The sequence below is a fragment of the Bidens hawaiensis genome, unplaced genomic scaffold (assembly GCF_021521415.1).
Source record: "Bidens hawaiensis isolate Kalapana, Puna unplaced genomic scaffold, B.hawaiensis_p1.1 tig00025981_1, whole genome shotgun sequence".
Lineage (NCBI taxonomy): Eukaryota > Viridiplantae > Streptophyta > Magnoliopsida > Asterales > Asteraceae > Bidens > Bidens hawaiensis.
Genome location: NW_027494176.1, coordinates 167,091 through 228,342, shown reverse-complemented (window position 1 = coordinate 228,342; position 61,252 = coordinate 167,091). Strand labels below are relative to the sequence as shown.

Here is a 61,252-nt window from a genome sequence, read left to right as displayed (position 1 = left end):
TGTTTACACTAAATTTCACTCGTTATCATTTATCTTCAAAATTGGTATGTTTTATCCTTTACGTTTCAAAATGCTACAACGTTTGTCCTTTATCCCTAACCCCGCTATCTTTTCTCGTTAAATCAGATAATGTGTACATGAGGGCAATTTAGTAATTATACCTATTTATTAAAAAAACATTTTAATAAATAAACTAAAAATAATATTATATACTTTCTCTCTCTCTCTACATCCCCCCTCACCAGGGTGTTCATGGTTTGGTTCGAAACCGTGAAACCGCCCAAACCGGTTAAAGGTTCGGTTTCACGGTATGTTTTTTTTCAAGTGTCTATCGGCCGGTTTCGAATATTTCAAACCGTAGCGAACGGTTTGGTTTACGGTTTGTAACAAAAACCAACCGCATAAAACCGGACCGGACCGTGTAATTTATATTATATATATATATATATTAATATTTGTGTAAAATATAAACTGGTAATTTATATTATATACATATGAACTAAATATAAACTGGTAATGTAGATAGATTGCAGCTAATGCCTTCAGTTTTTTATATATTTTGGCATTTTTTTGATTTATTTGGACTACCATGACTAACTATTTTGACAACTAGTTAACTTGATGTAACTTGATGTATTTAGCTAGTTATCTTAATGTTATATTTCTCCATAGCTTGTGTTTAAATGTGACAGTGGACACATTTTATTTAGACATGTTTAAGTTTTGCAAAGTATACACAACCCAATATGTTCAAAGCGTGAAACCAAACCGTAACTAATGGTTTGGTTCGGTTCGGTTTAAGAGTCCAACGGTTTGGTTTTGGTTTACAAGAATCAAAACCGTTAGTAATGGTTTGGTTCACGGTTTGACCCAAAAACCGCGAAAACCGGACCGCGAACACCCCTACCCCTCACCACCACCACCAGATCCTACCACCCACCACAAACTACAGCAGCACCCCACCAGCCACTACACCACCCAGTCACCATCGTCGGAGTTTGGTGGCTACAACTTGTTTTCTGGCATCATAAATCCAAATATTAATAAAAGACCTACCCAATCAAAATCACACTTTGTCCTCTTAAACTGCACATTAGGAACCTTCTATTTAGCACTTGACGTAACCTTCAAATCACAATCAAATCTAGGTTTAGGTTTAAATTTGGGTAGGTTGTACAATGGTTCAGAACCGCGAGAACCGAACCGGAACTGAAAATGACTAAAAATTAGAACTTGAACCGGAACCTATTATAGTAAACCGGTTCGGTTTCAGAACCGGTAAAGACGGTTCTCACTAGTCGGTTCTGGCCAGAACCGTTTCCGTTGTATATTTATTAAATATGTTGTGCAAACTTTGCAAATTATAAAACAAGTTTATGTAATTGTATGGTTTTCTTTCACTGTAAAATTAATTTAGATTACAACATGAACATCTGTTATATTTTTTATTAAAACCTAATTGTTGAAGTTAAATAAATCATTAACAACAATAGATTAAAAGAAGATCATATCATTTTATATTAAATTACATTGATAGCTCAAATCAAAATTGATCATGGTTGTTAGGCCTTGAACGCAAAGAAAGAAGATTTAAATTAAATAATGATTGAATGGATGCGAGTTAATAAGTTACTCTATAAAAATGTCTATTGGTAAATTTAGTTAAAACGTTTTTAATATTCTGGTTCTTTGGTTCCAAGTCTAGAACCGTCAGTTTTACCCGGAACCGAACCGCGAACTGTTTAATGCAAATTCCGAGAACCAAGAACACAGGTTAGCGGTTATAAGACACCGGTTCGGTTTCGGTTCCGCGATTCTGACGGTTCCGAACCGTTTTTTTCTCACCCCTAAATTTGGATGTTTTCATCCACCACACTTTAAACCTAATCATCAAACTAAAGTTCAAATTAATTTAGTAAACATCATCACTTGCTTCCGAATGGATTTAACCCCACTCATAAAAACTGTTGGATTCTTCCGGTTCTTTTATCAGCTTCGGTGATCCTTTTAGATCTTACATGTTTCTACCCAACTAATTGGTACGAGGCGGTGGTGGTCGCTGGACAACTAATGCATATATGTTATGCTATTCCTGACGGATATCGGAGAGAGAGAGTAGAGTGAGAGAGAATCAACCAAGAGAGATGCCGACAGTGGTTGCAGTGGCGATGGTTGGTGGGTGGTTTCAGGTTGTGTCGGTTGTAGGGTTTGGATTTTTACATGGGAGGTTGGTGGGTATGATGATGAACGACGGTGAAGGTAATAGGTGTTGGTGGTGGTTGTGGTGGTGGTGGTGGTGGAAGGTGAGGGCGGATGTGGCTGGTTGTATAGAGAGCGGGAGAGAGAGAGAAAGAGAGATGAGAGAGGGAGAGGGAGGGGATATATAATAAAATCAATATATTATATCTATATATATTATACACGCATTAAGTTTTTAATTTTTTATACTGTTTTTTAAATGAACGGATGAAATGACCAATTTGCCCTTATGTGCAACTGTTTTAACGAGAAAAGTTAACGGGGTTAGGGCTAAAGGACAAACGCGGTAACATTTTGACTCCTAAAGGATAAAACATTTCAATTTTGAAGATAAATGATAACGAGTGAAATTTGGTGCAAACATAAATGACAATTTTTGTAATTCTGTCTTTTATATATAACATAATATATTTTATTTAGTTTTTTTTCTTTGCATTATATATATTTAATCACTATTAAATATATATATATATATATATATATATATTATAAGAATGATAGGCTCGTTTAGGCTCACGAGGCGGCTCGAGCTAAACAAGTGAAACTCAGCCTCAGACGTGTTTATTAAACGAGCTTACTTTTAAGCTCACGCTTAAGCTCAGCCTCATAATTGTTTAGGCTCAACTCGATAAAGCTTTTTCACGAGTCGATCTTGAGTAGCCCAGCTCGTTTGCACCCTTATAAAAGGCTATTGAATTATATAAACGTGCGTATAGGTAAGTATTAATGATATAAGGGCGTGTTTAAGGTGTAATTAATTAGGTTATAATAAGAAGTAGATTTTTCCTAAAAAGTGTAGATAGTGTGTTTTCACCACCATATCTAATAAACACACACCGCACAATAAACACATCACGATTAAAATAAAACACACCGCATAATAAACACACATTCAATATCCACCATCAGAGCAACATATCTAACGCACCAGATTACTTCTTACACTTCTTAGACGCACTCTGCCTTTTATTTTAACCCCCCAACATATATATATATATATATTCTATATAAAGGAGGAGTGATAGGCACTAAGGTAATTTCATAATTGCATGACAAGGACAAAAAAGACATTTCATAATTGGGCAGAAAAAATAATCTGTCATTACATTTTTTCGTTCTTCAAGCATATTGTGCAACTTGATAAAGCCTCATGTTTGTGTAATTACTCTTCTATTCATTAGGATTTATGATTGATATAATGCTAAATATTTATGTTTCCCGTGCATATTTTGTTTAATATTTTAATAGTTTATGTTCGTTTTTAGTCGAGATTTGTATACTACTAACATTTTTATGTTTCGTATGTAATGGAAGTAAACGAGTCAAAAAGAGCCAAAACGAGGATCCGAAACGCGTCCGGAAGGAACCGTTCAGGCCAGGCTGGTTTGTCTGGCCACTCACTCCCACACGCCGCGCTGCGCGACCCCAGGGGGCACAGGCCGCGTGGCGCCTAGATGCTACTGATGTTATTTTTTTGGTCGTTTTCGTTAATTGTTGGGCCCCGTTTTCAGTATATAAACATCCCTAACTTTAACCTGAACATTGCCACCAGACGAATTTGGAGTTTAGAGAGCTATTATTCGAGTTTTGTAGAGGTTTGGAAGGCACGAGAACAGCCGGTGAAGAGTTAGACGTTCGCGAGTGAAGATTACGGGTTTTATCATCTCTGATTTCCCGTTCTTTATATTTTCACCATGCTTTCGGTTTTATTTATTTTGTTTGATTTAGATTACACGATGCTATGCTAACCTTCATAAACTACCTTGTGATGAACCTTTGTTCGGTTTGATTTTGATTGAGATTTATTTTCGTTATGGATTTTATGCTTTAAGTAACGTGTTGAGTTTGAGTTAATTGATGCGTATGATTACTTGGTTTTATTTACTTGGATTTATTGTTTCACATTGCCCTTGTTGATTGTTTCATAGGATAGAGTTCTGTTAGGTCATTTACTATGTATTATTGACTAGTTTATGATTGATATGCATTAAGATCATAGAAATAATAAAACTAATTAATAAATCAAAGTGAGCTGCTAGCCTAGAGAGCTGTATGGTGATAGGTTCTTGATAGATATTTGTTGGTCAGGATTGCTAGAATTAGTTCTTCGTAAGAAGTCCGTCTAGGTTTGATTGTCAGCTTATTCTATTAAGTCAATTGAGTCTACTTAGCTATCTTTGATTTCCGCACTGTAAGGTAGGATCTCGTCATAAAGATACTTAGACATACGCAATTAAATAAACGTAAGGAAGTTTAATATAAAATTGGTGTGCCTTTGTTAGAAATCCATATGTGTCTTCTTGGAGGTCAAGGGTCATGTTTGGGTTTTCTGTCGAGGGTTTATCTTACGATCCCAGTTTCATAATTTAAGTTTTCCAGTTAATTGATTGCCTCAGCATGAGGATTCTAGCCTAGGTAATTATTTTCATCATCTGAGTTAATATAAGTGTTTCAATAGTTTTTCTTATTTTAATCAATTAGGTTAAGTTTATTAATAATTTAATCAATTAGGTTTTAAGTAATGACTATGTTTTATTATTATTTAATTAATTAGGTTTTGTTTTAGTTTATTTAGATTTAGTTTAACCCCCCCCCCCCTCAAACAATATTATTAAATAGTCATGTCTTAGTCGAGACTAATTTGCTAGTTTCGTAATTTACAGAGTCTCGTGGGTTCGATATTCAGACTTACTTAGTTGTATTAGAGTCGACTGGTACACTTGCTGGTTAGTAGTTTAAGAGTTAAAGTATTACTTAGTGTCTAGATTAGCGTAATTTAGTTAATAATTATTAGACTACTTTTAGCATATCAATTTAATAAGGAGTTTAAAGTCATTAAAGTGTCATCAGTGAACTGAACGGTTATAATACCTGTAGTATTTAAATTCAATGATCAAGGCTGAGCTAACCGACCTCTCGTCGCTGGTGAAATCAATTGATCGGTTTCAAAATTGAACGGCCTCTTTAAATGATGGTATTCATTTCGTATTGAATGGTGCAATTTTAACTGTGGCAAATGAAACGACGGGGCAGGTCACTGCCCTATTATAAAACCTTAACACCCAACCCAGTGTTCAGGGTACCACCTTCTTCAACCATGATCGTCGTCGTCGTCGTCGTCGTCTTTTACCATTCTCGACTCTGAAGCGCCATCTACTGCACATGCACCATCGCTCTAGAAGCGGGTCCTGGTGAGTTAACTTTACTTTCGATTTTATCATCAATTTCGCAATTGTATATATATTAGAATATGTAATTAGTTGGTTTACTTTCGATGCTTACTTTGAAGAAGAAAAATAAAGGCCTGATTGATGATTTACTACTACAACACCTATGCTTGTAGAATGGTACGTTCACATTAATCTATGATCCTACTTTCCACTACATAAATCTAGGGAGTGATATAATATATCTGTCATTTATTTATTTTTATGTGATCAATGTATTCAGTCATATTTACTTATTTGGATGTTTTAGGTTGAGTCGTGTTGAACTTGATTTCAGATAGCTTGAAGGAGCAGTGGAGACTCTTCATGATAATGTGTTATACCTTAAGCTTGAATGAACTGTTTATGGCATCTGAATACTGCAGTTACAATGGTTTACTTTTTTCAAAAGTTTTAGTAAAACAAGGTATAAATATCTAATCAATGGCTTAAAAGAATTTATGAAATGTATAATATCAAATCTGATGCTTGTTAAATTGTTAAACAGTTGACTGATAGTCGACTTGTGAATTTTGTTACGTTATATACATGGACGATTTAGGGGGTGTTTGGGATTCCTTATTTTACTTCCTTATAACTTTTCATAAAGTTAATAAGTTACAAAAGTGTAACTTATGGAACTTTTCCTCTCATAATATAAGCAAACCCAAACACCTTATTACTTTTCCAAATGTTTATAAGTTATAAGTTGGTAAAAATAAGCAATCCCAAACACCCCCCTTACTATGAACGTTTAATGACATTAGCTGGAGTTCATAGCTTATGGAAGAATTTATTGAATCTTAAGAGGCGTGAAGCGAAACAATATTTTGAGATTTTATATTTCTAAGGTCCATGATATGGTAAGTATTAAAGCATGTTTACTTAAGTAATCTTTTATATTGATTATGAAACAGTAATTGTTTTTGAAAATGTCTATTATCTGTTAATGTTTTTTGATTATGTGTGAATTTTCAGGACAGAAGCTTCTCCGGTGATTTGCAATGATTTCCATAAAACACTAAACTATTGTTGAAGTTGCAGGTATATATTACCAAATGTCTTAATTGTCTATGTATGCTATAAGTTGAAACTTTCAACATTTTTTTTATAATTGAATGAGTTGATTTGGGTAATGTTTTAAACTTTTACTTCAAAAGAGTTGTATAAAAATTAGGTCGGACTTTGAATATTTTTTTGTTAATTCACACAACTTACTAATAGTGAAAAAACCAAATTGAATTTGAAACAACTGATGATTTGGTTCTATGCTTTTATAAAAACCAAAGTTTAGGTTTGGTTCCGGTTTTGCTTGTACTTAAAACCAAAAAAAACTGAACCGAGTTTATAAATTATGAAAGTTTGAGTTTGTTAAATTATAACCCAAACATTAAAACATATAAATTACTTATAATTTGCAGCTTATGAATTATATACGGTAAATGATTCTATAACTAAATTAATTCTTTTATGGATCTGCACTATGACTAACTTATTCAAAACCGCCTTTTACAAGAAAACGAGTATGCAACTCTTTTGACTTAATTAAAGACTATATCATATCGATAAAAACCAACAACTGATCTCCTAGAATGTGGCTAGTAAACAACAATCCATGGCCCGCAATCTGGCCCTTAATCAACAACACAATTGATTTCTTGATAGATTTATATTCATTGACAATTCATGTATCAACTACTAAGTTTATTTTGTTTTGTTTTTTTCATTCTTGGTATAGCAGGCAAAATATAAGATGGGAAAAATGGAGATAACTGATAATAGTAAACCAGTACCAAGGTTTTGATTTTGTACAACATTGGCACCATTGTATTTATGTTTCTTTCAAGAAGATTTGGTACGATATGACTGTATATTGACTTTTCTTATGTGTATGTTAGCTTATCAATATTTACATGTTTTTATGTAGTACCATATTTTGATTTTACCTTATCCACATTTCCACATTTACATCTTTTATATAGTAACAAAATAATCTTGTAGTTTATTTGTTTAGCTGGTAAACTTGTCAATTGTCAAATTTCACTCGTGAACGGGTCACCCAATTATTGATCTGCTACATGTGTATGCCAATGTTTTTTGTGCACCAACTAGCACGTAAATATTGATTTCAACTCGCAGCTCACATAGAGGTAACAATTTAACGATCGCGTTTGTATGACATTATAACATATATTTATTCTTTCTTTAATGTAAATATATTACTAATGTTACTTGAGACAACAATACATATTGTCTTATGAGCGTCAGTCATGTCAGGTCTGCGAGTTTGTAAGCGAAGAGTTTGGGTCAAAATGTGTCATTTAAAAAAAAAGTACAAATTGGTTCTAATTGAAATGGGTGGTGACCAATTTTGAATTTATAAAAAAAAATGTTTAGTTCATACAAAAAAAATTTCGGGCCTGCTTTGACGTGGTGTTTAAGGCAAAAGGTGTCAAAATATGAAGGCGATTTAGTGTCAAAATCAGGATTGACAACCGGACGATTTGAGTTTAAACGAGTGTCAAGGCACCTTTGAAATGCGATCTGTTACTAACACGTAAAAAAACCATAATCTGATTTATGTGTAATGAATTTTGGTTTGAGGTCTAGTTGCAATTTTATGGTGATTTGTGTTGTAAGTTAGTGTTTGTTTCTAATTTAGTGTTAGGGGTCACAAAGATATATTTTGAATTGTTCTTTTTTCGTGGTATCTTGATGGTCATGTTGTTTCTGCATAGTCAGTTCATGACCTGCTTGTGCAATAACTTATTTTTGTTTATTTACAGGCGGTTCTCAAATGTGAAATGCACGAAGTCGAGATTAATTCCCTATTGCAATTGTCTTCCCAGTGGCCCATGTTGTTGAAAGCGAGGTTTGTTGATATTTGATAACATTTATCAGCTGCTTTTGCGTTGCACTTTATTCTTAGTAATCCAGATTTCCGTGTCATTGCTAGGCAAATGATCATCAGACCCCAGGATCTTGCATGAGGGGTAGTCTTTACTGAGACCCTTGTTAATTCTACAAATAAAATACATTTTATTTCTACAAGTTAAGTACAATCAAATCACGTATGCAAACCACTTTACCATTTTTATAATTCATCGACCGAGAACTTTGTGGCTTTAATTTGAGTGTTTCTTTCATCACCTGATTAAGTTTCAACTCTAACTAAGTTAACACACATTCAATCCTTTATGTTGACACTAAACCCATAAACCTACTTCGTTAATAAATATTTCACAAAACACGATACATCTAATCATGGGCGGATTCAGTATTGAGCTAGGGGGAGCGTATGCACCCTCTCAAATTCGTATTTTCTTACTATATTAGGTTTAAAGACCTCAAGTGCCCCATTCGTGTTTTTTTAGTGTCCCAAACTCAACTTTCCGAGCCAACTTTTCAAACGCAAGTGTAGTTTTTAATATAGTGATTAATTTGGTTAACCGAATAAATCACTAGATTAATAACTAATTGATGAAGTGGTTAGACAATTAAATAATCTAAGTTCATCAGTTAGTTATTAATATAGTGATATATTTTGTTAGTTTAATCAGACCATTATAAAAGTTGGACCAAAATATGATAGTAATCAGAGTATCATTTCTTTTTTATAATTATACACTATTTAACTTAATTTTTTTTATTTGTACATAAGAATGCTTTGGGCAGTAACAATTATGCAAAGGTTTTTATCAACTGTAATATATATTTTGTAATTGTGTTTTGGGGAAATTTATTGCTTACTTTCTATACGTGGTTTATTTAATGTAATTTCATTTAACCTAACCCATTATGGTTTGAACCATTTTAGTTTGACTTGACCCGTTCTATGTTGACCGTTTTTGGCACCCACTGGCAAAATTTTCTGGATCAGTCACTGCATCTAATATATATGCACATGTCAATATTTTAGTGCGCATCCCCGCATAAAAAATCAAACAAACCATATGCACATGCGGCAACACGTTCTCACTGATAACGTATTACACACCACACTAAACCCTGCAAACCAATACGAGGGGATAATTTGCGTGAACCCGTAGCAACGCGCACAGTGGCGGATCCAGGATTTTTTTCAGGTGGTACACTACTTTTAGATGTTTCAATTTCATAGAGTCGGGTATAAAAAAATCCAGGTCGGTTTGAGGTTCGGGTCGGGTCAATGGTTCGGGCAAATTCATTACATAATCAAAACCAACAATTACAAACTAACAAATTAAAAACTAAGAAACTAACAAACTAACAAATATCTCTTGATATTCATAATACCTACAAATCAACACTTACAAACTAACAAATTAAAAACTAAGAAACTAACAAAAACTAACAAACTAACAAATTAAAACCAACAATCTAACAAACTAAAACTATATTTAGCAAATAACTTAACAATTAAGTAGTTAACAATCAAGAAAAGTTAACAAGAAGTCAAGAACAATTAACATTTAACAACGAATGTAAACTTACCTTCAAAGTGGGAGGATTCGAGGAAGAGTAGACGGTAGCGGTGGAGTGACGGGGTGCCGCGGTGGTCGGAGTGACGAGGACGACTGACTGGTAGAGTGGTAGGTTTGAAGAGGATCAAGGGAGTTTGGGAGAGGCGTTGTGTGTTTTGTGGACTGTGGTGTATGTGTTGTTATTATAAAACCCTTGTAACATCCTAAATATTCTAATATTAAATAATGAGAGTTGCGTTAAGTTGTCGTGTGTTAAATAATTAATTTGTGTTAAATAAAGAAGAATGATGGACATAAAAAGGATTAAAGAGTAATGGGCCTTAGGTCCATGGACTTTAAAGGATATAAATACACCTTAAACCACCCTAAAACCCTAATCCTCATTCCATCTTTCCATATTTGCCTACACACTCCAAACACACACACCACTACACACACTTGCGGCTGAGAGAGTTGAGAGGAATCCGAGATCAAGCGGACGCTAGTTCGTGTAGATCTTTATTATAGAAGCTTATACAAGATCTAGAGTTCAAAGACAAGCTAAACGAGATCCAAACGAACACAAAAGGTATGTTCTTGACCTTTAAAGTTTACGTTTTTATAAACGTTTAGCCTTGAAACTTAGAACGAGAATAGATCGGGTATTAACGAAACGTAAAGTTGTAAACTTGATGCTAAAACGAGACTAATGAACCCATAAACCTGTGCGGCTCGATTAAATGAACCCTTAAAACTAGTATTGAACGTATTGAGCTTAAAGGTCCAAACTTTATGCGTTTTTGGGCCAAATCTTATCCAAAAAACGACCATAGGACTGATCGCGGGTTGGTTAAATATCCTATCCAAAGATTTCACGTTAAAACGGAGATGATTATGGCAGTTTTGGATGAGACGTAGCTGCTGCTGGGCAACTTCGCCTTCAGCTAACTTCGCTAGACACAAGTTCGCCTATGGTTAACTTTGCTGGACACAAGTTCGCCTATGGTTAACTTCGCTGCTATAAGTTCACTTAAGTTAAGTTCGCTTAAAATGCTAAGTAAAAGTAATCCAGTACTAGACCACGAATCGGGCTAACGAATGAGTAGATGAATAAAATAATAACTTAAAATCCTAATGGAAAATATGTTAAGATAGTTAATGTAAACAAAAATTTTTCCAAGCTGACCTGGCAACTCGATCCCAGCCAGGGGCTCAGCCCTTTGGACCCCGCTAGGGGTTGCCGCCCCTAGAACCCCGCTACCAGGGGCGTTGCCCCCGGACTCCCGTTCGTTGTGGGTAATAACTAAGACTAGAAAGACGATATGAGTAGTGATAGTTAATTGATACGTGTAATTATTATACAGTCAGCCGTGCGTAACTGAAGAAAGGGATTACCATTAATGGTGAACGTAACCGCATCCAGGTTAGTTTCTAGCCCCACTTCCTTGTTATGTTTTCGGGGCTGTGTGCATACTCGATATGATAGTTAATACACTTATCTTAAGTGGTAAGTGTATGCCTTATATGATTTATGTATGAATGAATGCTTGATGACGCATGAACGATCTTCGGATATTGCATGCGCCGTCAAGGGATAGTATAAAGATATGATTGACATATATATGATGTATGGATGATGATTGAACGTATGAAAGTGATAGTTATGAATGTATAGGAAGGTATGAAAGGTGATAGAACAAGGGAACCGACCCTAATAATATCGGCGAATGTAGGGAACCGAAACTAATAATGTCGGCGAATGTATGGAACCGACCCTAATAATGTCGGCGAATGTAGGGAACCGACCCTAATAATATCGGCGAAGGTTATAGGGCGGAAGGCTCTTTAAAATGTATGTGTATGAATGAAAGTATGTATGTTAATATGAAAGAAAGAATGAAAGTACGTAAGTATGTAAGATAATAGAAAGGTATGTACCTTCGGGTGCATATGTAAATATGTGAATGTATTGTACGTTGCCTGATTAACTAGAACTCACTCAGCGTAGCTGACTTTTAGTATGCACGCAGGCTAATCGACTGAGACAGCTGGCTTGAGGGAGACACATGGCAATACTGAAGAGGCTGACATCTGAAGATTTGTCGTGATGTTTTGATACTATGTTTTATATTATGTTTTTAAAAGGCGAGTTATGGATGCTTGTAATGAATGTATGACAGTTTATATTATTCCACGAACGTTTTAATTAACTCTGATATTTAGAACTGTGTTTATGAGTAAATCCAACGTCAAAAGTGAGGCACCGGTAACAAGGCCTTACAACCCTAAATGATATTAGGCTAAGTTAGTAAAAAAAACATTTTCAAAAACGGTAATTAAACCTGCGACCTCCGAGTTACAAAACCAAAAAGTTACCAGTTAGACAAGCACTTCAGTTGTTTATAAGGTGGTTCCTTTCTAATTTATAGGTGGTTCCTTTATTATTTTCTATATAAAAATATATTATTATTTCAAAACTCGGGGAACCACCCGTTTATACTGTAGATCCACCCCTAAACATGCAGGCACTGTTGCTAGTTTTAAGTAAAAAGTAGGTAAAGATTGTATAAACGTTTGTATCGGGTGTTGATCGAATAGAGTGGAAAAATAAGTGAGAAGATTATGTGATTGTTTAAGGGTTAAACGTTCACTTCATTTAAAAGTAATGGATACATAGGTGCTTATATATCGTAGTTTAATTGTTTGCTTAAATTAGATTTGTAATAACCGGTCTTAAAAGTGCATGTTTTGTACTTAAAATATAAAATTATTGACAAATACACTTGAAGTTTTTGTTTTGCAAAAGTTTGGAGATTTTTTCTAATTAAATTGATGAGTTCTATCTAAACAAAAGTTTCATTTTACTAGAGGTTTTCCTAAAGTTAACCAAACAACTAGTTGATACGTGTCCAAAAAACTAAAGATTTGATGTTAACTATTTGTCACATTGTAAGATTTTTTTTGTATGCACTTACAACACCATATAATGTTACATATTTTGATAGCCACTTTTCATTTATTTTACTAAAGAACATAAAAAAAACGAAGAAGAAGATTTGTTTCTTCTCCCATTGACCATGACCACCCTAAAAAACATCACCACACACTCTGATAATTTTCACGTTAAGTGCATTTCATGACCTTATCATAACAACATTTTCACAAAGTGGTACGTAGCTGCTAACAAATGAAAACATATTCCGTTATATCACCTCCAAAATGATCATTTCAGACTCCATTTATCATATCAAGCCAACTTTCATACATTCACTAAGTGTAACTATTCCCCGCGCTCAAGCTTCAATCTCCATATCTACGCTACTAAAATTTCTCACAACGTTCATATCATGGTCTTAATTATTGAAATCAATGGAGTCATTAACTAAGTTGGAAGAAGATGTTGCCATGTTGGTGTGAAAGATCCATCATTAACTATTTGTGAAAAAATTGAGTTGTGTAAGATGAATGGTGTTAGTGTAACACCCATTATTAAAAATTAAATATAAAGATATTCCATGAAACATTACCAAACAAATTCCAAATATAACAGATAATTTTATAATTTTACAAAAGTAAGTCACGACTATTTTACTATACTATTAAAGCAATACAAAATATCACATGAACTTCAACTAGCATGTCAACATAGGTTTCCAAGTCATCCGGTTTCCATCTATAGAATTACCACATAATAATTAATATTTTCTAAAATCATAACCTCACTAATTAATGTTTTCTATTATCATAATTAACAATTCCTTTAAAATCCGATTTTGACCACAATTAATTATTTATAACTGATTTTGCGTTCCCTTTTTACTATGACTATTATTTTAGCAGTTCAATGATTTGTATATAACAGGATCTCATTCCACCATTTATACATATTTTTCCTACATCGTGTGGTTTTACAGAGAACAAGATAAATTTTTTTATGATATCTACATATATATAACGTTTGAAATATTTTCCACCTGTGTATAACACGGGCCAATGTCCTAGTTAACATGATAACTAGACATAGTTACAATTTTAAGTAAAAAAATAACAACAATAATAATAACTCTAAATAGCTTGTTGTATATATTCAAAACAGATAATAAAAACATTTCTAAAGCTTTTTGGGCCTTATGGACCAGACCCTCAATTGCACATCAAACCCAGTACCATCATGAGTTTTCTCATTGTTTTAACTTTGTAGAGGGTAGTACTCACACAAGATTAACATGAGTCATGTACTGCATAAAAACTTGTAATAACATAATGAAAAGTGTCAAACTAATACAAGGTTAGCATAATTGAAAAGTATAGTGAATATTAAAAAGTTACAAATTCTATACTAAATTTGTTTGGCTTCATTTTATTTTATAAAAGACACCAACCTTGTTTTCTTACTTGTATGTTTCTTTCTAATGTCATTATTGTGCATTAATATTAATATAAACTATATATCCCTGTTTCTTTCTAATGTCATCTTTGAAGCTATGGCTACAAAGATCATTCAAATAGCAAAGGAGACTCTCGGGGTCACAACAGGAAAGACAGGTGGGCATAAGGAGTTTTGGTGGTGGAACGAGGCTGTACAAGATAAGATAAGGGACAAACAAGGGTGTTTTAGGGAGGTTATGAGGTGCACGAATGAGGAGGAGCGCGTGGAATTGAGGGAGACCTACAAAACGACCAAGAGAGAGGCGAAGAAGGCAGTGGCGGAAGCAAAGAACGCGGCTTATAAACGGATGTATGAACGTTTAGAAACAAAAGAGGGGAACATGCTATGTTTAAGATTGCCAAAGCCAGGGAGTGTAGAAGGCAAGATCTAGGGCCAATTCATAAAGGATACAGATGGGCATGTACTAGTCAAGGAGCAAGACATCAAACTAAGATGGCAAACCTATTTCCATAATTTTTTCATGAAAAATTTTTCATTCTTGTAATTGTAAAGGTCGATGGGGAAAAGAAGACTCCCCACCACCAAAATTTGAGTGAAAATATACTAAAAAGAAAGAAAAAATTTTGTATTTTTTTCTTGATTCTTCTTTTTTCCAAAAACAGAAGAATTCTTTTTCTAAAATGAAGGGTCTATTTCATATTGATTAGAATAGGGACTGCCAATTGTTCATTTTAGATTAACTTTGATATTAACAAATTACTGAGACTTTTTTTTTTTAGTAAAATCCATTCTGATTATTCCGATATTTTAGGACTTATATTTTAGGACTTATTTGTTTGTCGTACAAAAAAACTTTTTGAATTACCGGTATAAAGAGATTTCCCTAATGACAAAGCTTTTAACGACGCCCCAGGAGAGCTTACCAAGAAGAACATGACAACACAACCTCCCAACGACAACAACCGAATAACTGCTACTGCCGACGGATCACACGAGAAGAGGTGCAGACTGCACTTAGGAGGATGGGTAGGGCTAAGGCGGTTGGCCCAGACAACATACCCATCGAGGTGTGGAAGTTTCTGGGAGAGGAAGGAGTCATGTGGTTAACTACTCTGTTCAATAGTATCCTTAAATATGGTAAGATGCCAGACCAATGGAGGAGCATCGTTGTAGTTCCTATCTATAAGAACAAAGGAGACGCCCAATGTTGTGGTAACTACCGAGGAATCAAACTACTAAGTCATACTATGAAGCTATAGGAAAGAGTCATTGAGGTTAGACTTAGACGAGAAACTCAGGTTACGGTGAACCAATTTGGATTCATGCCGGGGCGTTCCACCACAGAGGCAATACACCTTATAAGAAGATTGATGGAAAAATATAGGGAGAAGAAGCGTGACCTGCATATGGTGTTTATTGACCTAGAAAAGGCCTACGACAATGTGCCACGACAGGTGCTTTGGGAGTGCTTGGAGGTAGAGGAGTACCCAGGAAATATATAGAGATAATTATGGATATGTATACTAGGAGTGCAACAAGTGTCCATGCGCCAGTGGGTGATACTGATTTCTTCCCTGTAGAGGTAGGTCTTCACCAGGGGTCAGCGCTGAGTCCGTTTCTTTTTGCAGTAGTCTTGGATGAGTTGTCAAAGTCGATTCAGGGGACGCTCCCATGGTGCATGATGTTCGCAGACGATATTGTGTTACTTGCTGAGAGAAAACAAGATCTAAACATGAGACTTGAGGAGTGGCGAACAACCTTAGCGACAAAAGGTTTAAGGATTAGTCGATCTAAGACGAAGTACCTCCACTGTGCTTTTGGAGGGGTAAATGACAATGAGGACGCACACATTACCATTGAAGGGCAGGTGGTTCCGCAGGTAACGAAGTTCAAGTATCTAGGATCATTTGTTCAGAGCGATGGGGAATTAGACAGTGATGTGACCCATCGAGTTCAGGTAGGATGGGATAGATGGAAAGCAGCCATAGGTATATTGTGCGACAAGAGTTTCCCAACTAAACTAAAGGGAAAATTTTATAGGGTTGCAGTTAGACCTGCAATGCTATATGGAACAGATTGTTGGGCCATCAAGAAGGCACAAGTGCGGAAGATGGAGGTAACAGAAATGAGAATGCTACGTTGGATGTGTGGGCACACAAGGTTAGACCGAATAAGAAACGTCGTGTTTCGGGAGAGATTAGGGATAGCGAACATAGCAGACAAGATAAGAGAGTGGAGATTGAGATGGTTTGGACATGTGAAGAGAAGACAAACGACGAATCCTGTTAGATCCATAGAAAACATTACTATAGAGGGGAGAAGGGGTAGAGGACGACCTAAATTGACTTGAGATGAGAGGATTAAACATGATTTGATAGACCTAAACCTCTCCGAGGACATGGTTGAGGATAGGGATTCTTGGAGAAGTAGAATTAAAGTTAAGGATTTTTAGGGAGAAAGGAATACCTTTGGGCTTCTATTTACCTGATTTTAGTCACACACCATAATAATATTTTCTCTACTACTACTGCTACTGCTACTGCTACTGCTACTGCTACTGTTGAACTCTGATTTCCTTTGTATTGCTTCATACATATGTACTTTAGAGCTAAGGGTCTCTCTGGAAGCCACCTCTTTATCCATGTGAATAGAGGTACGGTGTGCCCCCACCCTCCCTAGACCCTACTTATAGCTATGCTATTGGTGGGATTTCACTGGGTATGATTGATTGATTGATTTGATATATCCCTGTCGGTATAATCAACCATGGCCTGCAATTTTAACAATAAAAACACCATCTTCATGACTTGTTCTAACTTGTCCACATATTAAAATCCTAGATTCCTTAGGCTCCAATTATCACTATAAGAATCCATCACTATGATCCATCAAAAACTAGACAATGACTAACTTTGGTGTTAAGGGACGACGGAAGACGCCAAACTCTAGAGGACATCCAAAGTATGTTGGGGTGCGACAACGGCCATCAGGGCGATGGGTGGCTGAGATCAAGGACTCGTTGCAAAAGGTTCGGTTATGGCTAGGGACTTTTGATACAGCTGAGGATGCTGCCCAGGCGTATGACCAAGCTGCACGAACTTTGAGTGGGGCTAACGCGCGCACCAACTTTGAACTGCCCAATAGTGTGAATGCTCTTCCTTGTTTGCCCGAGAACTCTGAGCCATTTTCGTTTGAAGAAGCGTGTCGTTTGGAGGGTGGTAAGGGCGGGCTGCTTGGTGCACTTAAAGCTAAGTTATACAAAAGGAACGGTTCGAACCATGCCCAAACGAATAGCATGTTGTTACAGCCAATATTGGCCGATACAAGAAAGCGAAAAGCACCAATCAAGGTAGCACCCTCACCTCCTGAACAACTAGCTAGCATTGAACCCGCAAGCATTGACTGCTTTCCAGCTCATCAGGATCAAAACCAGGACCGTTATGACGGTTTGCAATGTTGTTATGAGCCTCTGATGCCAGCAACTGTGCCATGGTCTGCTGAAATCCCATGGCTAGCAGCAACTCCAACCACAAGCAACCAAGTCTCAAATATTGCAAGCAACTTATTTGACACGAGTCTAATAGATTTGTTGTGGCCGGTTACAGCCGAGGCTAACCAAGCATCAACAAGCCAGTTATCTGGAATTGGGGGCTGGCCATTGGGTCATAATATGGTGCAGAGTGACTATGGTTGGGATGGTTGCGGTTCGGCTCAGTCTGCTAATAATGTTGCAGCCAATGCTTCCAACTGGGATCCCTTTGTTTTTGTGAATTCAGTTTTAGGTTGACATAACACAGTTTTTAGGATTAAAAATTCTTTATATGTTAACCAACTTAATTTATAAAAAAAAATATATATCCATATTCAAATAAGTAAAATATGAATGATCATATATTAGACATGTGTTTCCTTTTCTATACACCTAAAAATAATGTGTCACATATACAAAGTTGAATGTACAACATGTTAAAAAACCTTACTGTGTAGAGCCCCAACTATCCGGAGACGATTTACATGGGCCGGAATTGTCTTTTCTCCTATTCCCTTAAGCTGCTTCATTTTTCTTTGTCATCACCTCTATGAGGCTAACTTTATTCTTACAAATCTTTAGTTAATCATTTACATCATGCTGTTCTAGGCTAGCGAATCATCGTTTTGAGGGTCTACCTGTAACGATTATAAAGTTGCATAAATTGTTGTTATAACATTATTAACCGTATTTGACACACTAATTATTTGTAACGAAATTAAAAAATTGAGTAGAAATAAGAGAGAACGGATGAATTACGAACATGATTCTGTTTTTCTTTGAAACTTGATCTTCGCTTCAACTCTCCTCTATGGGTGAACATTTCATCCAATATCTCCGGGGAAGTCACATCATAGAAGTCATCCATGTCATCATTTTCAGATCCATCGGGTCCGTGTTCAAACACCTTCAAACCAATAGTTAAAATGTCATATAATCTTCAAAATGTTATTATTTACCAGAAGATAAACGCATACCCTTCGTGAAAGACTCATAAAACCCGAGTGCCCTGTAAATTCTTCATATGCAGATGCGTCTAGTTCCTGAAGATGTTCACGAGGGAACACTTTCGGGAGAACATGCTCTCGTATGGGTATTAGCAAGAAGAACGGTAAGGGAAACAATATACCACCTATCGGTATCCATGTGATTCCATAGCAAAGCAAGAAAAATAGAATCTGGAATAGTGTAAACGTCATTATGTATTTGAACGGTACCGATTCCACATACGAAGCATGAGGCCCTTCTAAGAGCCTGTCCCATATTTACCACAGAAAAGTTAAATCTGAATGAATAATGAAGTCAAATTATTTTTGAGGATTTATGTTGTTTGACTTACTTGAAACGCCTGCCCGAAGGGATAAAAAGGAGCAAGAATCTTTCCCAAAATTGATTACCGGGAAGGCTATCTATCGACATGTAAGCGAAATATCCCCATAGAACAGATGTAGGTATATTTCTAATAACAGGCAGAGCAAAGACTGCAGAGCCCACTAATATGGACTGCAGTAGATTTGTTACTCTTTGCTCATTGACCCGAACCGGTATATGATCCTCAATATGTACATCCGGGTCAAACTTGACCCTGGTTTCTCCGTCTTCATTATCCAAAACAACTTCCTTCAAGTCTTCTAACTCCTTGTCTACAGGACTCTGAAAATAAATTGACATCGTTTATGCAATATGTAAGTTTATTAATTAAACAAAATATGCGAATGATGATTCATACTGTTTTATGAGGATCCATATCAACAAAAGCAGCATGCATCTTTCCATAGATTTCGGATTTGCTTGCTTCCATCTTAATGCCTTCCTTTGCACACTTTGCCATCTTCTTCCGCATTATCTGAAAACACGAGTCATGACATTTGTTGAATGAAAAAAATATATACTTTTTTTCGAGAGTGTTATTTCAAGGTGCATATCAAACCTGTCTCTCAAGAATTGCGAGACTCCTGGTATGCATGGGTGATTGTGGTAGGACGCCATTTGATGGAGGGACTCCAACCAGACAGCAAATCAAAGTCTAAGAAACATCCGATCACAAGATCAATGAAAACCGTTGAAATGTAAACGACGATATACAAGACACAACTTAATAGTTACCATGAATCCAAGCAAGAGTAAATCATAATGATAAGCAGATGGATTTTTTAAATTAAATTCTTTCGGTTGTGCCATTTGTGCAGCTACACTATGGTCGAAAAAGTACAAGGCGGCTATCATCAGAGCCGGTATTAATGCAGTGAAAATATGAACCATTGGAACCTTCCCCATTACCTGCAATAACATTAATCTAATTCAGAAAACTACTTCATTAATTCAAACTAATAATAATATCTTTATAACGCTTATACTTTGATAACTGTCCAATGAGATAAAGGCCCGGCGTCCCAAGGAAGGGGACAGAATAGCCGTCTAGGAACATCACGAGGAACTTCTCGATGCTTTGCGTAAGATATTGCAGTCCACACCAAGAACATAAGTGGAACCCCGTATTCTGCTATTAGACCGCGCATCCACCCTGTTCTTGTCAACATGGTAGAAAAGAAAAATATATCAAATATCAAATATAATCGCTTCAATTCAAACACTACGTGCATGCCTTGGTATATATTACCTACACCGTAAGACCAAGATCTGGCATCTCTACTCTTCATGGAAGTCATGAGGGTACCAAAGGCCAAAATAATTGCAAGTAAGCCATTTGTATATAACCAATGAAATTGGTACTCTTCTTTTGTATCATCTTCTCCTTTTGGTACATGAAACTCACTTAGTACTCCCTAAAATATATATATAAACATAGTTAAACATATATTCCTAAAGTAAAGACAAAATATATAGTAACAAGTGATTTGCATACCTTAACAGCTTCTTGCATAAAGAAATCAACATGCCAAATAATTCTCCAGCAATCCTTGTGAATCTTGTGATGAGCGCGCAAGCATTGAGTATTGCAAGAACACATAACATCACAGAGGTCCAAACACAGACCCTAATTACAACAACAATATGTATTATCGTATAAATGAAAGGTAATATATAGATAACTAATTAACTAATCAAACTTTATACATTAAAAACAAGGCTGAAAAAGAGCATACCATCCAGCCCAAGCTAGAAACAGATCTTTCCCCAACTCGGGTCGTTCTTTGGCAAAACTATACAAGTAACTGTACATTATTACAGTAGGTTCCGCAACACCTAATATCAAAAGCGGCTGTCCACCGAAAACTGAATGAATAATTCCACATATCGCAGTAGAAGTGAGAGTTTCTACTGCACTCAAGATATCATCTGTCCTCAGAAACAAAAACAAAAAAAAAATCTTTTGAGACAAAGAAGCATTTTAAAACTATAAAGTTATACAACATAAATTTTTATTGATAGAAACTCTGCTATAATGTACGTCCATTTGACCATCTTATTCCCAAAATGTTTTCGATGGCTAAATTGCACTAGCTGCTAACATTAGAACCCTAGCAAGCTAATTAATTAATTAATGTTTGTTATATATGCATCTGCATGGACATGCATATACGTACAAACAAAACATGCAAGTTTAGAACAAAACATCCATCTGAATATAGATATAGATACATGCATGAGGCATTCATGTGCGTATGAATGAATTAATAACAATAAGTTAACAGGCCGGATGTTTACCGGAGATATTTACGTCGACAAAATTAATACGCTATGATATGATACGATATGATCAGGCATGCATTTGCCTGCCGGAGGACGATGGTTGTGCATGATGCCGTTCGACGGTGCAGACCCGATGGATGAATGCCGTAATGGTTTTGTTTAAATATTATGAAAGTAACTTAATAATAATTAAACTACACGTATAAAGGCTAAAAGCAAAGTATGAGAAACAACTAGTTTATTTTATTATTATATTTTTATTCTCTTTAATTTATAAACTAAATTGAGTCGTATTTGAATATTTACCAAAGACAAACGATAAAATACGACAGGTAACCAGAAAACAAGTTGTATTATAACTCATTTTAATAGCAAAAGCAATTATAGGTATTAAAAACAAAGCTTTCGATCTTAGAGGCTAAAAATTACCATGAGCACCTGTGGAACCTTGCTAAAAGATTTCAACAACAAGAAACCAAGTGTATTAAAAAGAAAAAAGATAATAGCGTGTTAATATTATAAACAAGATTTCTCGTGTTTAGTCATTTTTAAATCATAAGTGTAAAATTAAAAGATTTGACAATCCATAGTGACACTCGAACTTTTAACCTAGAAGGGACGACATTTAATACACCAAGATTATATATATTATTTGATACCTTATTACAACGGTTCATACTCAAATGCCTTCAAATACACTCGAGTTTATCATTTACGTAGTTGAGTCATATAACTGACTTTTAAACGTATTCCATCAAAATCCATCTCCAAGTTGTAATTCATTACGTTTGGTTACATTTTACTCATTAAATATTTACAAACCTTTTTCTCATTAACATATTTATGTGTTTGTTCGATTACAAAAAATAAATAAATAATAATAAAAATAAGAAAGAGAAGAAGAAGAATTATCACAAGACACTTTCAATAAAATTAAATAATTTAATATGAAGTCATTCAAAATTCATATAGTTCTTAGTTAGAGTAATTTAATCAAAACACCTAATTATGTTCATGTAATAGTTGGATTGCCTACAAAAGAAGTTCCCTAATGTTTAAACATCATTATGTTCACATTCCATTGCATTTTCACCCATTTGTGTTAATGTGTTCCATCAAAAAAACTTCAACCTATATCCGTCATACCCCAATCAATTTTGATTCAAATAATTGCATATATATATATATATATATATATATATATATATATATATATATTTGTGCAATTTAGAAGTGTTCTAAGTTGGTTTTAACCACAAGAACACACAGAGTGGGAGCCGTAGGGAGGTGGTGGGAAAAACAGGATCGGGTGGAAACACCGTCCTCCGCTTTCTCCTGAATGATGTTTCATCGAAATCAATGAAGTACTCATCGGTTTATGTGAAAAAAATTGGTGGTGAGGGGAGCAAAGTAGAAAGTTGTAGAAGTTGGGAGAAAGTGGGAGAAAATGGATCCGAGAAACCCACAACCCCCCGGTCCTCTCTGTTTTTAGAAAAAAAATTGAGGGAAATGGAATCCGGGACCACTTCGTATAGCCTAAAAGCATGAAAACACGTAATGGGTCGATAGCCTACTTCCAATTTAATCAAGAACCTTATAGTTTATGATTTACTCAAAAATCAAGTTAATCAATCAATTTGATTGCCCTCACACTTAAAAGTAATTAAAAATTGCTTCACGTTGTATACGAAATTATCACCAATTTGTTTCAAAAGTTTAAAGGATTTTTTTCTTATTTAAATATTAACAGAATTGTCATAAGTTTAGAGCATTCACAACAAGCTTCATATTCCAAAATTTGGATTTATGTGACATCACAATATCATATAGACAAAGGTTTGACAAACTTCGTTGTTGTGGTTGTGAAGTGAAGTCCTTGTCTACAAACTTGAGGAGCAACATTGTGGTCTCACTTTCTCTCTTCTTCTCTCACATCTTAAATATATATAAACGAAACACCATTACATTCTCTTAAACTATCAGACTGTTTTATTTTTAATTGAGGTTTCTTATATATTTGACCCGAATTCACGGGTATGGGTCTCACAAAATTAATATCCAATTAAAGAAAATATTATTTATAATTAAAAAATAATTTTATAGTATAAAAAAATAAGCAGGTCATGGGTCTCAGTGTCTCACCAAACCCATAGCTTTTAAACAAGGTTATAACAACTTATTTATTTGTGAAACTCTTTCATCCAAAAAACCCAAAGTATATTATTAAATTTCTTATAATAAATAAAAATAAAAATCCAAATAAATATTTAAATATTAGATCGAATAATATAAAACAATCTCCGTAATACGGGGGATGAAAACAAGTACACGTATATATACATATTATATATATATATATATATATATATAGTTTTAATATTTTATTAATAAGTTTTATGAAAGTTTATTGTTGTGAAAAAATATGAGGTTTTAAGAAATACTTAGAATTAACAATTTATTTTATAAGTTTATCGTTGTAATGCTTTAATAACAAATGATATAAACATCTTTGTCATTGGTGGGGGACACCCGATAATCATAGCGTTCACCTATTTTATTTGCCATCACAGTTTGATCTTGACATTCTTTATTCGTGGTGCCGTATAAACCAAGTATATATAGACAAAATGTGGAAACTATGTACATGTATAAACACCAAAAGTGGAAATTAACTATATCAACTAATTAATATCCCTTATCTGTGGCATAGTGATAAGAGGATTTGGTGCTTCAACGGAGGATTTGGTGTTTCAATGGAGACTCAAGATCGAATCCTACTTATGTTATTTTTGGGTGAATATTGACAATGAAAGATTTGAGCTATGCCTTGTGCAAATATTGTCAGTTCGAACCCCGAGCCCACCCGGGTATTCGTCTCACCGTGTGTTATGCAAGAGAGTTTTGCTCTTGTAATGACACACACACTGACTGTCAAGTGGCGGTCGTCGGTATGGTTTCCCGAAGGAACGCCCAATCAAAACTCTAAAGCCAACGTGGAACCGGTAAAGACAACATAGTTTAACCAGAGTGGGACATCGTGGCTCCACAAATTTAACGAATACAGTAGCATATACAAGAAATTCATTGTTCTAAAAAGAACTATATCAATTAATGTAGACTACAAGTTAGCTATATGACCTACTAAATTTAATTAAAAAGGGGCTAACTAACTTAATTTGAACAAACAAACTTTTCAATAAATTTCACTCATTCAATCTAGGTCCGATAATAACATATCGGACACCGCACGATAAGACATGATGACCTGGGGTGTTAAACACGAGCACAAATTGTTTAGTGACAAGTTAACATGTTAAGGCCAGTTAAAAGACACAGTGAATAATACATGTGTAACGAAATTAAAATTTTCAAAACAAACATAAAAGTCTTAATTACTAGATAATCCATAAAATATTTGAAACAAATAACCACAAATCCATAAAATACTTGAAACAAAAGACTACAAATACATAACATCCATAAAAAACTTAATATCGGGTATGAGGGACATTAGTGAAATGTCGTTTATAAGTACGACTTTAGGTTTAAGTATTTAGGAGTGTGTGTATATATATATATTTAAAAATAAAAATCTACACATTTTACTAACAGATTAATAGGTCTTTAACCTGTTAGGACATGAATTTAAACATGTCTTAAACATGTCGACATATTTAAGGCACGAAACCTTTTAAGCTCAAAGACAAATCTGTTAAAACCCGTATCGTGTCGTGTCAGGTTAAAACGTCCGTGTCATAAATCGACAACCCTTATTCAATCATTTTTTCCTTCACATGATCATACTTAAATGCTTATTCTCCTAATATAAAAAAAGTTATTTCTAAAAATAATTTTGCACAAGTAATTGCGTTTCTTCGAAAAATGATAACGATCAATTTACGTGATATTTATTTCAGTTAAAAAAATCATCATCTCTAACACCCGCGTAGTCGACACCATTTTGTTGGATTACGCTATGTGGTGGCAAATTTGCAGTGGACACCCGTGTGGTCTGCACATTTTGCAATCGTCTAAACAAAATATATCTAATTTAATTAAACTTGATATTGTGAGAATTGATTGATTGATTAAAAAAGCATAATTAATAGTGAACTTGATTTGTAAACAACTAAAAGGATGATCACAGTTGTTTTTAAGTTCATGAAATACTTTGCGAAATTTAATAACTAACAGTTCATAATTCACATAGATATGAACAGCTAAATAGTTTGAACGGTTATTAACCGCAACAAACGAGTCTAACAATGTTGACTTATTCAATATACATCGACTAATAACATAATCAAGATAATATTAAAGCAATTACCAATTTAAGTATTAACAGACTACAAAACAGCCTCAAGTTTCTTCACAAAACTAAAGTTGAATGAGTAAATAAGCAAAGGAAAAGCAATAAATGCGAGGAAAAAAACTCAATACTCGTGTATCACGTGCCTTGCTTAATGAATATGATTTTTCCATCTCTTCGTGGGCCGGCCACTTGTTGACTTTCTTGATTTTTCCCTATCATGTGAACCATCACTGAGCCTTCACTTGTTTCTTTTGTTTTCTTGGTTGTTAGCTCAACCAATTTCTCCTAGATTGATTTGACGTACACAATATAAGTTTCTTGTTTTATTTCACGTCATCATTGATTTTACCATTAAATAAATTGATGTAGTGAACAATTCTAAGAAAATAAATAGCTCACAATATAAGTTTCTTGTTTTATTTGGTTAGCTGTTTCAGTGAATTTTCGTTTCTAAACCTTAAGTTAAAAAACCAAAAAGTAGCTATATATATTTTAGGAAAATCAGTGCATCATATTAATATGCAATACCGTGTGTATAAAATGCACCGATTACACAAATCACCTAGCAACTATTATTAACTGTTAACGGTGATTTTAGTTCAACTATACCAATTTTAACATGGTTAATGATCAATGTTAACAATCTAGGCACAAGAAATAATATAAGTTAAAAAGAAACGGTAGACCTATGTAAATTTATTAAAACCTTTTAGGGAGGGATGTGTACTCCTCTCAAGTACACATATCCACACCGATCTCACACTGTCGTATTACTTAAACCATCTATTACCTCAAAACCATTTAAATAATTGGCATCAATCATCTCAATACCCTCAACTCTTGCCTCTCCGACACACAACTCTTTCCTCAAAACCATTTAAACCTATTAGCACTCTTGTCAGACATCTAGAACTCACTCTTGTCAGATAACTAGATCCACCATCTGAGATAGAGCTGTTCACGAGCCGAACCGAACCGAGCGAAGGCTTGCTCGTTGCTTAGCTCATTTACAACCGAGCGAAAACCGAAACGAGCCGAAATTCGAACCGAGCGAAAACCGAAACGAGCCAAAATCGAATCGAGCATTTTTCGAACGAACGTCGAGCGATTTTCGAGCATTATTTATTTCTTTTTCACTTTAAAATTTTCAATAAATAACAAATTTGAAGGTTGTAAATAATATATTTTATAAATAAATTACCAGTTTCTAGACAAACATGTAATATATTGTTAAATTTTATTAAAAAAGAAGTTTGAAGTGAGATATAATGATCATTTAAACATATTTCTAGTATTCCAAAAACTTGAATCGAACAAATAAAACTATAAAATTGACGGAATATAAAAAATTTTAAGGGGTAAAAATAATTGTAAGCTTATATTTATGTGTTTTGTCTATATATTTATATATTTGTTCATATATAATTATATATAAAATATATTAAAAATATTCGAGCCGAACCGAACCGAGCAGACCTTTGCTCGTTGCTTGGCTCGTTTGCAAACCGACCCGAGCAGAGCGGTTCGTTTTCAATTGAGCGTAAAAACGAGCGAGCATTTTTCGATCAATTTCCGAGCGAGCGGCGAGCGGTTTGAACGGCCCTAATCTGAGATGGAGGAATCCAAGATTCCTCCCTTGCCCCACATGACAACTTAACATGAAATCCTTCATCTGAGATAGAGGGATTGAACTCCATATTTCATTTTTTAGCAAACATACGTATAATTAAAAAAATATGAAATGCCGTAGGGGTAACTTGAAAATAAGTAGAACCCTCCATATGAGATGGAAGGATTGAACTCCAAATTTTCAGTTTTGGCACGCTCACGGGTGTGGTCTTGGTCACATGGCGTACACACTTTTTTGAAGAACAGATACGAGAGATTCTATAAAGCAGCATGGTGTGAGTCTTTAAGGTATACATATGTCTAAGTTTTTAATTGATAGTATACAACCTTACATCATAAATTCTTAATGGCTTTGCACTTGTGGTCACTATGTTGTTGTTTGCCCATCCTGTACTGATCGCAATCCTGAACGTAAATTCTATTAATGTCCACATTTTGTAAGAACCTTAATTTTCCTTGTTAATTCATTTGTCATTTTTTAAATTTAATATACCTTACAGGGTTCCATGTGTCAAAAATTTCTAGGATGGATAGATTAGCTCATGTGTGATCGTGTTATAGCCATTATTCCTGGACTTTTGCGTTCTAAAAACATGCTAGAATTTGAAGTTACCGTACTTCAAGCAAAGAACCGTTTGAAGAACATCATCATCTTTATCTTGTTACTATGTTATAAATATGCACTTCAATCCCTCCATCTCATATGGAGGGTTTCACTCATTTCAAGTTACCCCTATAACATTTCATATGTTTTTTTTACTATACGTACCTTTACTTAAAAGAAAAATATGAAGTTCAATCCGTTCATCTCAGATGGAAGATTTCATGTTAAGCTCTCATGTGACGCAAGGGATGAATCTTGGATCCCTCCATCTCAGATTGCGGATCCAGTCATCTCTAACTTACACGTCACTGGCGACTTGGCGTGCCATTAGATCAGTTCCTCAATCTCAGATAGAAGAACACCTAAAACTCATTAACACTTTTGTCAGTCACCTAAAACCCACTCTCATTTGATAAAACCTACTAGTTTGAATGATAAAACCTACTAGTTTGAAAAAAAATAAAACTCGTGGTGCCATATAGACATGCATAAAATAACCGGTTCCGGACCCGCACCGATGGACCCGACCCGGAACCAGTTCCAAGTCCTACCCGGTTCCTCATATTAGTTCCCAAATCGGGTCGTACCTGGTCTACCAGGTTCCGGTTCCAACCTGGTTCCAGTTCCTACCCGGAATAACCGATTCAGCCGGTATTGGACAATAAATGATGCCGCAGCTCAAAAAAGAGCCGTGGAACCGGTTTTTTATGTCCATGAACCATATAAATTGATTTGTTATCCATTGTTTTACCACCAAACTCAAAAACACTAAAAATACTTCTCGGTTTACACTTAGTTACAACCCCGACCAACCTACGCCTTCGTTTTTTTTCACTTCCACCACTTCTTAGTTGTTACTATGGCAATCACCAACAAGCCTAACAAGAAGGCTTCTACATCCGTTTTTATTGACCTGCTTCGTGTTTAAGAAGACCCCGAAGTTATGCGGGTCCTCAAGCATACCCGCAACGAAGATGTATGGAAGAATTGAGATTTGGTTGAGTTGATCAATGGTAACGTTAAGGCTCGTTGCAAATTTTGTGGCACTTTCTTAAAGCAAGATTCTAACTCGACTTTAAAAAAGCACATCGAAAAAAAATTTGCAGGGTCTTGAAAGAAGTTCCCGCAACGGACCAAGTCGAATTAGGTCAAGATGGTACACTCTTTCGTTACAACATGAACCGGGTTCATGATAGAATGGCAAAGTTCGTTATTCAACAAGGTTTGCTGTTTCACCACTTTGACAACCCCGAGTTGACGGCCATGATTCGAGAAACTCTACAACCGTGATACACACATGTAAGTCGTACTACCCTTAGTCGTCATTGTATCAAATTGTGGGAGTGTGCAAAGAATTATTTAATCGACCTTTTTCAAACTTTACAAGCGAGTGTGAGTTTAACTAGTGATGTTTGGTCAGCACCACACAAGTTACCGGAATCCTACATTTGTGTCACCGCTTATTGGGTTGATCCGGTGTCTTAGCAATTGATGAAACGCACTATCGCTTTTAAAACTTCCCGTACCCACATACCGCCAATAAATTGTTGAAATTGTAGATGAGGTAATAACGACTTATAAGTTGAAAACAAAATATTTTCGATGCCGTTTGATAACGCAACAAACAATACAAAGGCGGTAGAAAAATTTATCATAAAATATTTATCACCTTGTTACGGGAATTTTTTTCATGTTCGATGTGTTGCACATATTATCAATTTGGTTGTTCAACAAGGTCTCGGCATTGAAAACATGAGACTCGGTTTGACTTGCTTTAGATTTATGTTACAAGATGTTTTCAAAAGTGGTAAAAGAAGTCATCTTGAATATAAAAACTATTGCAAATCGGTTGAATAAAATATTTGGGGCTGAATTGGGACGTTCCAACCTGTTGGAAATCAACTTGTCATATTCTCAAGTGTGCTTTTGCCCAACGGGAAACATTACAAAGTTTTCATAACACTCTTGTTGATAGGTGTGAGGCCGATTTGCTTCCCAACCGTGTTTGGGTAAATGTCGGTTATTTCTTGGAGTATCTTGATGTTTTCAAAACCGCAAAAACTAAGTTATCGGGGGGTTTATTATCCCACTATTTGTTAGGTGTTGCAAGAATTGTACAACATCTCCTTGAATTTTAGAGAGTTTAAGGAGAAGAACGAACTTTTCAATGATATTGTTAAGGTAATGAAGGAAAAGTTCCTAAAATAATATGAAAACATACCGCCGATGTTTACTTGTGCTGGCGCTTTAAACCCCTATTGGAATGTTAACGAGGTTGATAAATTGATCGAGGAAATATATGACAACATGGGTATGCACAAGATCGGCCCAAGGTTGTCGATGGAAGCGAAGGACAATTTCAACAGATCCCTTCAAGAACTTATGATCATTATTTTCAACTTTATGGTCCAAGCTCAAGGTCGTCCTTTGGGAGGCAAACAACAAAAACTAAGCCGTGCAAGGAAAAACTTATAAATTTGATGAATGTTGTTCGTGAGTTGGCGACTAAGCGGCAAAGGGGAAACACACTAACACGTGAAATTGATCGATATAGTGGAGCAAACTATGTTGAGGGTGCAACGGTCGATGAAATTCGCAACATTGATAGTTTGGCTTGGTGGAAAGGAAAGCAAAACTAATTTCCTATTCTATCCGCCATGACTCGTGACTTGCTTAGCATACAAGCTTCAACGGTAGCTTCGGAATCGGTTTTTTCTCTTAGTGGAAGGGTATTATCGATGCGAAGAACAAAACTAACTCCGAGTCTCTAGAGGTGTGCATTTGCCTAAAGGATCATTTGGATGCGGTGGATTGTATACAACACAAGACAAACTCTGAAGACAAAATATATACCACTAAAGCACCCAATTCATGATGAGGAGGTGGAAGAAAGGATTTCTTCCAGGATGTCGGGTGGTGAAAAAGATGAGGACGAAGACTAAAAAGAAGAGTTTGAAGACTTGTAATTTTTATTTGTTTTAGTAACTTAATTTGTAACACGAACCAGTCGATCAAATTTCAAGTAATTTTTTAGTTTTGCTTTGTTTATTATTAGTCATGTTTTATTTCTCATTAGTCATGCTTTATTTTTTATTATTCTTTCACTTGATTACAATGACGACAAACATTTTATTATAAAAACACAACATATTACAAAAATTTTAAAACATAACAATATTAAATACTAGTTTGAGGCCTGTGTATTACACGGGCAATTAATGAAAATTTTAATATTTAAAAATTATGCAAAATACAATCAATAACACAATTATCATATATTGTTAATACAATTATAACTTACATTAAAATTACATGAATTACAAAAGAAAATTTACCCAAGTATTTTACAAATAAGAAAAAATTTCCTTGTACACAACATTTGTGGTTGTATTAGTCAGATTACCTTGTTTATCAAGAATCAGAATCTTTAGCCCATACCTGCTTGTACCTCTTGACAAGGCGGCGTATAGTTGTCCATGTGAGAACACGGGTTATTTTAAGTACAAACCAGCCCTATATAATGATTGACATTGGTTTTGTTTATCATCATTGCGAAACATACTGCAAGGGAAAATTGTCGTCTTTGAAATTTGTATGCTATTTTGTTGTCTGATGGAGTCAGTGGCGATCTATGGATCAAAAATCTATGACCAATGCTAGTTCAAGAAATAATTTTTCCTTCAACCACACGAGTACCTAAAGATATAATATGTAGTCGGGTATCATTACATAAGCCTTCTTTCTGGTTATGATTTCTAAAGAGCATAAAAGGAACACCAATCTTTAGCACAAGCTTGTGGTTTGGTAGTCCAGATATTATTAGACCATTAAGCAGTTCAGGTGAGTACAAAGTTGTATCAAGAGTGTCATTGATATATTCAGAACTACATATGGTATCTGAACTTAAGTACTCAACTTCATCACCTGAAAAAATTTGAGCAAACTATTATTAATCTCATAAACATTTTTGTTTGTTGGTGCAAGTATGGCTCTATCATGAAAGTAATGTTGGTTCTCGTAATTCTGTAGAATATCAGGATATACAAAGTCAAAAAATTTTGATATAGGATCAACAAAATCTTTTATAACTAGATAGTCAGGTAAGTCTATCGTTGCACCACCATCATTAGGACCGCCAATATTACCTTCACCTATATCTAAAATCCATTTCGCAAACAATTTGGTTTCTTCAACATCAGATGATGGCGTACCCATAGTTAACCTTAGTTTTTTTTTATTAATCTCAAGACATTGCATTCACTCCAAATGTAAGAAGAACATAGAGAGGCGTTTACTATCTCTTGTCTAGTGCCCTTTTGAACTATAGGTAGGATTTGTCAAAAGTCTCCTCCAAATACAACAACTTTTCCTCCAAATCGCAAATTAGAAGATAAAACATCTTTTAAAGACACGTCAAGAGCTTGAAAGCCATGTTTGTGAGCCATTGGAGCTTCGTACCAAATTATTAATTTGGTTTTTTCTAATAATTGTGCCTCATTTGTGCTTGGATCCATGTAGCAAGTAGAATCCTCATTCAGATTTTTCGAAATACGAAACTTGGAATGTGTTGTGCGACCTCCGGTTAACAATAACGAAGCAATTCCACTTGAAGCAACAGTTAGGATGATTTTGCCTTTAGATCTTATGGCAGTTGATATGGTCTTCCATAAATATGTTTTACATGTTCCACCGTAACCATATATGAAGAACACACCCCCTTTATTCCGCTGAACAACCATCATTATACGATCAAAAACAGTTTTCTGCTCGTGAGTAATTGAATTAAATAGAGTTTGGAACTCTACTAAAAGCAAGTTATGATCGTATGGTACTTTTCGTGAATCAAACTATTATATGCAATAGATATATACTCGGCATCGGGAAATGCATGGTTTGATATTTTCTTAAGCTTGAGTTGTTACACAACAAGATTTTTTTCAATCTCAAATAAAGTGAGGTTCTTGATTTGATCTTCATGAAGCGATAACTCTGTGAAAATTGAATAAAAAATTAATTTGGTAATATTAACGACTATATATAAATATAAAGATTGTAAAACTGACTTCCAAAATATTAATACATGGTGACTTTAAAAGACACCATTGGTTGTAAAGAATGTCATCAGAATGCCATTTTCAAGTATTTATTAAGACATGCTCTGGTCTAGAAAGGCTATCAGTTGACAACATTGTAGCGACCAACGTGCGTATTCCGTGACCCAACGATGAATGGCTTGCCTCTTCAATTTCCTCAATGTATTCTTGATCGTCTTCTAACAATCCAAAAGAGTAACACAAGTCTCTAAATGAAGGTTGAAAACGACCGTTAACAGTACAGATTTATTCGAACGATTTTAGACCTTTAACTATGCTTAAAAGAATTCGTAAGAAGTATGCTTCCCTAGAAGCAGGAGACACGACATAAATTCTTCCTATGGAAAATCCTGATTTTCTTGGTTCCCAACGACGGGGTTGAGCATGCCAAACAAATTACGTAGGTAATTCAACATAAGACATTTTACGCGCGTTAGCATACTTTTGGTTGCACTTCATCCAAGCAGTAAATATGGAAGAGGAGACACTTTCAACTTTGTCCAAGAAATTATCAAGATCATCGTCCGCACCATAAACTACATGTTGTTGTCCTGGAAGATGGAAAGGTAGTCGGGTAACCAGAAGGCATTTTGTAATGGACATCATAGCCGAAAATACGTCAGGCTGCCTCATAAGCAGATAAATACCGACAATCATAAAATTGTTTGATCTCATTAACTTCTGGTTGTTCCACGTTTGCTTGTGTGTTGTTTTTGGAAAAATAAACAGTAGCTCGATCAGGTCCTGTGTTTATGTATTTAAACATATACTTCATAGATGATGCCTGATTGCACCATTCAACATTAATGTGTGCTTGATATCGTCTTAATAGGTACTTGTTGTAGGGGACCACACTTTTGTTATCTAATTGAATGTCTTCTTTTTGAACAAATTGATCAAAATCGCGTCTTCTATACAGGGGATAACCTTGTGAATCGACAAATGTTGTCTCACGAAAGTTCTTTGGGAAATTTTTTGAACATTTGTTGTCAAACATGCACGAGCAAGTCGGATTATGGGCACCACATGGACCGTGAATCATCAATTCACTCAAAAGGTTATGTAATTAAGGGTCTTCATTCTTATCAGGAATCTCCGCATAAATAAAAGGATCAACGTGTTCTACATCGGGAAGCTTATGATCGGCGTGCATAAATAAGCACAGATGAGCATGAGGCAAACCACGCTTTTGAAATTCGATTGTATAAACAATATAAACTATTTACTTATTTTACTGTTTATTTTCATGTATTTAATAACTATTATAAAAACATATATAATATGTTAAATAAAAATTATATAAAAATTAGTGGTGTGCATATCGAGTATTAACGGATATGTGTTTCTTAATAACCAAGTACCATAAAAAATAATGGTGTGTAAATTTTATTTGATATTCAACTATATATTTTGACCAAATGTATCTTGAATGATTTTGGTAAAGCAACGGTGGAGATGAGCGATAGCAGCGGTGGAGATGAATGGTCTCGTAGGTTTAATCAGATAAGGGAGAAGGCAACGAAGTAATGGCAGATTGACAGCGGAGGGGTCACGACACCTGATTTAGGGTCTGTAACGTAGGGTTTTTTTTATTTGGAAGGGGAAACAAATGGATAGAATAATATCCGGATCTGGATAATATTAGTTGGGTGGGTTGATCCGAAATAATACCATTTTTGTGAATATGGGTTAAATTAGTGAATAGGGGTAAAAATATGTGAGGAGTGGTGAGAGGTTGACAAGTGACAAAATTTAGTAGCCTTTTATTAGAGTAGTAAGATAACAACTTAAAATAACAAACAAGGTTCGTTGTTTTATTCCCATGCTCTACAACAATTAAGCGTTGTTACCGGCAGTGGTAGGTGCTTGAGTTGTAGAGCCGAACGACTCTCCCGCTTCCACTTTCTTGGCATCCAAACTTTTTTTCTTACGACAATACTTATTGGTATGCTTTCGTAGCGTGGAGCTTGACTCCGCTTTCAAAAACTTTGAACAATACTTGCACCGCGGCATCTTGTGAGTCGGTCATGACACACAAATCATAATGAACCCAAACCTCGGGGCATCGTGGTGTGTCGATGACTATAACAACATCCTCGTTACCTGCCATTGATTTTGCCGGTTTAAGCTTAATTGTGATTTAAAGTGTGTTTTATAGTTTTAAAAGTGGTTTACCAATTTCTACACACCACCTAGCTATTTATAGTATGTGTGTAAGTTATATATGGTTAAAAACCGGTTCCTAATGGTTAGTTTTGTTTAAAATTCAAAAAACCCGGTGTACCCGGTTTTTGGGTATAAACCGGACGCGGTTCGTACCCTACTGGAACCGGGTTCCCATATTACTCCACCGGGTCGGGTCCGGTCGCTACCCGGTTCTTGATTGAAACCGGTCCCATTTTGTACCCGATCTAAAAATACCCGGTTCCCAGGTTTTAAAACTACCCGATTTGTGCACGTCTAGTGCCATACAAACCAAGTATATATACGTATGGACACCAATGTGAAAACAGTAACACTTAAGTTACAACCTTGGCTATAATTAATTAATTTTACCTGTGTGACATATTTTCACATACTTAAAATCAACCATAATTATACCCGGTAAATCCAAAAAACAATAAAAACTATTGATAAGGTTTGGAATAGTGTGATGGATTTTTTTGAACGATCAAACAAGAGGTTTATTAGCCAAAAACCAAACCAGCAAGTTGCTAGTTTAGCAAAAGTATAACATCAAACCAATACACTCTCAGTTCTACCACAAATAATACAATTAAACATCAAACGTTCTCCACCTCTCTTAAGTAAAATTTGAATTCCTCGATCTATTACTAATCCACAAAAAGCTCAACGTCTTGATATCACCTAAAACATTCCTAACATGTGCCAGTTTCCTCTAAAAAACGACTTCATTCCTTGTCTTCTAAAGTCACCAAACAACCATTAAACAAACTCCAAGATATGTGTAACTCCAAGATATCGCGTGTAGAAAAAGCCGCTTGAATAACCATGGCATACCGCTTGAGCAAACTTGCAAGATACCAACAAATGTTTCGCGGTTTCGTTCGCTTCCCTACACACCGGACACCATACCATTCAATTACTACGTTGCACCTCGCTAAGGTGATTGAAACCGGTATCCGTTCCATCTCCGGCCTCTAAGCTAATATCCCTACCTTCCTTGGCTGTGATGAAATTTAAAATCAGTTAAACGAAAGTTAATTAACTTTAAACCAATATATAAACAAGGCAAACGTTTTAATAATATTCACTCATTCATTTTTTCTCCTCTCACGTAATCATACTTCTATCAATATCCTCCAACTATTAGTTTGTTAGAAGAAAAGAAAGGCTCAAAAAAGTTTGGGTGGTATTAGATCTAAGGATTCTTTATATGACCAGATCGAGTTTTCTTATTATCTATGCATTGTTATTAGTTTGGGTTTTATCCTGACCACGAGAACTTTTGTTACGAGTTTGATCCCAAAATTCATTTTGCTGTAATAATAATTTTGTTTGGCGTATACACATAGTAGATGTGTTAAATCGGATTAAATCGCGCGCCATTAGAAGTTTCGGCCTGGGTTTGGCTGAGTCACGTATAATTAATGATGCCTCGCACTTGCAAGCGTTAAAACTATAATGAGGTTCTTGAGATAATGACTGTCACGAAAAGATAATTAACCCTTAATAATCATTTAGAAAGAATAAATTATAGTGGTTAATTGAATTCAATACTCATTCTCTTATTTGATTTTCGCTTTTCCAATACAACAAATATAAATTTATCTTTACCAAGTTAAGAAAATCTTGGGTGATCAACAATCGAGTAATTAAATGGTTGACTCGTATATGGCCAGCTAAAACTCTAAAAAACCATTATAAAATCTATTAAAAATTGATTGATTTTTTCGAATACCTGTTTTATTATAATTAAGTATACCAATACTTGTTTACATTTGAAACAAATTATGACTTCACAATGAATTTTCTATTATTTTAGTTTCCTCTACATGTTTGCTAGAGCATATCTAACACTTTTTCTCGCTCCCTATTGGGGATTAAAAAATGAAATATACCTTTAAATATAAAAGACCATGATATGTTTCGTCATGTGGCGTCCAGTAAGTTTTTTCAACCTTTTGCAAAAATAAGGTATAGTGAGAAACTGTCTAGAAGAAACTTCTTTCCCCTCCTTCTCTCTCTACCTCTCTATCACGAAACGCTTAGCCATGAACATTATATACAAAACGCCAAATCAAAAACTTTGGCTGAAAACGTCTTCAAATATATACCCCACGGATTGTCTAATAATAAAACCGGCCGACATTTCTATATACTAGTTCGTCATGTTTTTAATATGTATCACTAAAAAAAACGTGTCCAAAAATATGAAAGATGAAAACTTCTTTGAAATTGTGTGGTAGCTAGTGAGTTTGGCCTTGCTGATAAAACCGTGTGGCATTTATTAAAATTGTAAATACATGAATCCGATTGTCTATATAAAAGCCCTATGTCTCATATAAAATATAATAAACACAAATAATATTAATATTTATTTACCTTGTAACAAAATGGGTAGCTGCAATGTTGTTGAAGCAATTAGCATGACGAACCCTTTAGACCCTGAGGAGTTCAGGAGACAAGCCCATTTGGTGGTTGATTTCTTAGCCGATTACTACTCCAACATCGAAAAATATCCCGTGTGTAGCCAAGTCGAACCCGGCTATCTCACAAAAACAATGCCCGAATCAGCGCCATCGCAACCCGACCCCATTGAAGCCATACTGCAAGATGTTCAAAAACATATCATTCCAGGCATAACCCATTGGCAAAGTCCGGGTTTCTTCGGTTATTTCCAGTCGAATGGAAGCACCGGAAACTTTCTAGGCGAAATGCTTCTTAGCGGGTTTAACACCGTAGGGTTTAACTGGTTGGCTTCTCCTGCTGCCACCGAGCTCGAGATGGTTGTCATGGAGTGGCTTTTGAAGCTTCTTCAACTTCCTAAATCGTTCTCGTTTTCGAGTGGTGGAGGGGGTGTCATTCATGGGAGTACATGTGAAAGCTTTGTGTGCACACTCATTGCTGCTAGAGAGAATAAGTTAAATCAATTTGGGACAACAAGAGAAGCTTTGTGTAAGCTTGTTGTTTATTGCTCTGACCAGACACATTTTTCTCTTCAAAAATCTTGTCAAGTTGTTGGCATTAGTCCGAACAACGTTCGAACAGTCCAAACGAAGAAGTCCATGAATTTTCAATTGTCTCCGGATGCATTATTAAAGGCGATTGAAGCGGATGTTAAAGCCGGTTTGATCCCACTATACGTGTGTCTCACATTAGGGACAACACCAACGACGGCAGTGGATCCGTTGTATAGCTTGAGTGAGATTGCGAAACGATTCCATATGTGGGTTCATGTGGATGCTGCTTACGCGGGAAGCGCATGCATATGCCCAGAGTTTCGTCACTTTCTTGATGGGGTAGAAGGCGCAAGCTCCTTCAGTTTTAACCCGCACAAATGGTTCTTGACCACTTTAGATTGTTGTTGTCTTTGGGTTAAAGATCGAACCGATCTTACAAAGGCTCTTTCTAGTGATCCTGAACTGTTGAAGAATAATGCAAGTGATACTAAGGAAGTGGTGGACTACAAAGACTGGCAGATTGCGCTTAGTCGTCGGTTTAGAGCCATGAAGTTATGGATGGTGATAAGAAGCCATGGAGTGACCGGCCTACGAGAAATTATAAGGAAACATGTGAAATTGGCTGAGCATTTTGAAGCACTTTTGTTAACTGACAAGAGATTTGAAGTTGTGGTTCCTAGAAACTTTGCGACCGTGTGTTTTAGGGTGTCGCCTTTGGCTAACGATAGTAGCGATGAAGATTCTAATCGTTTGACGCAGTCTCTCTTGGAATCGTTAAATGGGTCGGGTTTAGTTTACATGACGCATGCGGTGATAGGAGTCTACGTGATTCGGGTTGCAATTGGTGCAACCCTTGTTGAGGAGAAGCATGTTAATATGCTATGGGACATGGTGCAAGAGCATGCAAGTCGTTTGCTAGCTATTACCTAATATATGCCAATATTAAATAAGTTGCACCACTACAGTAATTTGTACTCAAATTCTCTTGCTTTTCGTGTAGTGTTTTTCAAATGGATCTAGTATTGAATATATATAAAATAATGTGATTTTGTCGTTCAAATAATCATGTGTCGAATTATCACGTAATGATCCAAAAGTTGTGAACAACATATAAGAATCCAAAAATGTAGGTTTCTGATTAAACAAACCATAAATGAACCGAACACATGAGTTTAACCAAAATTAAATGCTTTTCATTTACACATAACAGATTAATATAGTAAACTATGAATTTACCCAGCGTGTTGCGTCGGGCAAGTCGGTAAAATCTGGTGGTGGTAAAACTCAAGCGTTGTCAGTCTCGAGCGTTGAGATGATTAGTCGACGTGAATCCAGTTGGTTTCTTACGATACCAGAACTAAAACAAAAATGACAGTTGATCGGTTTTCGTTACGGTGGTACTGGAACTAAAACAAAAGGCAGTGACATTATGCGAATTTGGTCGGTTTCTTCTCCTTCGTTATGGTTCAGGCACTAAAACAAAAAATAAAAAAGAAAACTGGCATCCGGTCGGTTTTCGTTACTTTTATTATGGTACCGGAAATAAAACAAAAAAACCAAATGGCATAAAAAACCTAGCATTTCCAGTCCCGGACGTTGATGCAGTGAGTTTACACGAATTCAGTCTGTTTTCGTTACATGAACAAAAATTGACGTTATGTCGGTTTTCATTATGTTCGCAATACTACCAATACAAAAAAAAAATCAAAGTGGTATGTAGAAGTTTGGTGTCGCCACTTAGTTAGCGGTACCAAACTTCTCCTTTATATATCTACCAGGGTTTAACCCGGCGCGTTGCGCCGGAGCAGGTTGGTAAAATTCGGGCGGTGGTAAAACCTAAGCGTTGAGGCGGTAAGTCAAAGTGAATTAGGTCGTATCGGTTACATGCGATATTGTACCGGAACTAAATCCATAAATAAAAATAAAAATAAAAAAATGAGGTGGCCCGATGGGGTGGCGTTGGTTGACAAAACTCGAGTGTTGGTAAACAAGACCGTTATCGATCCCCGACGATGTGGCGTCTACCCAAATTTGGTCGGTTTTTCGTCAAGTTTATTTTGGTTTCTGAACTAAAACAAAAGGCGTGAGTCTATGTGAATCCGGCCGGTTTCCGTCACATTTGTTACAAAATTGGCATTCAATCAGTTTTCGTTACATTTGAACTAAAACAAATTTAAAAATTGTTCTCACCAATAAGATGCCGCCAGACTGTTATTTATATAAACACGCAACACAAGTAGCCAAATGAAGTACTTGCGTAACCAAAACTCTTATTCATGTTAGCATATTAAAAAGAACACATAAAATAACTAAAAAACAACATAAAACAAAAAAACCATGTTTAAAGAAAAGATTGTTGTTTTAGTGTGCTTCAAGCATGCCTCGAACCTAGATGCCAATGACTTCCCTCATTTTCCTAAGAATTAACAATCCTAGCAACAACCAACGCACAAAGATATCTCAATTTGTTAAACATCAAAATGGTTTATAAAAAACAAAACAAAAAAATATAATATTCAAAAAAAATTGTGACACCAAACTTCTTAATTATACTATACTAGATTTTCACTCGGCGTGTTGCACCGGGGCGATTAGAAAAAACCTCAACGTTGAAACCTGGGTTTTGGTAAAACCCTAGCGTTACGTCGGTAAGTTGATGTGAATTCAATTAATTTCGTTTACGTTCTTTACGATATAGACACCATCGTTTACGTTCAGTTGGTTTCGGTTATAATTGTTATTGAAAAAGAACAAACACAAAGTATATCAAAATGGGCAACAAAGTAAAACATAATCAAAATAGTAAGTGATACCGAAACGTGTCTCGGCCACGCCTCAGGAAATTACTTCTCCACCTAATTATCTAAGAAAGATCAAACAAATTGCTTTTTGCTGCAAAAAGATATCACAACAAAGACTCGAACACAGGGTGATTGAATTAAAGGTAATGTTTATCTTCCTAGCAATAACCATCCATACAAGCGATATGTCATTGTTTTAGGTCCGGTATTATGGCATTTTAAGTGCATGTAAGATTGCAAAGGTAAATTCCGTGGCACCACCGTTCAATATTTATCTTATACAAGGCGTTGCCCTTTTAGTTGGCGGGGCTTAAATTTGTTACGATACCGAAACTAAATCTAAAACAAAATTTCCTCAAATTATTATACTTAAAAAAACTTTCAAAAAAGAATATAAATTGAAAGGCAAAAAAAAGTGATGTTATAACCCACCAAAATTAAAACAATTTAAGTTAAGAAAAAGAAAAAAATATCCATATGAAGGAACCAAGGTTTGAACCTTTGGCAACTCAACACAAAGAAAGTTAGCAAAAAGACACTTTAGCCAACACACCTTCACTAACAAATTTATTTCATTGATGAAACTAAAATTATAAATACTAAAATAGTAGGTTTCTAAAAAAAGTTATGACACCAAAATTTGATATTTATCTATATAGATAATATGATTGATGCACAACCCTAATCATCATTATTTAATTTTTTTTTTTAGTTGTGTATGCTGGTATATAGATACTAACCATCATTATTTATCTATACTATATATAATGTATGAAAGAAGAGCAAATTAAGACACTTTAGATTTAAGGGATTTATAAATTATTCAAGATATGGTACAACCTTTAATACATCTAGAGCATGGGCAAACTTGTCCACTAAAAAGTTAAATGCGGTTACTTAAGTAATATTTACAACATTAACCCCTTCACTTTACTTAATTTTTGTAAATTTTAAAATTTGTTACAACTATGATCATTGATCTTTCACTCTTTTGTGACTTTTATTTTCATTTTTAACTCAACTTCCCTCGTGATTTTTAAACATTAATAACTTTTTCATGCGCTAATATTTTTTTAAAGAAATTACACAATAAAAACGAGCATGTTTTTCTCTTTAATTTGACTATCATATTGTTATAGTTTTTTAAATTTAAAAAAAAATAACATTTTACGTAGAGGCATTTGCGATCTGGTTTGATTTTGATGGTTTTTAAATTAAACCGTGGGTTAAATCGTTATTAACCGGTTTTTGTCGTCGAAAACTGAAACGAACATTTGAAAAGTGTAAACGACCGGCCAAAAGTAAATGAAAAAAATTAATGGTGAAATCAAACCAATGACCGATTTGAACGTTATTTATTATATTTTTATTCTAGTCCCAGCATATGAATAAAACGTTTAAATTTGAAATGAATGTTATTGAGAACTTGCTCCACGTTCAGTCTAAAGGTTTTTCTGTCCCTCATAAAGAAAAAAACCATGTGTCGTTGAGAACTTGCTCCATGATATGTTCTAGTTGAGAACTTTCTCCATGGTGTGTACTAGTTTATAGATAATTATAACTCGTATTAAATCCAGGATCCTTAGTCAATGAGGGAAAATAGAATATATTGGTTGGAGTCAAGTTATATTGGCTAGTGTCAGAGTAGGTTGGGCTAAAATTTGCATTAAATGGTATATTTTTTTGCTAAACAAATTATATACTAAGACATACGGACTACATATGGTACTTATAAGTTCAAACTACCCGAATCAAGACCATGATATTAAAAGCGTGAGGCGTTCTGAGGCTTTTAGGTCTCGAAAGTCGGAATACTAGATGCAAGAGAAGAGCTTCACATAACGAGTAAGTTGTTTTATAATAAAACACTACTAATATATTATACATGATAATTTTACATACTTAATACTTAAGCATAAATAATTCACAACTCAAAATATGTATAAAATACACATTAATCATCTCTATATTATATAGTTTTACTTCTACTACCTTTTCAGATATATAAAAATGATATAGGAAATTATAACAAAACTAGCTTTTAGCCCGTGCGTTACACGGGTTGTTTAATTTTTTTTAATGTACATAATAGTGTGGAGTTTAGTGTAGAAATCAATCAATAACATCACAGTATGAATTCAAAATAGTTTATGAAAACCAGAAATCAAAATTACATTTACATTTAGTTTAAGTAAGAAAAGATCTCTTTGAAGACAGCATTTTTTGTGTTGTTAGTTTGTTTTCTATATTTGTCTAGAATAAGTATCTGCAGACCCTTTTTGCTTGTAACTCTTGATAAGGCGACTTATAGTTGTCCATGTGAGAAGACATCGTTCTTTAGGTACAAACCAACCCTATTTAATGACTGTCTGTGGTTTTTGTTTATAGTTATAGCGAAACAAACTAATAAGGGATATTATCGTCTTGTAAATTTGAATGCTATGTTCTTGTCAAAGGTGTTAAAGCGATTCTAGGTATAGATATTTCCTGAAAGAATTTTCACTTCAATTACACGGGTACCTAAAGAAATAACCTGAAGCCTAGTGCCATTGCATAAGCCTTTCTTTTGATCAATATTTTTTAAAAGCATAACCGACACTCTCACTTTTAGTATAAGGCGATGGTTTGGTAGTCCAGCTATTTTTATACCGTTTAATAGCTCAGTAGAGTATAATGTTGGACAGCATTTTCGTTTATATAGTCATACTTCGATACAGAATCTGAGCTTAAGTACTCAACCGGTTCACCTTGGAAGCTTTCGATTAGACGGTCGTTTATTTCATGTACGACCTCATTTGTTGGTGTAAGTAATGCCCTATGTTGAAAGTAATTAGGGCTCCTTGTTTAAAATGTCTGGATACACAAACTTAATTAGCTTTGTGATAGGGGCATTACATTTTTCGATAAGTAAATCAGTTAGTATCTCTATTTTTATAGTACCGTCATTAGGACCACCAACTTTACCTCCTCCGATGTCTAGCACCATTGTGCAAACTTTTTTGTTTCCTTTATATCAGGAGATGGTTGACCAATTGTTAACCTTAAGTTCCTTGTTAATCTAAGGACACAACATTCATTCCAAAAGTATGAAGAACATAGAGATGCCATTACTATTTGTTGTCTGCTTCCTTTTTGAATTACTGGCATAATTTGTCTGAAGTCGCCTCCAAACACAACAAATTTTCCTCCGAACAGTAGTTTAGATCGCAACACATCTTTGCATGTTTACTCTAGAACTTGAAACACATGTTTGTGGGTCATTGGGGCTTCATCCCAAATTATTAATTTTGTTTTTTTGTAATAGCTTCGCCTCATCCGAACCTAGTTCTATTACACAAGAGGAGTCCTCATTCAGGTTAAGTGGAATGTGAAATCTCGAATGTGTTCATTATTCAGGTTAAGTGGAATAATGATGCAATTCCGCTTTAGACAACATTCAAAACAATATCATCTTCTGATCGTATTGTTGAAGTTAATGTCTTTCATAAGTACTTTTTTCCTTTTCCACCATAACCATAAACAAAAAAACGCCACCGTTAGTCTTTAGAAATTTTTGTTGTGTGAAAAATTTCGTTATGTTCTGAGGTGATCGTAGCGAAGAGATTTTGAAATTCTTTTCTTTCAAATTCTTGGTCGTATGACTGTTCGTCAAGGATCAACCTATTATTGATAATAGATCAGGATTCTTCATTGGAAAAATGCATCGTCTCATACCTAGTTAAGCTAGTGTTGTTTTGTTGTAGTATTTTCTGGATTTCAAGTAAGGTAAGGTTCTTTGTTTGTTCTTCAGTCAGTTGCAACCCTGTAGAAGTTTTAAACAAACTAGACTTTTAATTAGTAAGTTTAAAATTTAACATTTAATATTATTTAAGACATAGAATATACCTAGAGATTTTAAAAGTTTGCGTTGCTTATATATTATGTCTTCCGGGATGAGTTTCCATGCACTATTCCATACATGTTCGGGTCTAGAGACTATCAGCAGACAACATTGTAGCAAACAATGTGTAACATCATGAAAACTTCGAACTAAAATTGCCAAGTTGCAAACATAAAGGACTAAAAAGAAAATCTGTCATCTGGGCCGGTCGCGATACGCGACAGCCTTAGGCCCAAAGACATTTATCTTTTTTATATTTCTTTTATATTTATCCTTTTTATATTTTCTTTATATTCGGTAAACTTATTCTAATATAAATTTGATTTCTCCCTTTTTGGCATGTATGTAGTGAACCTTAACTGGAGGGATTGATTGATTATTTTTGGGAAACTTCAAGGGCTGTTTACATGGACTTTTCAACTTCAGCTTGGGTATTTAAAGGTCTTCTCACCTTTTGACACAACACTCCATTTCCAACTACTCTTCTATAAATATATATTAGAAATCAATTTATATTGAAAATGATAATAAGACAAAAGAATATAGAGATGGTAATGGAGAATGGGTTTGGGGAGATTATTAGAAAATGATGTATAAATAAAAGAAATCATGTTTTTTAGTTAAATTTTAAAGATGAAGATAAAGAACCCATTGAGAATGCTCTAATCCGCTAACTCTGATTTATTTACAAATGTGGTACCAATTGTTCGTCGCACGCCCGGGCCTAAGATAGGGGTGCGACACAATGATCGTAGGTAATCATATGAACCTGATAGACTTGCTTCTTCAATTCCCTCAATGTATTATGTGTCATCATCAAGTAATCCAAGGGCATAACATGCATCTATGAAAGTATTGTATGGCTGACCGTTAACAGTATGTATTTCTTCAATACTCCTTGGACCTTTCACTCTGTTTATAAGTACCCTTTAAAATACGCTTCTCCAAGAGCAGGAGATATAGCGTGTACTCTACCAATACAGAATCCCGACTTTCTTCGTTGCCATCCACTTGGACTTAGATGCTAGACATATTTTGTAGGGAATTCTGAGTATGTTAGTTTACGTGCCGCACAGTCATTTTTGTTACATTACATCCATAATTCGAACATTGAAGATGAAACAGTGTCTATTTTTTCCAACACATTTTCAATGTCGTCACCTATACCATAAATGAGTTGTTGCTTACCAGGAAGGTGAAAATGTAGTCTCATAACCGTTGGAACTCTATAATGTATATTGTAAGCAAAAATACGCCACGAAGCCTCACATGATATCGACAGTCATAGAACTCTTTAATTTCATCAATGTTTAGTCTACATTATTTTGACCCTCTCCACCGTTAGCGAAATACATAGTCGCTTGATTGGGCCCTTTGTTTATGTATTTGAAAAGATACTTGATATATGAACCCTTATTACACCATTCAACATTCATGTGAACCTTATATCTTTTTTAAGAGTTTTGTTAGAATATTCAATTTCAATGGTATATATTTATCTTTTTTATATTTCTTTTATATTTGGTAAACTTATTCTAATATAAATTTTATTTCTCCCTTTTTGGCATGTATGTAGTGAGGGATTGATTGATTATTTTTGGGAAACTTCAAGGGCTGTTTACATGGACTTTTCAACTTCAGCTTGGGTATTTAAAGGTCTTCTCACCTTTTGACAAGAGGCACGAACAAAAAAATATTTTGCCTTCTCCCTTGCAACTACATCATAAGCTGTTGTGTTCGTCTCCGCTGCTCTTCGATCATCCGCATCCAGTTGGTTGCAGTCTGAACATCATCACATCATGAAGCTAGAGTAATGTGTGACAACTAGTGTAATACCTTTCATATTTTCACTGTTATGTTCTGATTCTAGTTTGTATTTGTAAGGTGTTTATTCAATAAACGATTTTGTTTTGTCAAAGGAAACCATTTCTTTACATGGTATCAGAGCCTCGTGCTCTTGGTCCTGGCTATCCTTTGACAATCATTATTCGTTTGATATTTACAAGCCCTAATTTTTTTGGAGAAAAGAAACCTAATTGAAACTTTTTTCAGTTTAACCTTATTCTTCTTGTTTGATTCATATTACTTTCATCTGGCTCTCGGTTTGTTTGTCCTTTCAGATTCATGTGGCCTGTAGTATTGGCAAATTGACTTCTGCTCTAAAAAAAGAATTACTTCAAGGAAAAAAGAAAATCTCACCTGGGATTTAATCACCCAAGTCTAAACTCTTGATCCTGTATTCAAAATTTGAGAACACAAGTCTTTTGTCTCATCTTCTTCATGACATCAATCTCTGTTAGATCCTTCTAATTTCCCTTGTTTTATTTTTTTTTATCTGCATTAGGCATTTGTGGCTGGGTTAGAGGGACCAACGTATTGGCTGGAAAAAACAGGGAGAGACATCCCCTGTAATGTGTGCATATAGGCATCCTAGGGTTTCTGTGATATCATAATTATCTGTTTGTGCTCACCTATATTCTGTTGTTATGGACGGGTCTCCAAAGGCTGTTGATAGAATGAGCAACCTTGATTTTGCTGATCCTTCGTATCTTCACTCTTCCGACACCAATAACTTATCTATAATAAATCTTAAACTTATTGGGACTGAAAATTACTCCATATGGGCGAGTTCAATGGAATTAGCTCTTCTTGTCAAAAATAAAACAGGATTCATTGATGGAACTTGTGTCAAATCTACTGACAATCCTACCCTTGCTATGCAATGGGAACGAGGCAACTCTGTTGTTTTGTCATGGATTCTTAATTCTATAAGTGAAGAACTATATGTTGGGCAAATATTTTCAAAAGTTGCTTCTGAAGTTTGGGCTGAGTTAAAAGAAACATACAATAAGATAAATGGGTCTATAATTTATAACTTACACAGACAAATTAACTCCACATGTCAAAATGGTTCATCCATCTCTGACTATTATCACAAATTAAACTTATGTGGAGGCAATATGATAAGTTAATTGATCTTCCTAAGTGCACATGTGATGATGCTACTAATTTATCAAACTTTAATCAAAGAATCAAACTTATGAAATTTTTAATGGGGCTTGATGATGTTTACCAACCTTTAAGAACTCAAATTCTTACAAAGAACCCCTTCCTACTGTCAAAAATTCATTTGCCTTGATATCCAGTGAAGAATCCCATAGATCTCTCAACCATTCTGAAAAAACTCATGCCACTGCCTTTGCTTCTAGAGGCCCTGATCCTAAAAAAAAGGTTTAACAAAAGGGAACCTCTAAAATGCTCACACTGCAATCTTACTGGTCACACCATTGATAAATGCTTTGAAATTGTTGGGTACCCTCCCAATTATAAAAAGAAGACCAATATTCAAAGAGCCCAACAATCTAATGATCAAGATAAACCTAAGATGGCTAATGTTTCCCAAACAAACCATTTTCCGTTTACACATGAGCAGGTTAACAAGATCATGTCCTTGATATGTGAAAAGTCCGGAAGTGAGGGTCTAACCTCTAATATGTCAGGCAAGCTATTTTTCTCTATTGGTTGGAACACTTTTTTATGTCTAAATAGCTTTAAAAACATGGACTTCTCTAAACACTGGGTCATTGATTCCGGGGCTAACCAACACATGGTTACGTATGAAAAGGACCTTGTTAATTGTACCGATGTTTCTGACCTTAATCTCACTGTTTCTCATCCGAATGGAACTAAGGCTCTCATAACTAAAATTGGCAACCTAAAAATATCTGATCATGTTACTCTTAAAGATGTGTTGTTTATCCCTGAATATACCGCTAATCTCCTTTCTGTTAATAAAATGGCTAAAGACAATAAAGTTTATAGCCTGTTTACTGAAGATAACTGTTATATTCAGGACTCTATGCGCCAGAAGTCGAGGGTTTGTACTTGTCAACACTTTTAACAAGGGTGAGTCCTTAGATGGTTCTGTTTTTGCAAACTCTGCTGCTCTATCTACAAAATTGTGGCATAACAGGTTGGGTCACCCCGCTGAAAATGTTCTACATGTCCTAAAAGATGTTCTTCCTCTAAATACCATTAAATCTACATACCCATGTGATGTGTGTCATCAAGCTAAACAAACCAGAAATGTATTCACTTTAAGTGACCACAAATCAAATGATCTAGGTGAACTTGTTCACATGGATCTATGGGGACCATTTAGGGTGACAAGCAGAGAAGGTTACAAATACTTTTAAACATTGTTGATGACCATTCTCGGGCTGTATGGGTTTACCTTCTAAAATCTAAGGATGAAGTCTTTCAAAAAATCATAATTTTCTTCAAACTAATTGAAACTCATTTTGACAAAAAAATAAAAATTTGTCGGTCTGATAATGGGACTGAGTTTGTCAACAAACAAGTGGAACATTTTTTTGAACAAAATGAGGTGATACATCAAACCTCGTGTGCTTACACACCTCAACAAAACGACATTGTTGAGCGAAAACATAGGCATTTACTTAATGCTGCTAGATCTCTCATGTTCAGGGCAACCTTCCCCTCAATATGTGGAATGAATGTGTGTTACTGCTACTTACCTCATCAATAGGATTCCTTCTTCTGTCCTTGCTGGTAAATCTCCTTATGAGTTGTTATTTAAAAGAAAACCTTCTTTATTACATCTTAGAAGCTTCGGGTGTCTTGCTTTTTGCGCTAATTTAAATGCTTTAAATAAATTTGATTATAGATCTATCAAATGTGTTTTTATTGGTTATTCTGTTGAAAAGAAGGGGTATAAAATGTGGGATCTAGAAAAAAGAACTTCGTTTTTTTCTAGAGATGTAAAATTTTACGAAGATATTTTCCCTTTCAAACAAAAACCATCCTCTGACTTTATTGAAGGACTAAAACTTTTTGATGAATTACTTGTAAAAAATATGCAAAGCAAGACACCCACACCCGATGATGTGCTAAATGTGTCAAATACTCATGAGGGGCATAACAGTGAAGTTCAGCAACCAGATACTCTTCTTTTGTATCATCTTCTCCTTTTGGTACATGAAACTCACTTAGTACTCCCTAAAATATATATATAAACATAGTTAAACATATATTCCTAAAGTAAAGACAAAATATATAGTAACAAGTGATTTGCATACCTTAACAGCTTCTTGCATAAAGAAATCAACATGCCAAATAATTCTCCAGCAATCCTTGTGAATCTTGTGATGAGCGCGCAAGCATTGAGTATTGCAAGAACACATAACATCACAGAGGTCCAAACACAGACCCTAATTACAACAACAATATGTATTATCGTATAAATGAAAGGTAATATATAGATAACTAATTAACTAATCAAACTTTATACATTAAAAACAAGGCTGAAAAAGAGCATACCATCCAGCCCAAGCTAGAAACAGATCTTTCCCCAACTCGGGTCGTTCTTTGGCAAAACTATACAAGTAACTGTACATTATTACAGTAGGTTCCGCAACACCTAATATCAAAAGCGGCTGTCCACCGAAAACTGAATGAATAATTCCACATATCGCAGTAGAAGTGAGAGTTTCTACTGCACTCAAGATATCATCTGTCCTCAGAAACAAAAACAAAAAAAAAATCTTTTGAGACAAAGAAGCATAATGTTGTATTAATAACATATTACACAAATATATCTTATATGCAGTACCCGTTTCCTTATTTAGCTGCTCACCGAATGCAATTACCGGAAGGGCAGATGCAAAGAAGATGTATGCTGTTGGAGCTAATATCCTAGAAAAGATTATTATTAACTTGTTAATCTGCATGATATCCAAATACTAATCTGCATGAAAACGAGATACCTGGCGCCTGAACCGAGTGCCCCAACCCAATCTTGCTTGTAACACTGCAATCTTCCTTGAACATCTTTCTTAATCCCACTAAAAGGGATTTTAGGGGTATCCATTGGACATATATATATATGATCAAGGAAGCAACTCTACCACTATAATATGAGGAGCAGATTAAACATTAGACCTTAGTTATTAATTATAACACTAACACTGCTAATTAATTGCTAAATTAGTTATATATAACAAGAATGAGAAGCATTTTAAAACTATAAAGTTATACAACATAAATTTTTATTGATAGAAACTCTGCTATAATGTACGTCCATTTGACCATCTTATTCCCAAAATGTTTTCGATGGCTAAATTGCCCTAGCTGCTAACATTAGAACCCTAGCAAGCTAATTAATTAATTAATGTTTGTTATATATGCATCTGCATGGACATGCATATACGTACAAACAAAACATGCAAGTTTAGAACAAAACATCCATCTGAATATAGATATAGATACATGCATGAGGCATTCATGTGCGTATGAATGAATTAATAACAATAAGTTAACAGGCCGGATGTTTACCGGAGATATTTACGTCGACAAAATTAATACGCTATGACATGATACGATATGATCAGGCATGCATTTGCCTGCCGGAGGACGATGGTTGTGCGTGATGCCGTTCGACGGTGCAGACCCGATGGATGAATGCCGTAATGGTTTTGTTTAAATATTATGAAAGTAACTTAATAATAATTAAACTACACGTATAGCAAAGTATGAGAAACAACTAGTTTATTTTATTATTATATTTTTATTCTCTTTAATTTATAAACTAAATTGAGTCGTATTTGAATATTTACCAAAGACAAACGATAAAATACGACAGGTAACCAGAAAACAAGTTGTATTATAACTCATTTTAATAGCAAAAGCAATTATAGGTATTAAAAACAAAGCTTTCGATCTTAGAGGCTAAAAATTACTATGAGCACCTGTGGAACCTTGCTAAAAGATTTCAACAACAAGAAACCAAGTGTATTAAAAAGAAAAAAGATAATAGCGTGTTAATATTATAAACAAGATTTCTCGTGTTTAGTCATTTTTAAATCATAAGTGTAAAATTAAAAGATTTGACAATCCATAGTGACACTCGAACTTTTAACCTAGAAGGGACGACATTTAATACACCAAGATTATATATATTATTTGATACCTTATTACAACGGTTCATACTCAAATGCCTTCAAATACACTCGAGTTTATCATTTACGTAGTTGAGTCATATAACTGACTTTTAAACGTATTCCATCAAAATCCATCTCCAAGTTGTAATTCATTACGTTTGGTTACATTTTACTCATTAAATATTTACAAACCTTTTTCTCATTAACATATTTATGTGTTTGTTCGATTACAAAAAATAAATAAATAATAATAAAAATAAGAAAGAGAAGAAGAAGAATTATCACAAGACACTTTCAATAAAATTAAATAATTTAATATGAAGTCATTCAAAATTCATATAGTTCTTGGTTAGAGTAATTTAATCAAAACACCTAATTATGTTCATGTAATAGTTGGATTGCCTAGAAAAGAAGTTCCCTAATGTTTAAACATCATTATGTTCACATTCCATTGCATTTTCACCCATTTGTGTTAATGTGTTCCATCAAAAAAACTTCAACCTATATCCGTCATACCCCAATCAATTTTGATTCAAATAATTGCATATATATATATATATATATATATATATATATATATATATATTTGTGCAATTTAGAAGTGTTCTAAGTTGGTTTTAACCACAAGAACACACAGAGTGGGAGCCGTAGGGAGGTGGTGGGAAAAACAGGATCGGGTGGAAACACCGTCCTCCGCTTTCTCCTGAATGATGTTTCATCGAAATCAATGAAGTACTCATCGGTTTATGTGAAAAAATTTGGTGGTGGGGGGGGGGGGGGGCAAGGTAGAAAGTTGTAGAAGTTGGGAGAAAGTGGGAGAAAATGGATCCGAGAAACCCACAACCCCCCCGGTCCTCTCCGTTTTTAGAAAAAAAATTGAGGGAAATGGAATCCGGGACCACTTCGTATAGCCTAAAAGCATAAGGTAGAAAGTTGTAGAAGTTGGGAGAAAGTGGGAGAAAATGGATCCGAGAAACCCACAACCCCCCGGTCCTCTCCGTTTTTAGAAAAAAAATTGAGGGAAATGGAATCCGGGACCACTTCGTATAGCCTAAAAGCATGAAAACACGCAATGGGTCGATAGCGTACTTCCAATTTAATCAAGAACCTTATAGTTTATGATTTACTCAAAAATCAAGTTAATCAATCAATTTGATTGCCCTCACACTTAAAAGTAATAAAAAATTGCTTCACGTTGTATACGAAATTATCACCAATTTGTTTCAAAAGTTTAAAGGATTTTTTTTCTTATTTAAATATTAACAGAATTGTCATAAGTTTAGAGCATTCACAACAAGCTTCATATTCCAAAGTTTGGATTTATGTGACATCACAATATCATATAGACAAAGGTTTGACAAACTTCGTTGTTGTGGCTGTGAAGTGAAGTCCTTGTCTACAAACTTGAGGAGCAACATTGTGGTCTCACTTTCTCTCTTCTTCTCTCACATCTTAAATATATATAAACGAAACACCATTACATTCTCTTAAACTATCAGACTGTTTTATTTTTAATTGAGGTTTCTTATGCATTTGACCCGAATTCACGGGTATGGGTCTCACAAAATTAATATCCAATTAAAGAAAATATTATTTATAATTAAAAAATAATTTTATAGTATAAAAAAAATAAGCAGGTCATGGGTCTCAGTGTCTCACCAAACCCATAGCTTTTAAACCAGGTTATAACAACTTATTTATTTGTGAAACTCTTTCATCCAAAAAAACCCAAAGTATATTATTAAATTTCTTATAATAAATAAAAATAAAAATCCAAATAAATATTTAAATATTAGATCGAATAATATAAAACAAACTCCAAGATATGTGTAACTCCAAGATATCGCGTGTAGAAAAAGCCGCTTGAATAACCATGGCATACCGCTTGAGCAAACTTGCAAGATACCAACAAATGTTTCGCGGTTTCGTTCGCTTCCCTACACACCGGACACCATACCATTCAATTACTACGTTGCACCTCGCTAAGGTGATTGAAACCGGTATCCGTTCCATCTCCGGCCTCTAAGCTAATATCCCTACCTTCCTTGGCTGTGATGAAATTTAAAATCAGTTAAACGAAAGTTAATTAACTTTAAACCAATATATAAACAAGGCAAACGTTTTAATAATATTCACTCATTCATTTTTTCTCCTCTCACGTAATCATACTTCTATCAATATCCTCCAACTATTAGTTTGTTAGAAGAAAAGAAAGGCTCAAAAAAGTTTGGGTGGTATTAGATCTAAGGATTCTTTATATGACCAGATCGAGTTTTCTTATTATCTATGCATTGTTATTAGTTTGGGTTTTATCCTGACCACGAGAACTTTTGTTACGAGTTTGATCCCAAAATTCATTTTGCTGTAATAATAATTTTGTTTGGCGTATACACATAGTAGATGTGTTAAATCGGATTAAATCGCGCGCCATTAGAAGTTTCGGCCTGGGTTTGGCTGAGTCACGTATAATTAATGATGCCTCGCACTTGCAAGCGTTAAAACTATAATGAGGTTCTTGAGATAATGACTGTCACGAAAAGATAATTAACCCTTAATAATCATTTAGAAAGAATAAATTATAGTGGTTAATTGAATTCAATACTCATTCTCTTATTTGATTTTCGCTTTTCCAATACAACAAATATAAATTTATCTTTACCAAGTTAAGAAAATCTTGGGTGATCAACAATCGAGTAATTAAATGGTTGACTCGTATATGGCCAGCTAAAACTCTAAAAAACCATTATAAAATCTATTAAAAATTGATTGATTTTTTCGAATACCTGTTTTATTATAATTAAGTATACCAATACTTGTTTACATTTGAAACAAATTATGACTTCACAATGAATTTTCTATTATTTTAGTTTCCTCTACATGTTTGCTAGAGCATATCTAACACTTTTTCTATGAAATATACCTTTAAATATAAAAGACCATGATATCTTTCGTCATGTGGCGTCCAGTAAGTTTTTTCAACCTTTTGCAAAAATAAGGTGTAGTGAGAAACTGTCTAGAAGAAACTTCTTTCCCCTCCTTCTCTCTCTACCTCTCTATCACGAAACGCTTAGCCATGAACATTATATACAAAACGCCAAATCAAAAACTTTGGCTGAAAACGTCTTCAAATATATAACACCACGGATTGTCTAATAATAAAACCGGCCCGACATTTCTATATACTAGTTCGTCATGTTTTTAATATGTATCACTAAAACTTCTTTGAAATTGTGTGGTAGCTAGTGAGTTTGGCCTTGCTGATAAAACCGTGTGGCATTTATTAAAATTGTCTTTACATGAATCCGATTGTCTATATAAAAGCCCTATGTCTCATATAAAATATAATAAACACAAATAATATTAATATTTATTTACCTTGTAACAAAATGGGTAGCTGCAATGTTGTTGAAGCAATTAGCATGACGAACCCTTTAGACCCTGAGGAGTTCAGGAGACAAGCCCATTTGGTGGTTGATTTCTTAGCCGATTACTACTCCAACATCGAAAAATATCCCGTGTGTAGCCAAGTCGAACCCGGCTATCTCACTAAAACAATGCCCGAATCAGCGCCATCGCAACCCGACGGCATATATTAGGTAATAGCTAGCAAACGACTTGCATGCTCTTGCACCATGTCCCATAGCATATTAACATGCTTCTCCTCAACAAGGGTTGCACCAATTGCAACCCGAATCACGTAGACTCCTATCACCGCATGCGTCATGTAAACTAAACCCGACCCATTTAACGATTCCAAGAGAGACTGCGTAAAACGATTAGAATCTTCATCGCTACTATCGTTAGCCAAAGGCGACACCCTAAAACACACGGTCGCAAAGTTTCTAGGAACCACAACTTCAAATCTCTTGTCAGTTAACAAAAGTGCTTCAAAATGCTCAGCCAATTTCACATGTTTCCTTATAATTTCTCGTAGGCCGGTCACTCCATAGCTTCTTATCACCATCCATAACTTCATGGCTCTAAACCGACGACTAAGCGCAATCTGCCAGTCTTTGTAGTCCACCACTTCCTTAGTATCACTTGCATTATTCTTCAACAGTTCAGGATCACTAGAAAGAGCCTTTGTAAGATCGGTTCGATCTTTAACCCAAAGACAACAACAATCTAAAGTGGTCAAGAACCATTTGTGCGGGTTAAAACTGAAGGAGCTTGCGCCTTCTACCCCATCAAGAAAGTGACGAAACTCTGGGCATATGCATGCGCTTCCCGCGTAAGCAGCATCCACATGAACCCACATATGGAATCGTTTCGCAATCTCACTCAAGCTATACAACGGATCCACTGCCGTCGTTGGTGTTGTCCCTAATGTGAGACACACGTATAGTGGGATCAAACCGGCTTTAACATCCGCTTCAATCGCCTAGAAAGTTTCCGGTGCTTCCATTCGACTGGAAATAACCGAAGAATATGAAAGCACCGGAAACTGGAAATTTCCAGTCGAATGGAAGCACCGGAAACTTTCTAGGCGAAATGCTTCTTAGCAGGTTTAACACCGTAGGGTTTAACTGGTTGGCTTCTCCTGCTGCCACCGAGCTCGAGATGGTTGTCATGGAGTGGCTTTTGAAGCTTCTTCAACTTCCTAAATCGTTCTCGTTTTCGAGTGGTGGAGGGGGTGTCATTCATGGGAGTACATGTGAAAGCTTTGTGTGCACACTCATTGCTGCTAGAGAGAATAAGTTAAATCAATTTGGGACAACAAGAGAAGCTTTGTGTAAGCTTGTTGTTTATTGCTCTGACCAGACACATTTTTCTCTTCAAAAATCTTGTCAAGTTGTTGGCATTAGTCCGAACAACGTTCGAACAGTCCAAACGAAGAAGTCCATGAATTTTCAATTGTCTCCGGATGCATTATTAAAGGCGATTGAAGCGGATGTTAAAGCCGGTTTGATCCCACTATACGTGTGTCTCACATTAGGGACAACACCAACGACGGCAGTGGATCCGTTGTATAGCTTGAGTGAGATTGCGAAACGATTCCATATGTGGGTTCATGTGGATGCTGCTTACGCGGGAAGCGCATGCATATGCCCAGAGTTTCGTCACTTTCTTGATGGGGTAGAAGGCGCAAGCTCCTTCAGTTTTAACCCGCACAAATGGTTCTTGACCACTTTAGATTGTTGTTGTCTTTGGGTTAAAGATCGAACCGATCTTACAAAGGCTCTTTCTAGTGATCCTGAACTGTTGAAGAATAATGCAAGTGATACTAAGGAAGTGGTGGACTACAAAGACTGGCAGATTGCGCTTAGTCGTCGGTTTAGAGCCATGAAGTTATGGATGGTGATAAGAAGCCATGGAGTGACCGGCCTACGAGAAATTATAAGGAAACATGTGAAATTGGCTGAGCATTTTGAAGCACTTTTGTTAACTGACAAGAGATTTGAAGTTGTGGTTCCTAGAAACTTTGCGACCGTGTGTTTTAGGGTGTCGCCTTTGGCTAACGATAGTAGCGATGAAGATTCTAATCGTTTGACGCAGTCTCTCTTGGAATCGTTAAATGGGTCGGGTTTAGTTTACATGACGCATGCGGTGATAGGAGTCTACGTGATTCGGGTTGCAATTGGTGCAACCCTTGTTGAGGAGAAGCATGTTAATATGCTATGGGACATGGTGCAAGAGCATGCAAGTCGTTTGCTAGCTATTACCTAATATATGCCAATATTAAATAAGTTGCACCACTACAGTAATTTGTACTCAAATTCTCTTGCTTTTCGTGTAGTGTTTTTCAAATGGATCTAGTATTGAATATATATAAAATAATGTGATTTTGTCGTTCAAATAATCATGTGTCGAATTATCACGTAATGATCCAAAAGTTGTGAACAACATATAAGAATCCAAAAATGTAGGTTTTTGATTAAACAAACCATAAATGAACCGAACACATGAGTTTAACCAAAATTAAATGCTTTTCATTTACACATAACAGATTAATATAGTAAACTAGGAATTTACCCAGCGTGTTGCGTCGGGCAAGTCGGTAAAATCTGGTGGTGGTAAAACTCAAGCGTTGTCAGTCTCGAGCGTTGAGATGATTAGTCGACATGAATCCAGTTGGTTTCTTACGATACCAGAACTAAAACAAAAATGACAGTTGGTCGGTTTTCGTTACGGTGGTACTGGAACTAAAACAAAAGGCAGTGACATTATGCGAATTTGGTCGGTTTCTTCTCGTTCGTTATGGTTCAGGCACTAAAACAAAAAATAAAAAAGAAAACTGGCATCCGGTCGGTTTTCGTTACTTTTATTATGGTACCGGAAATAAAACAAAAAAACCAAATGGCATAAAAAACCTAGCATTTCCAGTCCCGGATGTTGATGCAGTGAGTTTACACGAATTCAGTCCGTTTTCGTTACATGAACAAAAATTGACGTTATGTCGGTTTTCATTATGTTCGCAATACTACCAATACAAAAAAAAATCAAAGTGGTATGTAGAAGTTTGGTGTCGCCACTTAGTTAGCGGTGCCAAACTTCTCCTTTATATATCTACCAGGGTTTAACCCGGCACGTTGCGCCGGAGCAGGTTGGTAAAATTCGGGCGGTGGTAAAACCTAAGCGTTGAGGCGGTAAGTCAAAGTGAATTAGGTCGTATCGGTTACATGCGATATTGTACCGGAACTAAATCCATAAATAAAAAAAAAACAAAAAAATGAGGTGGCCCGATGGGGTGGCGTTGGTTGACAAAACTCGAGTGTTGGTAAAACAAGACCGTTATCGATCCCCGACGATGTGGCGTCTACCCAAATTTGGTCGGTTTTTCGTCAAGTTTATTTTGGTTTCTGAACTAAAACAAAAGGCGTGAGTCTATGTGAATCCGGCCGGTTTCCGTCACATTTGTTACAAAATTGGCATTCAATCAGTTTTCGTTACGTTTGAACTAAAACAAATTTAAAAATTGTTCTCACCAATAAAATGCCGCCAGACTGTTATTTATATAAACACGCAACACAAGTAGCCAAATGAAGTACTTGCGTAACCAAAACTCTTATTCATGTTAGCATATTAAAAAGAACACATAAAATAACTAAAAAAACAACATAAAACAAAAAAAACCATGTTTAAAGAAAAGATTGTTGTTTTAGTGTGCTTCAAGCATGCCTCGAACCTAGATGCCAATGACTTCCCTCATTTTCCTAAGAATTAACAATCCTAGCAACAACCAACGCACAAAGATATCTCAATTTGTTAAACATCAAAATGGTTTATAAAAAGCAAAACAAAAAAATATAATATTCAAAAAAAAATTGTGACACCAAACTTCTTAATTATACTATACTAGATTTTCACTCGGCGTGTTGCGCCGGGGCGATTAGAAAAAACCTCAACGTTGAAACCTGGGTTTTGGTAAAACCCTAGCGTTACGTCGGTAAGTTGATGTGAATTCAATTAATTTCGTTTACGTTCTTTACGATATAGACACCATTGGTAAAACCTTAGCGTCCAAAAAATATATTTTTGTCAAATTAACATATAAAAAGAATAAGTTATTTAAAACGAAGTTTGTTTGGTCAGTTTACCCGAACGGTGGTAAAACTCAAGCGTTGTCAGTCCGGGCATTGAGGCGGTAACCGGACACGAATTCGGTCGGTTTCGGCTATGTACGTTACTGTATCAGGGCTAAAAAAGGAAAAAAAAAATATATAAAATTGAGTGGACCAGTCGGGTGGTTTCGGTCGGTAAACTCGGGTGTTGGTAAAACTAAGCGTTGCCGGTCTCGGACGTTGAGTCTATGCAAATTGGGTCAGTTTTCGTCACACTAACAAAACGAAAAACAAAAGCAAAAACAAAAAACAAAATGGTGTGGACAAGTAAGGTGCCGCCAAGTGGCCCAATGGCGACTTAGCGGCACCAAACTTGTAAATTATGTTAGATAATAATTGATAACTAGTTGAGTACCGCCGCGTTGCGACGACAGAGCAATTTCACAAGTTCGGTTGGTATCATTTAAGTTCGTAAAGGCAACAACAATAAATCCAAAAATACATCTGTGTGCAACTAAAACAGTATCGCCACACGTACAATTATGATCAAAACGACAAAATACAGTTGGTATCGGTTTGTTTCGTTACAGTACTGGCACTAAACCTGAAAATTAACACCCATGATACTCGTATAACTTATGATACAAAACAATAACATATTTAAAAGGATATTTATTCGAGCAATAAACCGTGTTTGATGACAGCGAGTCAATACGAATCAGGTCGGTTTCAATTTTTTTTGTTACGGCACCGGAACTAAAAGAAAAGAAAGACAAAATATTTACATATATAAAGCAAAAAAGACGTCAAATTACTTAAAAAACTAAAAACAGAAAGCACTAAAATTAAAAATTTTAAAAAACTCATGATTCACTTGTCAATATTTTTGGTTACGTTTGTTATGATACTGAAACCAAAACAAAAAAAAACCATAAATAAACATACTTGAATCACAGGTTATTCGATCGGTAAAACCGGGAGTTGTGACCCGAATTCGGTTGGTTTCAGTTACGTTCAATATTACTATGGCGAAACTAAAACAAAAAAGAATTCATACAACATATGATACAAAAAAAATAACATACTTAAAACGACATTTATTCAGTTGATATAACATGGGCGTTGTGATGGGGAGTCAACGCGAGTTCAGTTGGTTTCGGTTATAATTGTTATTGAAAAAGAACAAACACAAAGTATATCAAAATGGGCAACAAAGTAAAACATAATCAAAATAGTAAGTGATACCGAAACGTGTCTCGGCCACGCCTCATGAAATTACTTCTCCACCTAATTATCTAAGAAAGATCAAACAAATTGCTTTTTGCTGCAAAAAGATATCACAACGAAGACTCGAACACAGGGTGATTGAATTAAAGGTAATGTTTATCTTCCTAGCAATAACCATCCATACAAGCGATATGTCATTATTTTAGGTCAGGTATTATTGCATTTTAAGTGCATGTAAGATTGCAAAGGTAAATTCCGTGGCACCATCGTTCAATATTTATCTTATATAAGGCGTTGCCCTTTTTAGTTGGCGGGGCTTAAATTTGTTACGATACCGAAACTAAATCTAAAACAAAATTTCCTCAAATTATTATACTTAAAAAAACTTTCAAAAAAGAATATAAATTGAAAGGCAAAAAAAAGTGATGTTATAACCCACCAAAATTAAAACAATTTAAGATAAGAAAAAGAAAAAAATATCCATATGAAGGAACCAAGGTTTGAACCTTTGGCAACTCAACACAAAGAAAGTTAGCAAAAAGACACTTTAGCCAACACACCTTCACTAACAAATTTATTTCATTGATGAAACTAAAATTATAAATACTAAAATAGTAGGTT

At 35.1% G+C, this 61,252-nt stretch overlaps 2 protein-coding genes and 3 pseudogenes across 2 annotated transcripts; 3 read left to right on the top strand and 2 right to left on the bottom strand.

Annotated features, from left to right (window-relative positions):
• The first annotated feature begins 17,199 nt into the window (after positions 1 to 17,199).
• On the top strand, positions 17,200 to 17,666 carry LOC143572646 (ethylene-responsive transcription factor ERN1 pseudogene; annotated as a pseudogene).
• An 896-nt stretch (positions 17,667 to 18,562) lies between these two features.
• Positions 18,563 to 50,833, bottom strand: LOC143572629 (putative boron transporter 7; annotated as a pseudogene).
• On the top strand, positions 37,660 to 39,328 carry LOC143572623 (tyrosine decarboxylase 1-like). The gene has a single exon (XM_077057731.1). It carries the CDS (start codon positions 37,696 to 37,698, stop codon positions 39,190 to 39,192), a length of 1,497 nt encoding a protein of 498 aa, XP_076913846.1. The 5' UTR covers positions 37,660 to 37,695; the 3' UTR covers positions 39,193 to 39,328.
• A 4,661-nt stretch (positions 50,834 to 55,494) lies between the features above and the next one.
• On the bottom strand, positions 55,495 to 56,307 carry LOC143572645 (tyrosine/DOPA decarboxylase 5-like; annotated as a pseudogene).
• Positions 56,308 to 56,330: 23 nt separating this feature from the next.
• On the top strand, positions 56,331 to 57,705 carry LOC143572644 (tyrosine/DOPA decarboxylase 5-like). The gene has a single exon (XM_077057741.1). It carries the CDS (start codon positions 56,331 to 56,333, stop codon positions 57,567 to 57,569), a length of 1,239 nt encoding a protein of 412 aa, XP_076913856.1. The 3' UTR covers positions 57,570 to 57,705.
• Positions 57,706 to 61,252: the final 3,547 nt, after the last annotated feature.

What these genes read in the sequence shown, in the direction of transcription:
- LOC143572644 (XM_077057741.1), top strand. Translation starts at nt 56,331, where the DNA reads ATGAAAGCACCGGAAACTGGAAATTTCCAGTCGAATGGAAGCACCGGA.
- LOC143572623 (XM_077057731.1), top strand. Translation starts at nt 37,696, where the DNA reads ATGGGTAGCTGCAATGTTGTTGAAGCAATTAGCATGACGAACCCTTTA.